Source organism: Patiria miniata, unplaced genomic scaffold (assembly GCF_015706575.1).
Source record: "Patiria miniata isolate m_02_andy unplaced genomic scaffold, ASM1570657v1 HiC_scaffold_3, whole genome shotgun sequence".
Taxonomy (NCBI): Eukaryota; Metazoa; Echinodermata; class Asteroidea; order Valvatida; family Asterinidae; genus Patiria; species Patiria miniata.
This window is the reverse complement of record NW_024037069.1, coordinates 8,036,621-8,108,709: the sequence shown is the minus strand read 5'-3', so window position 1 is coordinate 8,108,709 and position 72,089 is coordinate 8,036,621. Positions and strand designations below refer to the sequence as shown.

Genomic DNA, 72,089 nt, shown 5'->3' with positions numbered 1-72,089 from the left:
ATGTTTATATTTATGTTGAAATGTTGTGTAGTATCCCCCAAAGAGCCGTTTCTTGACGTGACTCAATGCACTGAACGTATCTCTGAGACTGCGTGCGAGACAGAGTTGCTGAGCGACATCAAGAAACTAATGCTGACATGCATCGTACGGGATACCAAGCCTGCCGTGGCTCTCCGATGGCTGCTTGAGTATAGTGACGGCGACACGCAACTCATCAGCGACAGGTTCAACGTACAACCGAGTATGTACAAGGTTACTGGATCACAGGGTGTCCCACTACCCCGTAACATGGGAATGTTCGAATATATAACATAAGCCGCTGTACTGTTCGCAGTTTGCCTTTGAATTGAAGCAAATTTGCAGGAAGTAATTTCTATTATGTATCAGGGTAAAAGATCACTTTTTATTTTGCTATATAATGTAATGAAGTAAAGGTTAGAGCCTGATTTCACGGACCCTTTTAAGTTAAGGGGACAAGTTTGTCAAGATTTTCTGTATCGCTAATATATACTTATGGAGGAAAAACATTTCGTGCTCAGCAAGTCCATGCAGTTACAGCCTTAGTGGCGTATCAAGGGGGGGGGGTGGTCAGGGGGACCCTGCCATCCCCGGAGTTTTGTGAAAAAAGTTTTTGTCGGTAACTATTTCCATAATGGTTATAGAGTTCTGACAAGAGAAAAAAAACCGAAAACCAATCTCCGTCCAAAACCATTACAAGCGCCGTGAAAATCGGCATATATTTTCCTGTAAGCCTAATAATGGTCAGTTTTGAAGAGCGCCCTCATTTGGAAGATGGGAACCAGCCATTTTACGGAGGCCAAAAAAGTGTACATTTCGCCGCGGATGTGCGAGTGCGGTTGCCCCCCCCCCCCCCCCCGACATTCAAAGCTGGGTACGCCACTGTGCAACATCGTATCCCCTTAGTTGGCAAATTGTTCTTGTATCCTGATTCGATACCGCAATCAGCAAGTAGTGGATTTATATCGTGCAATTGGTGCTATTATTTCCAATGTGTATTACCTGTTTTAACGTTCATCGTACGTGATTATAATGTCAACAACTTCAAAAAAAAAAAATAATAATAATAATTATCCCCTTTCCATTTCGCTCATATTAGTATGAAATGAGAGGGTAAACGTTTCAATTGGGAAAAAAAATCGTGTTTTCGTCACTCGTGTTGCGACGATTATGTTTGGACCCCAGACAACGCAGTCCAAAACAAACGTTGACGTAAAGCATAGCCTGGCACCAGGCTATTCCTAATTTGCATACGTATCCAAAAAATGGATATGCAAACGATTCAAGACCAGGGTGAGTAGTGGTGGAAGCGTGCTGCTTTACAAAATGGGAGCGAGGTTGATGTGGTTGGCTTTTAAGTATTTCACCTATACAGCGAAATATTAACCGCTCTGATGTTTTTGTGTGTGGTGTACGTGTGTATCAGGTGAGTATTCGGCAAACACCTTCACCACTTCAGCATTGATCCCAATTACGAGCGATGCAGACGCGCAGTACAGATGTCAAGCATACGGGGAGGCTCTGGGCGCCAGGAATGGTAGCCACGTGACGGTGACTGTCACCAAAGCTCAAGATACCTCCCAAACACCAGGTGAGCATAGAATTGATTGCTCTCGACTTATTCTATACAGGGTGTCTCAAAACAAGTATACACACTTTACTGAACATTTCACAACAGAGGCAAATACAAGGAAATAGGTAAGGCTGTCCTAAATCCAGTGGTACGAAGTTCATACGTCATTGTCATGAATAAGCAAACATTGCTATAATGTATAAAGGGTCAAAGTCAGCACTGTGACATTTTTTATATGGCTGGCAAAGGGCATCAGAGATGAAGCTGATCTTCGTTATACGTAAAGCGACGAGCAGCTTTCAGTCGAGCGTCGCCACACAGACTTGAAGCTCTCGGGCATCGTTTGGCAACACTTTTGGTGTTAAGGGGATTGTTTATTATAGGTTTTCCCGTCCAATTTCGCACTTAGTGCATGCAAAAGTAAAGATAGGTCATTCAATTTCGCACATAGTGCATGAGAAAGTATAAATAGGTCATTCAATTTCCCGGATAGGGCAGCCAAAATCACCAATCGGCATTCAAATTCGCTATGGGGCAGCCGAAATGGCCAATCGGCATTCAAATTCGCTACAGTGCAGCCAAAATGGCCAACTGGCATTCATAATCGCGTTAGGGCAACCAAATTCGCCAATCGGCATACAAATTCGTACATAGTGCAACCAAGTTCGCCCTTGAAACCCCCTCGAGCTAAGTTGGAGCATTCTATTTCGCCATAGGGCATCCAATTATACAATTTGTGCATCCAATTTAGCACATGTAATTTTTTTTCTATTTGTTGTTTTTTTATAGCTTTCTCATGTTTATGTCTTCTTCCACTTTATGAGCTTGCTTTGTCTATATTAAGTCGCCGAATACAAATCATATTTATCGGATGGCCCAAAGGCATATGAATTAACAGAGGGAAAATGTCCTTACATTTTCCAGGAAATGTACATGTTAAAGTTCAAAGCTCAAAACTCAGTCATTTTTTCAGCCATTGATGTCTGCCAATATAAATTCTCAAGCTGCTAATAATTATATGTGGAAAGCAAAAGGTGAAATGCAAAGAATGCATTACCAAAGGAGATGAAAGAAATATATATACAATTTGCGCCAAGGCGCTGGTGAGGAACAAAATAACTTGCTCTATAATTTACATTTCACCTCTAGGAGACAAAACAAATACAACTATCGAAGCCCAGGCATCTGTAAAAAATAATGTAAATTGTCCAGTGAAGTTGTATGAATGGTCATTGGTGGCACACATATACCAGGTTGGGAAAAACGCGCAAAGAATATTTGAATATGTATTACTGTATACAAGTCATGTAAATACAGTGCTAAATTGAATGCACTAGTTATGAACATGAATACCTTATAGCGAAATTGAATGCTCTATCTTTAGTCACGTGTCCTTCCGTGCTAACTTGAATGCACTATGGCGAATCTGAATGCTGTTTTTACACTTTTGATTGCTCTATGGCGAATCTGAATGCCCATTATGAATTTTTGGCTGCCGTATGGTGATTCTGAATGACTGTTTTTCTTTTTTGACTGCCCTATGGCTATTTTGAATGACTACTTTGAATTTTTGATTGCCCTATAGCAAAATTGAATGAACTATTTATACTCTTGCATGCACTAAGTGCGAAATTGGACGGGAAAACCTATATTATTTTTATTATTATAGGTTTTCTCGGTCAATTTTGGCAAATGAGCAGCCAATTTAATTTTCGTGCGTTCGAATTGAAGCTATTTTGCCTCTCCAGTTGTTACTGCGTTTCAAATTCAGAATTCGGCCATTCAATTTCGTTTTGAGGCATTCAAATTCCTTTAGCACTGTGTTCAATTTAGCATATCGTCATTCTTTTTCGTGACACACAATCATCATTCAATTTAGCAAAGCTGGTTCGACTGGAGATTTTACTGATTTAATTTTGTTCAATTTCGTAAAGAGGCAATCAATTTCGCTTAAAGAGAATTCAAATAAGTACGACTAAAGAAATACGAATAAACAGATAAACTGTACTAGGCAACTGTTTCGTATCTTCACTTTAATTCAGGCAAACCTTGTGTTCTTTATTTATGCTTCCAGTAGACTTTACATGGGGCCAATGAGGTTTTTTCTTCTTCTTTGTTTTCTTCTTCATTCTTTTTTTTTTTTTGTGGGGGGGGGGATCTTTATTGGTTAACTGACCGAGACCTAATTTTGTATTGTGTTTGAATGGGGTGTTTCTTTATGTTTATCCTGGTTTTTATTGTTTATGTTGTTTCTTCCTCAACCATCAATCTGTTGGCGTGCCAGACATCTTGACATATATGTTTGGGTATGGTTGTACCACTGCATGCACTTCACTTGGGTGATGACATCAACGCTCTGGATGGCTGCTTGTTGAAGGAGATCGCACCTCCACTGCTGCATGTTCATTCCTGCTTGCTGGGCAGCCTGTCTGTCTCCGACACGTTGTTGCCACTCAGGTAACCCAAGGATGCGTTTAACTGCAGCCTTGAATGCAGAGTGTGCCATCTCCGTGATGTTCAGGAATGGGGAGTAGGGAGGGAGGCGCTTCAGCTGGATCATTGGGTTGGCACCTTCAGGGAGTTGGGCTCGCACGTTTTGCCTCGCATTGTCGTATATGAGGTAAATGGGTTCGTCGTCTGGGAAAACTGCATCACACTCTTGAATTGTGTCCGCAAGAAACTCCTCGAATCTCTCTCGCGTCACAGTTTCGAATGCGATTCGGTGTTGCACCAAGCCTACTTCACTAGAAACAGCGAAGGTGACATTGCAATTTCTCCCTCGTTGTCTGTCGACGACTCGTCTTGCAGCGATCCCTCGTGGAGCTCTACCCTGGGAGCGTCGAGTCCAGACGTTATAACCTGTCTCGTCAATGAAGACTAGATGCGCCAGAACACCATGCTGCAGGAACCACTCACCATACTGGACGCGTTGATCAAGAACTTCAGGGGAATTTCTTGCATCAGGGACGTCCTCCACTAGTTTCAGTGTAATCATCATCCCATCCAAGGCCCTGGCTATGGTGGCAGTAGAAACCGGGGCTTCTCTGGCAGATGCTCACTCAAACTAGCCTTCATTTGTTGAAGTGTCAAGACGGGATTAGCGTCAAGGATGCCTTGCAGATGGTTTCGCATGTCATCATCCATCTTGCTGTGGGTTGCTCCTCCTCTCGCCTTCCAGTCCTCAAATATGTTGCAACAATTGATCTGGCTGTGGACTTGTTGATGTTCAAATTGACCGCAAGCTCAAGGTAGTCTTGCTCGTTTCCCTCGAAGGCCTCAATCAACCTTTCTCGATCTACCTGGGCCACTCTAGCGTAGCGACCACGAGCTGCCATTTCTAGAAATATGCGTGTAAAACTGTAGCGAAAGCTCGTCTTCGAAGTACATCGGCAAAGTGACTCAAGTGCCAAAAAGTGAACCGTATTTATGCCTTCAACATTCTTAAGGAAACAAAAATTTAACAAAGCGTTTTTTAGATTGCACAAATTCCAGAAATGACTGCCCAAAAATGAATTTGAATGACTAAACACACGCCTCAAAAAGCTCCTGCGAATTTGAAAGCTGCTTTGTTGAATTGTTAAATTGCATGATTATTTTGTTAAATCGAATGACGCAACAGTACATTTGACTGGTCATAAAACGAAATCGAATTACCCTTTTCAGTAGCATTTGATTTCGGGCGAAATAGAATAGCGTAGTGGTTAAATTGGCTGCTCATTTGCCGAAATTGACCGAAAAAACCTTTAGTTGAATTACTTATTATTTACTCAGCATTAAACTCCACACAGATATACTAACGGTATAAAACAATTATAACGGACAACATCCAGCGGCAAATGCTAGGAATGGGAAAGGCGATCTTAGTAACTGTTATTGAGCCTTTAATTCTAATACCAGTGGCTACAAACACAAAGTGGAATAACCCCAATAGTTGAATAGCCCCAATTGTCACCAGACCTCACCTCTTGTGACTTGTTCGTGTGGAGTCACTAAAAGACAAGGTTTTCACCACGGCCCAGGTTTTATTTGGGAGTTCAGAACCGGGATAGTTGACGAGGTGAATCAGCGCCGAGACCAAGGAATGGTAAGACGTGTTATCAGAGACGAAGCGATGTGAGATGGGTGTTTACCAGAAATGACGTTCACTTTGACGACACAGGACCATCATTGTTTTTATCCTGTACCTTAAGAAAGTCATTTAAGATTGATTGATCAGAAAAAATTGTCTCTCACTCCATTCTTTTAGTAATGCACCTCATCATTGACCGGCCGTTTTTGATCAGTCCAAACATGACAATGACGTGCGATAATGAATTTAATATCATTTGCACAGAAGACACCCTGGCCTTTTCCCCTCTAGTTGCCCCATTCTGAAATACTCATTAAATATCTGATTATTAATATTTAAAAAGGCGAGGATCCACAAGGGGGAATGTTGGGGGTCAACCCCCAGCTTTGTAAATTGGTGTTTCGTAGTACTTCATTACAAAATAATGCGAATCCCCCCGTGCTCTAACATTCAAAATGTACTGGTTATAATGTCCGCCTTTGCTCAAAATACGGACAGAGCCAGCTTGGTTAGGGGGTATTGGTACACTTTTCTGTAATAAAGATTTTAACATCGTCTGATTTAAACAGCACCCCATTGAAAGTATGGTACAAGCTCCCCCCCCCCCCCCGCCCCCACCTACCCACCTATCCACCTTTTACGAGGCCAAGTGTCCAAACAAAAAACCTGTCTACATTTCAGCAAGGATTTGCTGATGACCCCCCCCCCGCCCTGCACAATGTCCTGGATCCGCCCCTGAATTTGTATACCATTTTTGATACACCCTGTAAAACGGACCTTTGTTAGTTAAGGCCAAAAAAAAAAAAGTCTCCGGTTTCTGGTATGCGCGTGCGTCGCCGTAGCCATGCGCGTCGGCAAAATGAAAAAGGTTTTTTTTCAATACAAGATGATGTTTCAAAACCGCCAAACTCAATGGTTTGATTGGAATTCTGCTGCTGCACAATTTTAACGTGTTTTTAGATGGGGTTATGATCGAGAATAAGATTTATGTGGCCTCTTTGGACTCCCATATATTTGCACTAAGTTTAGTCGGGCACCATTTGCAGTCATCAGCCGACATTTGAAGCCCCCCCCCCCCAAAAAAAAAAAAGAACAGGTAAAAAAAAAAAAAAAAAACGCGTCGCCGCACCACTTTTGGGGCAAGCTCCATACCAGAAACCGGAGACTTTTTTGGGGGGCCTAAACCTACTGTTGTTCCTTCTCTGCAGGCTCGACTCATACTTCACGCTTTGTAGTTCTCTAACATCCTTTTTAATTATCTGCTGTGAACATTCATGCCCGCTACAAATGATATTTAATAAGGGAATAAATGTGTGCTTCAGAGGTTTTTATCACTCTGTTTAAGACCACTTAGAGTCTGGGTGCTGATAATTACCCGAGCCGGAGGCGAGGGTAATTATCAGCACCCAGACTCTAAGTGGTCTTAAACAGAGTGATAAATACCGACGGAGCACATATTTATTCCCATTCATAAATACCTTTTCGGTAAGAAAAAATCATATAATTCGTTCAAAACATCCCGATTTTGTTCAACAAATTCACTTTATGCTTTTTGAAACATCCCTCTTGCAAAATAATGGAGTGTTCAGCTGGCGAGTAAGATGTAAACAACCCTTTTATGGAGATTGACGCGCGCGTATCATGTCCTGCGCGATGTCGCGCAGAACGCACCTGGCGCGTTGCGTTTTGAATTTAGAACTTTAAAATTCTGACTCCCTGGTAGTGTTGCGCATGCCTACGTGAGGATTGTGAACGTTCAACCAATGAAACGATAAGAGGCAATGGATTTTTAGGAGTCCACATTTTATTGTGACACTGGAAAAGTGTTTAAGACCAGCTAGCCATGTCTTTATCATCCGTTTAAGACCGTCCACGTGACGGGCTCTCGACCAATAGGAATGCGTAAACTGTCTTAGGTATTTATGAATATTTTTTAAACAGGCTATACATACATTTCCCAAATATGTTCCTGTGTGAATGCTTTGTCTCCCACAAGCAAAAGATCTTCGGATGGGACGTAAAGCCCTAGGTCCCGTGTGTTGTGTAATGCACGTTAAAAAAACCAGTAACACTTGTCGCTAAGAGGAGGGGTTTGCCCCGGTGTTTCTGGCAGTGGCAGCAATTATGCGCCGCAGCACCTAGCAAAAAGGTGCTACACAATGGGTCTCATAATGTTCATATACTTCATTTACCTGGCTTTGGTTGCATTTTCCCCAGCGCTTTGTATCCTCTGGCAAAAAGCGTTATATAAATACAGTTATTATTATTATTATTATTCAATTTTCTTCCCTTAAATCCATTTTTTTTTTGACATTTATTTATTACGCAAAAGAGTCACGTCGGCTACATAGTGCTTACATTGACTAAGCACTTTTACATAGTATTCAACGAAATGGCTGTCATGGTACACAGCCTTTGTGTGAGAATTTGATTTTCATATTTATTTATATTTTGGTTGTATTTATATCTGTGAAATCTTTCCAAACCAAATTCATTTTAAAACGAATAGTGCTGCTGTGAATACTTTGTAACTTTTCAAAAGTATTTTGTTACCCTCGTCTGAGCTGCATAACTGATGCGATTAATAATTTTTGGTGGTTTAATACCTTTGCTTAAGAACTTTATGAGCAATTTTATGATCAAGCAAATAACAATTTTGCTCGTTGATCAAAGCATGTCTGGATAAGAACTTCTAAAGTCCCCTTTAATGCAAAGCCAGTGAACATTTTTTGGACAAGTCAACTGAATATCAAACACAAAGCAGTTATCAAAATTAATTAATACATTTACTATAGTCAGTTTTTAGCGAAATTACCCTAATCAGTTTATAAGTCTCGTTTGACCTACATGTGCCTTGTTCAAAGAGTGTCTTGGCTTGAACTTAAAAGTCGTCTTTATTAAAGAGCAATTGGAAAAGGGAACATTTTTGACGACTGAATATCAAACACAGAGGCAGCCATCAAAAGTAATGAATACACTTACTGTAGTCAGTTTGTAACTAATTTCAAAATGTAATTGCAGATTTCACATCACTTGGATCTATCCCAACTGTCACGGTGCATTCGTTTGGCGAGGATTCTACCGTTAAGGACACTCCAGATGACTGTCAGAATGCCCCAATTTTGCTTATCGTCTTTGTTTGCCTGTCGCTCACTGCCAACGCTGGTTTCTGTATTACGACTATGTGCACAAGGTAATTGTGGCATGCGCCCGATCACACAGAATTCTGTCCTTTTATACTCGTGAAAACTTTCAATTACTCAATTATAAAGTAAAGATTTTGTAGCCAATATCCAAATCCGTGCACAAATAGTGATTTCATATGCACAGAAGCAGGATCAGTGCACTAAACGTTGTTCTAAGTTGCTATAAGTACACTTTGGGTTTCAAACTTGCATGACATCAGTTCATAATGACGTCATATTGATATGCGCATTGGCCAATGTGTTTAGACACAATACAGGAATGATGCTCCGGATCTTTTATCTCTGTCTTGTTAATGATGGTCGCTAATTATGTATAGTTTAAATTATGTATAGTTTATACAAAACCAAGATATTTCTAATATAAAAAGCAGACCAATTAAAGGGAAGATACAAATTTGCAAACATCATAAAACGAAATGAACAAATTATCACGAAATACCTTACTGGATTTTTTCAACACTGGTCGGCCAACCAGCGTTGGAGAAAACTGTTTTTTTTTTCAAAAAATGCTTCTATTTTTCATAATTAGTTATTCCGCGTTTTCTTTGCAATTGATTACACACCTGTGAAGGGGTACAAGCCTGTTAGACTGCATTCTTTGACCTGACAATTCCCCAAAGTCTGTAAATTGCTCCGTTTCATCTTAAGTGGGGTCAAGGAACCAGACTAAAAGAGCATGATTGATTTTCTTGATTTTTCCAACATCTACAAGCCCAAAACGTGAAACAAGTCATTTTAACAATATTTGCTATAACTTACTAATCCACCAAATCCATTTATTTCCAAAATTTGCCTCAAAAGCAAATGTTGTACACTCCCTTTAACTCAATAACGTTAAAGGAGCTAAGTTGTTTTGTATGTTATTATTGTTTACGCACCGAAATTACATTCGGTGCTATATTGTCATTGTCATTTCAGATATCGGCGAAGAAACCCTCACAAAAGTCATTTCAGATTTCGATGAAGAAGCCTAAACAAAAGCATGACATCGAGGTACGCAAATATTTTCTAGCGTTCAAGTATAGACGGTCTAATACCTCAGCACGCTTTTATGGTACTGATATAAATTTTAACTAACACTGTGCTCGTTCTAAAGAACAATGATGGTTCCAAACTCGTCGGCAAACTATTCTGCAGGAGGTATTTTGCTTTATAGTTACAATTGAATACGAATCATTAACAACACCCTTACGAAGATTCTGCAAGATTGTACAGTGGTTGTCGGAAAAAGGTCCACAAACCAAAACGAGGCCTGTAAACACGTGCCTGTAATATACACTACGGCAGTAGCTGTGGTGCAGGGCTAGGCCTAAATTCAGTTTGAAATACCTGACGTATTTTTGGCTTCCAAAGTTTAACAATTTAACTTAAAAGCTCTCTATAACCCACAGTGACGCACCCAAGTGGGGGGGGGGCACTCGGGGGGGTTGATCCCCATACCCAAGAGGCTGTCAATTTTTATTATTTTTTTTGTATTTTTTTTGTAAATTATTTCTAGACCCACGTTTTGACCTTGGTGATATGTATGTGGCCTACTTTCGAGTAGTGTAATAGGGGTGTTATAGTCCACCCCCTCCCCCAAAAAGCCCTTTTTCAACGGCCAAAAAAATTATGCAACATTTTAAAACTCCTGATAGCTGGGTGCGCCACTGATTAATGAGGATTAATGAGTGCACTGAATGACTTTTACAAAAAAAATTCTCTCTTTAATATTTGCCTAAGAACCATACTTACTGCTTACTGGTCCCGTAACCCGCCGAGGTCGTAGGGGCGCTGCATGGATGAGCGTTGGATCAACTGGTTCCACCTCTGACGGTCGTGAGCAAGGGCCTGTATTGTGGCAAAGCTTTCCCTGGTCCATTCGGCGATGTTGTCTGTCCACTTTTTCCTCTGTCTGCCCCGTCTCCTCCTTCCCTGCACTGTACCTTGGAGGATGGTCTTTGACAATCCGCTTGCTCTCGTGACATGTCCGTACCACCTCATTTTCCTTTTCTTCACCGTGGTCAGTAGATCTTCATACCGGCTGACATGTTGTCTGATGGTTCTTCGGACTTCCTCATTTGTAATGTGGTCTGTGTAAGAGATACCAAGGACTCTTCTAAAGCATCTCATTTCCACTGCTTGGATCTTCTTTTGCAGTGCTGCTGTTTGTGTCCATGATTCACATGCATACAGGAAGATTGAGAGGACCAATGCGTGCAGGAGCTTCAGCTTGGATTTGAGAGCGATGTTCTTGTCTCTCCAGATTGGCCTGAGTTTTGCTGTTACTGCTGCTGTTTGTGCAGCTCTTGCGAGGATTTCAGTCTTTGATCCCTCCTCACTGATGATGGCGCCGAGGTATTTGAACTGTTTCACTGTCTCTAGCTCTTGGCCTCTGACTGTGATCTTCCTCGTGATTGGCTCCGTGCTGTTTGTCATCAGTTTAGTTTTTTTCTGCACTAATCTCCATGCCGTATCTGGAGGATGTTTCATCCAGACAGTTCACCAGGTTGGCGAGTTCTTCTTCCTTCCCTGCCAATCCATCAATATCATCTGCAAAGCGAAGATTTGTGATGATCCGCCCTCCAATGCCTACTGAGCCGGCATGATCCTCCAGGGCATCTGTCATTATACGTTCAGTATGGGCGACAGGAGGCAGCCCTGACGGACTCCAACAGATGTTTTAAACCATTCACCCACTGTGCCTTGAACAAGTACCGCACTGCTAGCCTTGGCGTACAGTTGCCTGATGATTTGGATCAGCTTCTGTCCCATGTTGTATTTCTTCATTGTGGCCCAGAGTGCGTCATGCCACACCCTGTCGAACGCCTTCTTAAAATCAATGAAGACATGGTAGATATCTTGCTGATGTTGACTGTATTTTTCGCACAGAACCCGCACATTGAATATTTGTTCTGTGGTACTTCTTCCACTGCGAAAGCCGGCTTGTTCTTCGGCGATAATTTCTTCAGCCTGAGGTTTCAGCCTGTTCAAGATGATCTTCAGCATCACCTTGCTTGCGTGGCTAAATTAGGCTGATAGTTCTGTAATTTTGACATTGCTGTAGGTTGCCTTTTTTTGGGAGCATAATGATAAGTGACTGTGTCCAAGGTGTCGGCCACTCTCCAGTGGCCGACAGTGGATGTCTGTCACTGTATCTCCTCCGTGTTTTATTAGTTCAGCAGGGATGTTGTTTACTCCTGCAGCTTTCCTACTCTTTAATAATTTGATAGCTGCTTCAACCTCCTCACTTAGAATTGGGTAGTCGTCGTTGTTCGACGATTCCTGGTCTGTGAGCACGTTAGGATCTCCATGTAGCTGGTAGTTGTAAAGGTCTGCACAATACTCCGTCCATCGATCTATGATGTCCTTTTCTTCCGTGAGACAGTTACCTTCTTTGTCTTGGATCGTGCTGCCTCTTGACTGTCTCTGTTTTGTGAGATCCTTCACAACTCGGAAAGCTCGCCTACTGTTGTTCTTGTTGAGGCTGTCTTCGATGTCCATGCACTGTTTAGCAACCCAGTCATATTTAGCCCTGTACATGTCTTTCCTGATCTTTTTGTTAATTACTTTGTATGTTTCTGATCCTGTTGCTGTGTTCTTGCTTTTCTTCAGCTCTCTCCTTTTGTCACACAACTCAAGGATCTCATCTGTCACCCAGGGTTTGTTTTTCCGGCGGTGTTTACCTAAGATCTCATCCGCTGTTTCTGTCATCACTGCATTAAACTTGGTAGTCATTGCGTCAGTACCTTCGTCAAGCGTTAGCGGTGGTGCAAATTTTCCGCCAATTATTGCTTGAAAGGATTCCATGATAGTGGGGTCCTTCAATCTGTCCAAGTTGAATTTCAGTCTGATGTTCTTTGGCTTATTGATCTTCTTCAGCCGTACTCTAAAGTTCATGATCACCAGGTCGTGATCACTACCTACATCTGCACCTGGGAATGACCGCGTTTTGGCTCTCTTGATCCCGATCGAAACCGGTTCTGCACCAGGATGTAATCGATCTGGCTATGGTGTATTCCATTTGGAGCATGCCAGGTCCAGCGTCGTGATGCTTTATGGACACCAAGGGTGTTGGCCAGTACCATGTCGTTGTAACTGGCAAATTCTAACAGGCGTAATCCTCGCTCGTTGGTTTTAGCATTGCAGGAAGGGCCACAGAATTTCTTCCAGTCTTTTAGCGCATCGGCTCCAACCTTGGCGTTCCAGTCACCCTGGATGATTAGTATGTCTTTTTTGTCAGCCCTGTTGATGATGCCCTGGAGTTGGGGGAGAACTCCTCCACTTGGTCATCATCGTAGGCTGTTGTTTGTGCATATGCCTGTACAATTGTGATGTTAAATGGTGTTGCTCGAAGGCGGATGGAAATAAGTCTACTGGATTCAGGGCGAGTTCCTGATGTTCTTGTTAACAAGGAACCCAACGCCATTGGTGTGTTTATCAGGTTCTCCGCTGTAGTACAGTGTATGACCTTCCTCTGTAAGGTGTTCTCCAAGATTCTTCCATCTGACTTCGCAGAGACCCACAATGTGCCAGGTGTATCTCACCAGCTCATGCGTGAGTTCTTGCAGTTTCCCGGATTGAGAAAGTGTTCTCACATTCCATGTGGCGAATGTAATGTTATCCCTCCCACGGATGTTCCGTGGTGAGGTTGCACCAGTAGCATATTTGTCACCTCCGCCCTGGTGTACGACGAAAGGCGCGGTCCTTGTTAACCCGGGCGACGACCGATCCGGTGTAGTAGTTGATATTTTGCTCATCATCATGTAGTGTATCTTGGGCAGAGTTAACCTGGCGGCGCCCATCCCTCTCCAAGGGCGGATCCAGAACACAATTTTTTGGGGGGGGCCCAAAAAATTTTTGGTCTCCCCAAAAAGTGGTTCCAAAAAAATACGGCGTGGGGTTCGGGGCCCGCTTAAGGGCCCCGACAAATTTTTGGATTCTAGATGCTCTGTGGTGCGATCTGAGGCAATTTCTGACCACTTTAACCAATAGTTTTTTAAGGAAAAGATGTTGGTGCACTCATTGCCAGCCTTTATTGCGATGTCACATAAAAAAAAACAAAAAAAATTGGTTTCGTTTTTTTTTTGGGGGGGGGGGGCCATGGCCCCCTTTGGCCCCCCCCCCCCCCCGGATCCGCCCTTGTCCCTCTCCAGGTTTGATCACAGCCGACTTCCTCCAACTAGGTGGGTCGCCCTGATCATGAACACGTAGCCGTTAAGTTCTTTTAGGAACTCTTCCGCCCTGGCCGGTTAATTCATCGAGGAAGTCTTTCGCCCAGTGGTGCCATGTTAACACCACCCCCTCACGTGATTTAGCCCGCCAGCTGAAGCGGTTACCGGGGTATGGCGCTTGGAGCCATCACGTGAGAGATTAGTGGATGGATGAGGACCAGTGATGTCGGTCCACCCTGCCATGTAGGGTGCAGCTGCCAGACATCAGAAGGTGCTACCTCTATCCAAACCACCAACACCCCCCAAACCACCAACAGAACCATAAGGAGACGAGATTCGGGGAAATAATATAATTATATGAGATGTTGACAACTGGCCAAAACCTTTTAAGTCTCACTTTCGTAAATTTCAGTTATTCCCAGTGCTCGATACTAAGGTGGATACACTATAGATCCCTGCAGACTTTATGAAATAAAGAGAAAATGCAAACTAATTGTATGCACTGCTGGGAATTGACGCATTACAAATTTCCTAAATTCAGAAATCTCATAACTTTCAGTCATGAAGTTAACGTTGCGTTAATTTCAACAAAATAATCATGACGCTTGAAAAATTAATCGCGAACCTTTCTTTTGCAGGACGAACCCATTGCGACGTGTTTGGATTCCATAGTCACTACCCAACTTAACATAGCGAACGGACAGTGTGTATAGCTTTAAGTAACCAGCCAATTAAGGGAAATGTTGTGAGACGTTCTGATTTCCTCTTAAAGTTCCTATTGTTATTTAAAAAAAAACGTGTGAGATTTTGATTTAGTTTTGATTTTAAGTAATTATTTTGTATATAACTCTTAAATACAATGCATTTTCGAACCTTTTCTTTTACGGTTTTAACCTAAAGCTCAATTAGCCCTTCCGCTAATGGAGTGAAACCTACCACTTCTTCATCAGGCTTGTAAATTGCCTTCTTTTTCTGAGGAATGAACATACCAACAATTATGCTTAATATATGTTTTTTGGTTACTTTTACGATAATTCAAATTCCAAGCAATGATGCTTTCATTTCATTCCTGGACGTCGCTGGGTTTAATTATTAATTCTTATTTCGAATTTACACCAATAAATTTCATATTTGGTATAACAGTGAATTTGGTCTTTCTTATTCAGTTCGTTCGTAGACATACGCTAATGCAATGGTATTTTATAGCTTGGATATGCGTACACCTTTAAACAGTAAAATTTTACTTCACAAAATCTACTCAATCATTGAAAACAAGTAGAAAATACCTGACCGAAATGTTTCAGCTTTTCACCAACGATTGCAGTTATTTGAAAAAAAAAATTGACTTTTGCTTTTTCAATTAAATGCCCCTCTCTTCACATGAGACAAATTTTTAAAAATCGAAATTTCGAAATCGGAATTAACAATGAAGCCCAACGCCGATCTAGAATTATTTAAATGATCATTCCACGGAATGTTCAATGATACAAGTGTTAAAGTAACTAGGAAAACCTGTTTATTATGCGATATGCACGTATACAGAATGATGAAGATGTCTTTTTTCTAGATCAGTGTACGTTTCTTTAAGATTCTCCTTACATTTTTCATAGTGCATAGACCATGTGAGGTTTGCTTACAAATTGGATGTTGTGGTCACGTGATGCCAAATTTTAGCAAAACAATTCTCTTCTGTATTGCATGTATATTTTTTTAAATGAAAAATGATTTAGAAGTGTTGACATACACCAACGGTGCTTAAATGTTTGGGTTAATACCCGGCGATTTGCCTATCGACATGACGTGACAGGGCACATGTTTTATTCGCAAAACTTGTTTTATATTGCGTTTGTTGTACGTTCCTTATTCATTTGTTTATTTTGTACTTTTTTTATTAAACTATTTATGTGACGTCACACTAATGTTAAAATGTAGATTTCCACTTCGAATCCACACTTTATTAAGATTATTTTAAGAATGTACACCTACACACTGAGTATACAGTGTCTGCACGTCGGTGAAGGGCAAAATTTAATGTTGAATTTACATCGGCCCGACGCGAATTCCATCTTATGAATAATCTACACCTAAATGTAGATTATGCTAAAAATCTACAGTTTTGTTGTGAAAAGCATCTGCAAACAATACATGTATAAACGGGACTAACTAGATTTTTGAAAGTAATAGTCCACATTAAAATGAAAGGAAATTGAAATTTCAAAGATGATTTTGTAAACATGTACCAATTTCGGGTTTTTCCCCTGAAATAATTTGACATGTGACTATATTTACTATCCTGCTAATATTATTTTAAAATTCCGTGTTTGTATTTTGGTTCACTCTTTATTTTTGTGATACAAAGTGTTCTCTTTTCATTTTTTTTTTATTTACCTCGCCGATATTTTCTTAATCTAATTTACGGATTATAATTTCTACTCAGAGTGCTATAGTATAAATTTTATTTTTAATATAATTTTATATTATTTTATTTTTATTTATATTCTTATTTTGTTTTATATTTTAGTGCTAAAATGTTAACTTACTTTTGTCGGTGGTCTTGAAATTCGCATTGTAACAATTATAAAATGGATATCTATCTCTTTATGTTCACATCTAGTCTTGACCCATTTAATTTAAGTTTTATCATAATTCCTCCTCTGTTATTTAATTACTGGCCCGTGCAAAAAAAAAAGGACAATCCTAAGAAAAATGGTAATCTGAGTATCACCCGTTGTCCACGGAGCCCTTTCTGTTTCCGGTCAAACGTCTGTTAAATCCAAGCATGGCAAAGACATTGGTGACGTAATTTTATTCTGAAATAGGGACTAAGATTTTGAATGGTCAATTTTGATGCTACGATTTGTAATACAACAGAAAATGTTGCTCATCGTGGGCGTGATGTTTACATGCGTGCGAGGGGTTCGCATTTCGTGCGTATAGGAAGACGCCCGCTGCATGGTCAGTTTCTAGTTGCATAATTAATCGCCTAATCTGCTCGCATATAAACCTTCGAATTTATTTGAAAAGTTTTTAACACCTTTGTCACTTTAACAGTAAGATATTGTAAAGATGCAAGCGCATAAGTTGAATAGATTGTAGGAAGAGTGCAGTGTCGTTATTTGAAGTTCGTGTATAGAACCCTTTACAACCCAAATTGTAATAAAACGATTTATGAGACTAATTTAGACTGCCTAATCGTGCTGGGAGAAGAGATTCTAATGTTGCTTAATTCTGTACAAACACATTCACAGCTTTTTCTTAATGTCTCCAACATTAATCAATTTGATCTACATGTGCCTTGCTGATGGACTAAGTCTGTCAACCATAGCATAATTATTGCATTTCTCGTGGAGCCGTGCTGACTATTTGTCTGACCAAGCATGGGTTTGTTGCTAGGATTTCGTCTATTTTAACCGGCTACACGGGAGTTGCGACATGTTTGGGGCGGCCTCAGTTCATTTTTTTGCGTAAACAGCTGTACAGAGCTATCCTCCTAACTCCACTCCTCTTTCTCAACCCTATCCCAAATGATTGTCTCTTCCTATTCTTCCCTTCTACTCATCCCCTTCTTTCCTTTCTCTGTTTTTTTAAGTGTGATATGCAGTCTATAAATGTGCTGCCGTTGAATGTCTTTCTATACGTTCGCATGTATTTTTCTACATGAGTGTTTTAGCCCTCTTTTCCCGTTGTGTTTATTTTTCTTTACTAAGTTCTTAATTAGCTGTTTCGGTAACACACCGAAACAGCTCTTGTTTTCGTTAAGATTTTTCTTTTTCTTTTTCTTTTTTTTTTTTTTTTTTTTTTTCCTTTTTCAGACTTTTTCTCCATAGGTTTAACACACGTTTCTTCTACCAGTCCACTTTGCCACTTTTTTAAATCCGATTGATTTCAGACTTGGTACCTACTTAGACTACCACCCACAGATGGTCCTAGAAGAAATTTGTGATCATGACGTCATCAGTTGTCAGGTTACATCAAATTAAAGATGCATTTTTCCCCATATGTTTTGTACACGTTTTAAAACACTCCAGTTTGGCATCTTCGTAAATCCGATCGACTTTAAACTTAATTCATACTTAGACCACCACCCACAGATGGTTCTAGACGAAATTCGTGATCGTGACGTCATCAAGTGTCTGGTTACGTCACATTAAAGATGCATTTTCCCCCATATGTTTTGTACACGTTTTAAAACACTCCAGTTTGGCATCTTCGTAAATCCGATAGACTTTAAACTTAATTCATACTTAGACCACCACCCACAGATGGTTCTAGACGAAATTCGTGATCGTGACGTCATCAAGTGTCTGGTTACGTCACATTAAAGATGCATTTTCCCCCATATGTTTTGTACACGTTTTAAAACACTCCAGTTTGGCATCTTCGTAAATCCGATCGACTTTAAACTTAATTCATACTTAGACCACCACCCACAGATGGTTCTAGACGAAATTCGTGATTGTGACGTCATCAAGTGTCAGGTTACGTCACATTAAAGATGCATTTTTCCCCATAGGGTTTGTACATGTATTAAAACGCTCCATTTCGGCACTTTCGTAAATACGATCGACGTTACACTTGGTACACACTGAGACCATCACCCACAGATGGTCCTTGAAGAAATTTGTGATCGTGACGTCATCAGTTGTCACGCTACTTCACATTAAAGATGCACATTTTCCCTATATGCTTTGTACACGTTTTAAAACACTCCACCTTGGCACCTTCATAAATGCGATCGACCTAAGACTTAATACATACTTAGACCACCATCCACAGATGGTCCTTGAAGAAATTTGTGATCGTGACGTCATCAGTTGTCACGCTACTTCACATTAAAGATGCACATTTTCCCTATATGCTTTGTACACGTTTTAAAACACTCCACCTTGGCACCTTCATAAATGCGATCGACCTCAGACTTAATATATACTTAGACCACCACCCACAGATGGTCCTAGAAGAAATTCGTGATCGTGACGTCATCATGTGTTGGGTTACATCACATTAAAGATGCATTTTTCCCCATAAGGTTGGTACACGTTTTAAAACACTCTACTTTGGCACTTTTGTAAATTATGCGATCGACGTTAGACCTGGTACACACTTAGACTACCACCCACAGATGGTCCTAGAAGAACTTCGGGATCGTACTAATGCCAAGATGGGTTATAGATGAACATTCATGTGATGTCATCATCAAATGTCATGTGACGTCCCTTAAAGGGGCATTTTGTTCTTCATTGGCCTATATTTACAGACCTTTATGTTCGATTTGGTTATAACTTGACATGTACGTATAATGTGCTGTTATAGATGACATTTTTAGTGACGTCACTGATTGTTCATCACATGCACAGAGTATTTTGAATATCCGAAACAGCTTGTGTTTGTCCACAAACACATCTCTAGTTTTTTTTGTTATGTTGTAAAGATAAATATCATGTGTGTGTGACTTTTTATTTCTCATTGTAAGTTTCATCATAACGTTTTATTCAAATATATTCATTAAGTATATATACTCAGCTTGTACTTAAAATAAAATGAATATATACCTTTTCACGTAGAGATTGAGTCAGGGAACTTATTTATTTTGCAAAAACTCAGTGACACACCCGGGGGGGGGGCTGGGGGCTTGAGCCCCGCCCCCAGCCCCGAGGATGCCTTTTTTTTTTTTTTTTTTAGTCTCACGATTTGACCGTGGTGAAATGTATGTGGCCTTTTTTCCGAGTACCGGTAGTATAATAGGGTGTAAATGGCGCCATCAATGTCAAAATAGTCTGCCCCCGCCAAAAAAAATTAAAACAATTCTACAGCCAACAATTTTGGGAAACATTTTTGGTAAAAATTCATATTTCTAACACGTTGTGAGCCCCCCCCCCCCCCCCCCATCAAAGCCAAATCCTGAGTGCACCACTGCATAAACGATTGTTACTTTAAGCTAAAAAGCGTAAAGCACACAAATAATATACTCAAGAAGGGGCCTTAAAACGGGATAACATCTTACTGTGTAGGAACTTTACATCCAGAAGTTAAACAGTCAAGCCTCACTTTTAGGGCTTCGATATTTTCTTATATGACCAAACCATTGTAGCAAAATAAACAAAATCCGTGAGATCGACGTTTCGGGTGTAGTAAATTAAAGATGCTTCAGTAAAATTGGTTCATCATACACGGCAGAGTTTTTCAGCAAAATATTAACGTCGCATCTGAATTGAAACGTCAGATTATCCTGATAACGTGTTGCGGACGGGATTGTCAATTTAGCAAAGTTTCCCACGGTTAAAGTTTCACGGTGAAAGAGTTGGAAGACTCGCAAGAATTAAGCTCATCTTTCAGGGGTTTTTTTTACCCCTCCTCATCATTGCACTCCGTGGGCGCTGGTCACCTCTGTTTTCTGTGAGTTCATACTTGGGGACACATTTAGTTTACAGTTTGGAAGCGCAGGGGGGTAAGCGATTCGTGCTTTGTAAGTTTATGAAAGGGATTGGCGGTTACCAACCCCGCTGGATAGAAAAGCAGGTAGGACGGAACGAGCCAATGTATTTTTCGGCGACGTTTTTCCGTATTTTTTAATACAGTATTCCAGTTGGACAAATTGTTTCTCTCGAAAACTGATTTGAAAGGATCGCTTGTATTAGCAACTTTGTACTTTAAAGGAATGTTTTATGATGTTTTCAACATAATCTGCTCAATTTTAAGACGCGAAATAGCGCCGTTTGCAAATTATACGTAAATAAACTGCCATGTGCGGCAAACCAGTTTTTCGTTTTTGACGAAGTTACAAAACTCCGATCCGTCACATCGTCAAATTGATTTCCCAAAAAAACCCAAATGTATTTGTTCTTTGCCTCTACATGATTTGCATTTTGAAGAAGTAACGAATCTACGTTTTGCTCTCTTATCCCTACAGAGTGAAAATTCACTATTTGCGAGTGGAAATCTACCCCCTCCGACTGAAACTATAGGGACCAGGCCGATATAAGTGTGGATGATCGGCGGATTTAAACAGCCTTTCCAACGATGCGTTTTTAGACGCACCTTTGCGTCTTAAGACGCACCGTTGGAAATGTCTGTTGTCTTTTTATTCTATATCTATGGTCCGTTACGGTTAGTAGTTCGTTCGGCGAAGCGCGCGCAAGCGTTGGCACGACCATAGATATAGAATAAAAAGACTAGATCGGCAGCGCGGCCACACGCGCGGACTTGCATGGAGGGTCACGTGCTGGAGGAAATATACAAATAATGCGCGCAAAACGTGACGAACGCAACGCCGTGTACGTGCACAGTGCCCCATGTGCATCGCTAACGCGTGTGCGCATCGCGTCATACTCGGTGCTCATTTCTAGCTTCGCACGTGTTGAGCTCAGTCACATGCTGGAGGAAAGATACATTTAGCTCCATTACTAAGGGAATAAATGTGTGCTCCGGAGGTTTTTATCACTCTGTTTAATACCACTTAGAGTCTGGGTGCTGATAATTACCCGAGCCGGAGGCGAGGGTAATTATCAGCACCCAGACTCTAAGTGGTATTAAACAGAGTGATAAATACCGACGGAGTACATATTTATTCCCATTCATAAATACCTTTTCGGTAAAATAAATCATATAATTCGTTCAAAACATCCCGATTTTGTTCAACAAATTCACTTTATGCTTTTTGAAACATCCCTCCTGCAAAATAATGGAGTGTTCAGCTGGCGAGTAAGATGAAAACAACCCTTTTATGGAGATTGACGCGCGCGTATCATGTTCTACGCGATGTCGCGCAGAACGCACCTGGCGCGTTGCGTTTTGAATTTAGAACTATAAAATTCTAACTCCCTGGTAGTGTTGCGCATGCCTACGTGAGGATTGTGAACGTTCAACCAATGAAACGATAAGAGGCACTGGATTTTTAGGAGTCCACATTTTATTGTGACACTGGAAAAGTGTTTAAGACCAGCTAGCCATGTCTTCATCATCCGTTTAATACCGGCCACGTGACGGGCTCTCGACCAATAGGAATGGCTAAACTGTCTGAGGTATTTATGAATTAACGTTAATTTGTTGCGCGTCCACGAGAGACAACAAAAATGGCGGAGATTTATCGCATAGTGAATGGGCGCGTGTGGACGCGCTGCCGATCTAGTCTTTTTATTCTATATCTATGGGCACGACGCACACGAGCGCGGTTTCTATGATTCGTCGGATCAGTGCGCGGCATCGCGTAGCTGCAATCGGCTCAGTGGGAACGTGTCTCGGACGCTGAATTCAGGCCCAATTCAAAACATGATTCGTCAACTGTTGATTTGAAATCGAGATCCTAGAATGCTATTTTTCTCGAAATCTACAGCTGAAGCTCTTTGTTCCACCCTACTACCCACAAATAAAACACCCAGCTCTTCGGTCATTCACCCGTTGTCGCTAATAGACATGGAAAAAACAAATCTAGATACAGCAACAAAGGTTGTGTCACGTGCTCTGCATTATGCTATGTTGTATTATGTTAATAGCAAAAGTTTACACCCGGAAACGATACTTGTGGAAATTCGTAGCGGGATTTATGTTAGCAGTTTTATACGCTTCAAGCTAAACAACCGTGATCTACCTGTACACATATAGGTCATGCTTTGTTAAATTTTACCTACTGTGAGTCTTTTTGGACGCTTTTCGCGTGTGCATGTTGTTGTGACTATTCCAAGCGTCACAGACTATTTCCTGAGTGCAAGAAAATCAGCCTACATTATCAGGTATAATTTTGTTTAATATCGTGCATTTTTGACTTTCCCCACAGTTGTTAGTCGTTGGTTAATAATATTTTTGAGGAAGAATGAATAGGGATTTAAGGGCGTATACCTAATTTGAAATTATACAACGTTCTGGACTTGACGATGTAGCCTCCCGATTAATGTTGTGCAAACCCGACCCGAAACCGACACATGGTCGGGTTGGGTCGGGTCTAGTGATGTGCATCGGGTTGGGTTGACGAGGCCAAACCGCCCCGAGACATTTATTTTATTAACCGAATCCGAACCGAAACCGAACTGGAATACCTGAAACCAAACCGACAACAATTCAAAGAAAACCGAAGTCGGTTTCTAGTTGGGTGGGTTTCGGTTTCGGGTCGGTTTGTACAACATTAGTCGGGTCGGAGCAGATAATGATAGAGGATGTTTGAGGACTACAAATGGTTTGCGTCTGTCTCGATCGGTCTTTTACATGGAGGCCTGTTGTGACGTTGTGAGTGCTGCACGCGTATTTTTTCCTGGAGAGATGGGGCCAAGTCATGCATAATTCAGTTTTTCCATTGAATCATTGCAATAGACTTAGGTTCTCGATCTCTTTTCCCCTGAGACAAATATCATCTTAATGATAAATTTAGAGAAGAAAAGTAGTCAATGAAAATGATCAGTGACGACGTGGATTCGAAGCAGGGATCTTTGTGTCCATAGCTCATCTCGCTTTTCCACTAGGCTACTGTGTGGTAGCTCGACGAAGCCCGTTCTTTAAAATGCTCGAATGTATTTGGATGACTAATAAACAACAATGCTCTTTATATCATTGTTCTGTTCTCATGAATCAACATACTGGCCCTATTGAGACTGCTGAATTATTCATGACTTGGCCCCAACTGTCCTGGGAATACAGTTGGACACTGCAGAGGCGTAGCCAGCGGGGGTAATGAGGGTATCTATACACTAGTGTGCGATATAAGTGTGGATGATCTGTGGATTTAAACAGCCTTTCCAACGATGCGTCTTCAGACGCACCTTTGCGTCTTAAGACGCACCGTTGGAAATGTCTGCTGTCTTTTTATTCTATCCAGTTCGTAAGTGTGACGTCATCTCAACTTAACACGTGCGCACTTCACACGACGTTGCATAGCACGAATGGAACCGGAAGTTAACGCACATTGAGCGTTACGCCAATGGGCGCTTGTAAGTTGTAATCAGTGGTGCGTACGCGCGCGTGTATGACGAAGTCACTAACGAACTGGATATCTATGGTCCGTTACAGTTAGTAGTTCGTTCGGCGAAGCGCGCACAAGCGTTGACACGACGCACAAGAGCGCGGTTTCTATGATTCGTCGGATCAGTGCGCGGGATCGCGTAGCTGCAATCGGCTCAGTGGGAACGTGTCTCGGACGCTGAATTCAGGCCCAATTCAAAACATGATTCGGCAACTTTTGATTTGAAATCGAGATCCTAGAATGCTATTTTTCTCGAAATCTACAGCTGAAGCTCTTTGTTCCACCCTACTACTCACAAATAGAGCACCCAGCTCTTCGGTCATTCACCCGTTGTCGCGAATAGACATGGATAAAAAAAATCTAGACACAGCAACAAAGGTTGTGTCACGTGCTCTGTATTATGTTATTTTGTATTATGTTAAAAGCAAACGTTTGCACCCGGAAACGATACTTGTGAAAATTCGTAGCGGGATTTATGTGAGCAGTTTTATACGCTTCGAGCTAAACAACCGTGATCTACTTGTATATATATAGGTCATGCTTTGATAAATTATACTTTCCGATAGTCGTTTTGACGCTGTTCGTGTGTGCATGTTGTTGTGACTATTCCAAGCGTCACAGACTATTTCCTGAGTGCAAGAAAATCAGCCTACATTATCAGGTATGATTTTGTTTAATATCGTGCCTTATTGACTTTCCCCACAGTTGTTAGTCGTCGGTTATTCCACACTATAGTAGGCTAAAAAAATATTTATGAGGAAGAATGAATAGGGATTTAAGGGCGTATACCAAATTTGAAATTATACAACCTTCTGGATTTAAGGTGCCTGTCACACTGTCACGATGCAGCCTCCCGGTTAATGTTGTGCAAACCCAACCCAAAACCGACACATGGTCGGGTTGCGTCGGATCTAGTGATGTGCATCGGGTTGGGTTGACGAGGCCAAACCGCCCCGAAATATTTATTTTATAAACCGAATCCGAACCGAAACCGAACTAGAATACCTTAAACCGACCCGACAACAATTCAAAGAAAACCGAAGTCGGTTTCTGGTCGGGTCGGTTTCGGTTTCGGGTCGGGTTTGTACAACATTAGTCGGGTCGGAGCAGATAATGATAGAGGATGTTTGAGGACTACAAATGGTTTGCGTCTGTCTCGATCGGTCTTTTACATGGAGGCCTGTTGTGACGTTGTGAGTGCTGCACGCGTATTTTTTCCTGAAGAGATGGGGCCAAGTCATGCATAATTCAGTTTTTCCATTGAATCATTGCAATACACTTAGGTTCTCGATCTCTTTTCCCCTTAGATAAATATCATCTTAATGATCAATTTAGAGAAGAAAAGTACTCAATAAAAAAGATCAGTGACGACGTGGATTCGAAGCAGGGATCTTTGTGTCCATAGCTCATCTCGCTTTCCACTAGGCTACTGTGTGGTAGCTCGACGAAGCCCGTTCTTTAAAATGCTCCAACGTATTTGGTTGACTAATAAACAACAATGTTCTTTATATCATTGTTCTGTTCTCTTGAATCAACATACTGGCCCTATGGAGACTACTGAATTATTCATGACTTGGCCCCAACCGTCCTGGGAATACAGTCGGATACTGCAGAGGCGTAGCCAGCGGGGGTAATGAGGGTATCTATACACTAGTGTGCGATATAAGTGTGGATGATCGGTGGATTTAAACAGCCTTTCCAACGATGCGTCTTTAGACGCACATTTGCGTCTTTTGACGCACCGTTGGAAATGTCTGTTGTCTTTTTATTCTATATCTATGGTCCGTTACGGTTAGTAGTTCGTTCGGCGAAGCACGCACAAGCGTTGACACGACGCACACGAGTGCGGTTTCTATGATTCGCCGGATCAGTGCGCGGCATCGCGTAGCTGCAATCGGCTCAGTGGGAACGTGTCTCGGACGCTGAATTCAGGCCCGATTCAAAACATGATTCGGCAACTTTCGATTTGAAATCGAGATCCTAGAATGCTATTTTTCTCGAAATCTACAGCTGAAGATCTTTGTTCCAACCTACTACCCACAAATAAAACACCAAGCTCTTCGATCATTCACCCGTTGTCGCTAATAGACATGGATAAAAAAAATCTAGACACAGCAACAAAGGTTGTGTCACGTGCTCTGTATTATGTTATTTTGCATTATGTTAAAAGCAAAAGTTTGCACCCGGAAATGATACTTGTGAAAATTCGTAGCGGGATATATGTGAGCAGTTTTATACGCTTCGAGCTAAACAACCGTGATCTACTTGTATAAATATAGGTCATGCTTTGATAAATTATACTTTCCGATAGTCGTTTTGACGCTGTTCGTGTGTGCATGTTGTTGTGACTATTCCAAGCGTCACAGACTATTTCCTGAGTGCAAGAAAATCAGCCTACATTATCAGGTATGATTTTGTTTAATATCGTGCCTTATTGACTTTCCCCACAGTTGTTAGTCGTCGGTTATTCCACACTATAGTAGACTAAAAAAAAATATTTATGAGGAAGAATGAATAGGGATTTAAGGGCGTATACCAAATTTGAAATTATACAACCTTCTGGATTAAAGGTGTCTGTCACACTGTCACGATGCAGCCTCCCGGTTAATGTTGTGCAAACCCAACCCAAAACCGACACATGGTCGGGTTGGGTCGGGTCTAGTGATGTGCATCGGGTTGGGTTGACGAGGCCAAACCGCCCCGAAACATTTATTTTATAAACCGAATCCGAACCGAAACCGAACTGGAATATCTTAAACCGACCCGACAACAATTCAAAGAAAACCGAAGTCGGTTTCTGGTCGGGTCGGTTTCGGTTTCGGGTCGGGTTTGTACAACATTAGTCGGGTCGGAGCAGATAATGATAGAGGATGTTAGAGGACTACAAATGGTTTGCGTCTGTCTCGATCGGTCTTTTACATGGAGGCCTGTTGTGACGTTGTGAGTGCTGCACGCGTATTTTTTCCTGAAGAGATGGGGCCAAGTCATGCATAATTCAGTTTTTCCATTGAATCATTGCAATACACTTAGGTTCTCGATCTCTTTTCCCCTTAGATAAATATCATCTTAATGATCAATTTAAAGAAGAAAAGTACTCAATAAAAAAGATCAGTGACGACGTGGATTCGAAGCAGGGATCTTTGTGTCCATAGCTCATCTCGCTTTCCACTAGGTTACTGTGTGGTAGCTCGACGAAGCCCGTTCTTTAAAATGCTCCAATGTATTTGGTTGACAAATAAAACACCCAGCTCTTTGGTCATTCACCCGTTGTCGCGAATAGACATGGATTAAAAAAAATCTAGACACAGCAACAAAGGTTATGTCACGTGCTCTGTATTATGTTATGTTGTATTATGTTAATAGCAAAAGTTTGCACCCGGAAACGATACTTGTGAAAATTCGTAGCGGGATTTATGTAAGCAGTTTTATACGCTTCGAGCTAAACAACCGTGATCTACCTGTACACATATAGGTCATTCTTTTTTAAAATTATACATTCCGATAGTCGTTTTGACGCTGTTCGTGTGTGCATGTCGTTGTGACTATTCCAAGCGTCACAGACTATTTCCTGAGTGCAAGAAAATCAGCCTACATTATCAGGTATGATTTTATTTAATATCGTGCATTATTGACTTTTCCCACAGTTGTTAGTCGTTGGTTATTCCACACTCTAGCAAAATAAAAAAATATATATTTTTGAGGAAGAATGAATAGGGATTTATGGTCGTATACCAAATTTGAAATTATACAATGTTCTGGACTTAAAGTGCCTGTCACACTGTCACGATGTAGCCTCCCGATTAATGTTGTGCAAACCCGACCAAAAACCGACACATGGTCGGGTTGGGTCGGGTCTAGTGATGTGCATCGGGTTGGGTTGACGAGGCCAAACCGCCCCGAGACATTTATTTTAAACCGAAACCGAACTGGAGTACCTGAAACCGACCCGACAACAATTCAAAGAAAACCAAAGTCGGTTTCTGGTCGGGGCGGTTTCGGTTTCGGGTCGGGTTTGTACAACATTAGTCGGGTCGGAGCAGATAATGATAGAGGATGTTAGAGGACTACTAATGGTTTGAGTCTGTCTCGATCGGTCTTTTACATGGAGGCCCGTTGTGACGTAGTGAGTGCTGCACGCTTAATTTTCCCTGGGAGAGATGGGGCCAAGTCATGCATAATTTAGTTTTCCCTTTGAATCATTGCAATACACTTAGGTTCTCGATCTCTTTTTCCCCTTAAATAAATATTATCTTAATGATAAATTTAGAAAAGAAAAGTAGTGAATGAAAAAGATCAGTGATGACGTGGATTCGAAGCAGGGATCTTTGTGTCCATAGCTCATCTCGCTATCCACTAGTGTAGTAGCTCGACGACGCCCATTCTTCTGAATGTTTTAATGTAACTGGTTGACTAAATAACAACAATACTCTTCATATCATTGTTCTGTTGAATCAACATACTGGCCAGATGAAAACTACTGAATTATTCATGACTTGGCCCCCTAACGTCCTGGGAATAAAAATTACATGTGCTGCACGGCACGATTTAATTACTGAAAGCCGACATTGTTTACGTTTCGGAGTCGTTTCGGCATCGGTTCTCGGTTTTTTGTGTCTGTACTTAGTCGGTTGTGTCGGTACTCTGTCGGTTGTATCGGTTATATCGTAACGAGATCGGGACTCAGTCGTGAAAAAAAATTAATTGAACGGATCCAAGTCGTAGCGAAGTCGTAATATTCGGTTCCAGGTCGTTTCGGAGTCGTAGTATTTGGGACGACATCGCAGCACATTCTGATCATATCATGGTCTGCAGTCTGGAGCTCGGAAGACGAAATTTGAATTTGGCGCCAGATTTCCTACGTATTTGGTACGATTTTCAAGTTATGTTTAAATCTCATGGTATTGACGGGGTCTTGGTCTTTGGTGTTGGATGAGTGACAGGGGCTTAAGAGGGGCCTGTGGTAAACAGATAGAATGTACGAACCTGATTTAAGTTCAAATTCAATAAGCACCCTTACAAAAATGTCACATAGACATCCCATGGGATTCCCATGGGATTCCCATGGGACCCCATGGGAAACGCATGGGAAACCCATGGGGGCAATCAAAGACACCATATAAGTTTTTATGCACATCATTGGAAACCCATGGGAACACCATGGAGATTGCATTGACACCATGGGATCACAATTGGGATTCTATATCAGTTTAATGGGAACACCATGGGGATTTTATGAGCTCCATGGGAACACAATGGGAACACCATCGGGTTTTTACGGACATCATGGGAACACCATGGGGATTTACTATAGACACCATGAGAACATCATGGGGATGTTATGGCAAATGGGTACACCATGAGGATTTGGACGCCAGTGTGAACATATGTAGGTGATATATGGAGACCATGGGAACACCATGGAGATTTAAAGACAGCACGGTGACACCGATGGTTATAATGGAGAACATGCACCATCATAGACCCACTTGCACTCCCAAGTTTTAGGCAAACCTTTGTTTAATTTAATTACTTATTAAATTATCAATTTGAATTCAATAACAAATGTTTCCCTCACGGTCATGGGGGTTATCAAGAATTTCTATGGGAAAATTTCCCATCGGAATTACATGGGAGATCCATCCCCCCCCCCCACCTTGGCCCTACTTTGACACAAACAAATAAACATATTACCGCCTGTCCGCAACGCTCGGACACAGAGGCGTAGCCAGCGGGGGTAAGGAGGGTATCTATACACTAGTGTGCGATATAAGTGTGGATGATCGGCGGATTTAAACAGCCTTTCCAACGATGCGTCTTTAGACGCACCTTTGGAAATGTCTGTTGTCTTTTTATTCTATATCCATGGTCCTTTACGATTAGTAGTTCTTTCGGCGAAACGCGCGCAAGCGTTGACACGACGCACACGAGTGCGGTTTCTATGATTCGTCGGATCAGTGCGCGACATCGCGTAGCTGCAATCGGCTCAGTGGGAACGTGTCTCGGACTTGGAGTTCAGGCCCATTCCAAAACATGATTCAGCAACTTTTGATTTGAAATTGTTCTCGAAATATGCAGGTGAAGCTCTTTGTTCCACCCTACTACCTACAAATAAAACACCCAGCTCTTCAGTCATTCACCCTTTGTCGCGGATAGACATGGATAAAAAAAATCTAGACACAGCAACAAAGGTTGTGTCACGCGCTCTGTATTATGTTGCGCGATACGTGCACGGCTGTTGTTGTATTACAAACACTGCATTTAGAAAGTCGACTCCGATTGGCTTCTTCTTCTCCTTCTTTGGAGTTGTTGCTCATCAGGGCAACCATTTGTCAGCCATCTTCTTGAAGGTGGATCTAGAGACTCCAGTCCAGTTCGGCTTTTTGAAGGAGAGTACAGGGGGCGGTCTTCAATTATGTGGTCGGCCGTCTGTGTCTCTTCGCATTCACAAAGAGGTGGGTGCCAACTGCAACTGATGCATGCAGGATGCAAATCGGCCGAATCACCTCATCAGGTGGTTGATGCGAACTGACTATATTGAGGAGGAGTCCAGGAGGGTTGTCCGACGGCGAGTCCATGAACCTGTGGAGCGGTGATTGCATGGTTGCCCATGCGGTCTCCCACTTCCGCTGTCTTGCTCGCTGGCGGATGGCGTCTCGGACTTTAGATGGTGTGAAGTCAGATGATAGGTTTGTGTCGAAGCCGGGGGATTTTCACAGCTCTTCGTCATTCCTTCTGGAATGACCTATCACGATGGTTATGCTGGTCATTCTTCACTGGTTGCGAGGCAATGTTGTTGGCTGAGACCGGGCACTTGCATGAGGTTGCTTTTCCTCGGCCAGTCATTGGGTTTACTGTGCGTCAGGCCTTTCTGCTGGAGTGGGTAAAGTCCACAGACTCAACCGTTTCTATACAACGAGCTTGACGCTTTTGGTCCAGATGGTCCATCAGGGCATCAGATGCTGACTTGCTGTCTTCTGCAGCGGTCGAATCTTCAAACTGATCGTACAAGGCTTGGCATTCTTAGTCCAGGCATGGAATGTAGTTCTTGCAATATCCTTGTGGGATCTCCTTTTTTGCTGCGCATCATAACGTTGCTGAGAATGATTGGTAAGTAGTGCCAGCATCTTGGTAGCATTTAGTCAAGTCCCACGCGCTTACCCGGACACGTGACGCATCCCGGATGCTGACACGTAAACAGACTAGCACGAGCGGCGAAGCCGCGAGGGCCTTTAGCATCTCGTGGAGTTTATGTTTTTCTTTACATTTGTCTACCGATTTGGTAGACATGCATTATGCATTACCCGTTGTGAATTGACCAATGAAAATGCAGCCCTAACGTAAATCAGCCGTCGTCTGGCGCCAAAAAGCACGCGCGCCATGGCGCCAGATGATAAGTTTATATTGCTTGAACGTGAATAATTGAATAAGTTGATTAGTTCCACGAGATTGTAAAGGCCCTCACGGCTTCGCCGCTCGTGCTAGTCTTTTTTACGTGCCATCAACCGGGGTGCGTTTTATACGTTTCCGGATGGTCTGGGTAAAGACGCGAGGGACTTGACTGAAGGCTAGGATCTTGGTGGTCCGGGCGTGGTAGTGTTGTCAGGTGTTCGGTCGCCTCCTCGCTGGTTTACTTGAGGTGGGGTTTAAAAGTGATGCCGGAAGTACGATTGATACCGGATGCTGTGACCTTGGAAACCGGTCACGACACGTCGGTCTGGGAGGACTTGTCCAGGGTTTACTTTTGCGAAGGCTAGATCCGGGTAACTTCCGGTATTCCAGCGTCCTGATGTACAGCTGTCAGGGTTCTTTGGGTTGTACAGGAGTGACAGGTTTTTCGCTGAAACCCAGTCGGCAAGAGTCTCTCCGTACCGGTTGCTGGAGTGGTACCCCCAGTCTGTGTGCCTTCAGTTGAAATCGCCTACATACGGGCAAGGGGCAGGGAAAGTGGTCAATGATGTCATCTTGAGTCCCACAGGTGGAGGTTTGTAGACATTGACATACGTAGTATTCAGCACCTCTACAGAATGCCATTCGATATCGCTTCCCGGTAAGCATCTCGCCGTGACGGTCCAAGTGATACCTTGATCCTTGACAAATGTAGCGACCCTGTTCTTGCGGCAGGTGGTATGGGCCACGAGCTGATATTGTATTTTTCATTGCATTGTATTTTTCATTGCATTGTATTTTTCATTGCATTGTATTTTTTAATGTATTTTGTGTGTGTGTTTTCAGTAGAATAGCCCCCTGAATAAATCAAGCCTTTTTAGTTAATATACTTCCCTTCCCTAGTAGTGTGTACCCCTGATTAACTTTTTTTTATAATTTCTTTCCAGCGGTGATGCTTTTCAACATGCTAGTCCAGGCACACAAAGCAGACCTGTGGATAGTTCTAGGTAAATGGCATTCATTGCGCACTGCAGTCAGGAACGAATGTGAACATGCGCCAATTTCGTTTTGTACTCAAACTTTGAGCTTTTGTCAATTTTCGAAAAGAATTAGGTAATTTTTATTTCGAATGGAGGCGCAGAAAGAGATTATTGCGACTTATAAGAGGTCTATCAAATTGGGGGCTTTTGGGGTGAAATTACATTGCCAAAAATGCCTTACGAGTTGTACTGGAAATGACAACAACCATAATAAAGTGTAATATGCAACAATTACTCTTTTGCTTTATACATTTGTTCCGTTAATTGTCCACCAACGTGATCCTCTAGATCTTGATAATGTACAGCTTCTAATAAGATGCATTGGTACGTCATCCCAATTACAGTTGTTTCTGTGGTGGCTACTGGCATCCACGCAAGTAAGAACGAGGATGGAGCCATCTTCCTGGATCGAGGTAACCCTGGCATCCTGTCCTGTCCTCTCGTCGCATCCGGACAAATCCCGCTGGATCAGATCGAAGTCATGTACTGGTTCTTCCCCCTAGTACGAGATGAAAACATCTTGATCTCCTACTTCCTAGGGAACATCGCTCCACAAAACGGCATCCCGGAGGGCGTGTATGACATTAACGACAATTTCTCTCTGGTTATTGAGAACGTCACCGACTCAGACGAAGGGACCTACTACTGTAGGATCAAACCGAAGTTAAGACCGCTGTTTGATGGGCAGGTGACTAAGCGTGTCAAAGGTGAGTGGGTTAGCGATTAGTAAATATATGTGGCAAAAAAGGGGTACAGGTATATATAGACTTGTGTAGGAGTCTAAGACAGAAATTGTTTATGCGCGTGATGATCTTGGGCATTTGGTGCCTGTTACTAATGCTGAAGTGCGCATGGACCAATTAGAAATGAATTGTGCTGCGTGATCAGGACAATAATAATTCATGGCATGCATTTGATCAATCAGCATCGCGTATTGGGAAGGCTGTGCGCAAATTAGCATGTTATAGCGTGGGGTCTTGAGATCATCTAGCGGAGTTCGCAAGATGGCGTCAATGCAGTAGGAACTAGTTCTGGTGCTGATGCCAAGTTGCAAGAAGCCAAGCTTTGGGGGTAGGGACGAGTCAAATCGCTGTGCCGTTGCTAGGGTCTTCCATTGCTGTTGCGAATCCCCCGGTCGGGAGTATACGGTGACGCTCTGGTGCGGCCGGGTTCGGGAGTTGTAGCTCGGGGTTAGTTTTAAGTGCGTGTTATGAAGGGACCTACTACTGTAGGGTCAAACCGAGGTTAAGAGTGTTAGTTGATGGACACGTGACTATGCGTGTCAAAGGTGAGTAAGGTGATGAGTAAATTACATTATTCATGAGCTGGACAAAACGATGTTGCAGTTTGTAAGACTTGGTAATAGGTCGGGCGGAAACATGTATGGAAATGATCAGTTTGTTTTGTTAAGCCTACAGCCCAGTTGGAGTTTAGAAGTCCAAAGTTTGAGACATTCTCTGAAAAAGGCTGAAAAATTACGACACCCAAAAGCTGTGCCTGTGCTTGGCTCGGGATTTCCCTTTTAATAGAGGTTTTCCCAGCTATTTAAAAACATTTAGCATTCGAATTCACCGTTTTTAATATTCTATTCGTCCGTCAACATCGATTTAGTGCACTTCCAATGTTTAATTTCGTCTTTGCTCATACTATTTCAATTGTTGTTTAATCTAATTCAATCCATTCACACCCATTTTCGTCAAGGAATATTCGATTTCGTCTCATCTATACGCTGAACAGTCTTATTCAGAAATCAAATTCGTCTTTTGCCACAGAATTTAATGATATATTTGTGCAATTTCGTAACAGTTCACTATGACGTCCTCTGTAGAAGACATAAGGTCGCAGATGAGGACATTTTCCCCGCTGTTTTTTTGCTGTTATTTCCCTGTTATTATATAAGCGTATTGCTTGTTTCTTTCCAATCGATTTTCTTTAAAAAATGTTATAGACTCATTATAGGTACAATGTAACAAAGGAAAATAAGGATCATCGACTTTATTTTACAAACATGGTCGTCTATATTTTTTTACTCGTTTATTGCCCAAATTTACAGCCACTTGGATGTAGTCCATGGCATAATGTTTAAAGGATTCGATAATTTGTATCTTGTCCTGGTTTATGCCCTCGGACACAAGGAACATGGTAAATAACACACACCATACTAATTTACTTACAATAACAGTTTTAAATTGATGGGCATAAGACGAATTTAATCTCTGAATGCTGGCATTCGGCAACAGCAGTTTGATCTGTAATGACAAATATTCTTGACACTGTGTTCAAATGTGGTGACCGAACTTTGAAATTGAATGATAAATGACTAGGACTTATTGTCAAGGACTTAGCAACTTTCTGTCAGTGAAAATTGTTGAACATTTTTTACGGCACAACAATGTATACATAATTTTTGGTTAATAACAGTTTAATATTATATCTCAGTGGTGGTTGATGGATCTATGTTGGTATATGAAGGAAGGTCACCATGTTGTGAAAGATTATGATGACATGATGACACTTTGAAGACTCGTATCCTAATTTTGTTGAAAATGTTATTTGTTTTGTAGTATCCCCCAATGATCCGTTTCCCGACGTAACTCAATGCACTGAACGTATCTATGAGACTATGTGCGAGGCAGAGTTACCGAACGACATCAAGAAACCGAGGTTGGCTTGCATCGTACGGGATGCCAAGCCTGCCGTGGCTCTCCGATGGCTGCTGGAGTATAGTGATGGCGACACACAACTCATCAGCGACAGGTTCACCGTACATCCGAGTACGTATAGAGTTACTCAATCTCAGGGTGCCCCAACCTCGTCCCCAGTGCTTACTTTATTTCCAACCTTGTTTCCAAAAGTAAACCCTGGATAAGAAATTTTCTTCCTGTATCCTCTATACCGCAATTCGCTGATAATAGATTTATTATTGGTGCATTACGTGTTTTCACGATCATTGTTATTTTAACGTCAACGACTTCTCAAAAATACTCCTCTCCTTTCAAGTTTGCTCATTAATAGTATGAAATGTGATACTGCATGTTGGCGTGCCAGATTGTTACATTAATTTTTACTTGAAACAAAATCGTGTTTTCATAACACACGGCGCGACGAATTGATGCTGTTCAGACTAATATTCCTCATTTGCAAAAGTGTTCAAAAATCTTGCACATGCAAATTATCCAATACCAGGGTGAGAGAGCAGGTAGTGGTGGGCGCGTTCTGCTCGACACCCTGGGGACGAGGTTGAGGCTGCCCCAGCCCCCCGTAATATTGGAAAGTAACATTTGTTTGAATTGAATCATTATGTAGGCCTACGAGGTGAATTTTAATTAGGTCACAGGCTTAAAGATGTCTTTTCATTTGTCTACATGGAAGCATGATTTCAAGATTAGGGTCCTACTTCACGGAGTTGCTTTTAAGGGAATGATTCTCATTAACTGATTTCCAAAGATAAATCAAGCCCAGACGAACATAATATGTCATCATGCTGGTAAGCTCGTGCAATTGGCTTTGACTTCAGCAAGCAAAATAATAACAGATCTGCTTTTTTGGTGTGTGTTAATTGTAGGTGAGTATTCTGTGAACACCTTCACCACTTTAGCATCAATCCCAGTTACGAGTGATGTGGACATGAAGTACAGATGTCTAGCATACGGGGAGGGTCTGGGCGCCAGGAATGGTAGCCACGTGACGGTGACTGTCACCACAGCTCATCGTACCTCTCATAAACCACGTGAGCATGGATATTTATTGTTCTCGTCTAATTCTTCAAATTTGTTTGGCAGAATTTCTGCTGTCCCTGCTTTGCACGCCTCTCCTCCAACATTATCTGCCAAAAAATTACTGCTGCAAATGACATAATTTGTTTTCCTTAAAACAAATTAATACATTTTCCCTTATATTTTCCTTCCTGAATTACCCCTTTTATTCTCCCTGACAAGTACAATCAATCCGTTCAAAATTTTCTTCCACTTTTAACTTTTGTTTTGTAATCTATTACATACAGTATATGTATAGTGCTTATAATGCACGATGCGATTTGAAATAATATTCATGGAAATACATGTAGCATTGTAGCTGTTGCCTTTGTTTGAGATTTCGATTCATTGTTCTGTTTATCAATATTTTTGGTTAAAACGCTTTTGTGTGCGATGGCTTTTCTGAAGCAAATCCCATTGAAATGAATGGTATGCACTGTGAATGCTTTGTAAATAAAAAAAACCCCAGTATTTTGTTACCCTCGCAAATACTGCATAATTGATGCCATGCTGAATTAATAAGTTTCTTGAACTTCAAGAGCAATGAGCAAGCAAGTATCGTTCGCCTTGCTTTAATTAAAATACATGTCTTCATAAAAACTATCAAAATACCCTTTAGAGCAAGACATTTTTTTTACCACAGAGCATCAAACACAAAGTAAGTCATTAAAATTAATGAATATATTTGCCATGGTGTTTTTTTATGAATTTCAAGTAATATTTGCAGATGTGACATCAGTTCAACCTCCCACAGCTGCAACATTGATACCTAAATTGGGCATTAAATCTGATGTTAAGGACGCTCCAGATAGCTTTCAAAATGCCGCGATTGGGCTTGCAGTTGCCTTTTGCCTGTCATTGGCTGTCATCGTTGGTTTGGTTATTGCTGTGTGCAAGGTAAATTGGGGCAGGCGCCTGATCACACCAAATAGTGTTCTTTCAAATCCATGAACGCTCTCAATTAATCAATAATAAAGTAAATATTGTGTAGCCAATACGCACAAATGGTGTTTAAACATGCACATGAGCCTGATATGTGCACTAAACGTTGGTCGATTGTCTGAGTGCTTTAAGTACAACTTAGGTTTAACCTTGAATCACAAAAGTTGGTAATGACGTCATATTTTGAGTTTAAACAAGGCATTTATGATACAGGAATGATGTTCCAGATCTTCTGTCTCTATCTTGTTGATGATGGCTGCCAATTACATGTGTAAAGAAAAAGCTAAAATAACATGAAAAAAAAGGCAGGCTAAGGAACTCAAAATCATTAAAGGAGCTAAGTTGTTTTGTATGGTATATTGTTTATGCACTAACATGTAGTTTTGTCGTATATATTTTCATTGTCATTTCAGAGGATGCCTGAACAAAAGAATGACATCGAGGTACGAAAATATTTCCTAGTATTTGTTAGAATCTCTAGACAGTCTTATATCCCAGCACACTTACGTGGTAACAATTTTGTTTTGTTGTAAAGTCAGTGATGGTGTTATACACGTCAAAAAATCATTCTGTATGAGATATTTGCGGTTTAGTTACAATATTATTGGTTGTTTTTTACCATTAATCCTTTTGAATCAATTTGTTTGATGGTTTTTATTCCTCCTCCATTGCTTTATTCGTGTGTTATCGTTGTATTAATTGGCAGACTGAACCTTCTAGTATAGGAAAATTATTGTCCTTCTCAGTATTGCCTTCTCCACATTTCACATCACCTCCTGTTTTAACGGTTTTTATACATGTTATATTTTTAAATCATTTTATTGTGGAGAGAAATAAAATAATGATAACAATTGATTACGAATCATTTAACCATCACCCTTTTTTCAGAAACGAAGAATCTGCAATATTTTACAGTGGTTTTGTCGGAACTAGCATGATAAAAAAGGTCCACACACCAAAATGAGGCCTGTAAACAAATGTGTTTAAGAATACGGCAGTAGCTGTGGTGCAGGACTACGTTAACAGTTTTGTTTGAGATACATGACATATTATTCTTTCTTTCAAAGTTAGCATTGTAACCTTGATGGGAATAACATTATATTGACTGTACTGAAGGAGCTTGGACGGATTGAATGACTTTGGCAATTCTCTCTCCCTTTGCAGGAGAACAATAACCAGAAGAGTTACCGAGAAAATAAAGGTATTAAAACATGCTAAAATACCTCTAGAAAACTATCACTTTTTTTAAGAACGATTCAAGTTATACACACATATGGTAAAAGAGGATGTGGATCCCCCTGAGACCATCTTAGCCCCTCTGAAACACAGATTTAATTTCAACTAACATTGCGCACTGGCTGGAATGGACTTTTTTTCCAACTGTCAGAAATTTCAGAGCTTTGAAAACATTGAAGTTAATGACACAATACAAAACGGTTTAAAATAAAGTGAACCTTTATATTGCAGGATCTCAGGGCAAAACCCAGGAGACGTATTTGGATTGCGAAGTCGTCATCCCACTTAACGGAGTCAACGGACAGTGTGTAGCTTGAATTACTGCATAATTAACAAGCCAATTGTACGTATGAAAATTTCAGTCTTAAAAACGGATTTAGGGAAATCCCTCTGTGTGAAAAATACTGATTTTCCTCGTTAGTTTCTCATTGTTTTCAAAACATGTGAAATATGGGTTTCCCGAGCTATTTTTTTTTCAGCCAAACTCCCTTTAACGAAACTTTAATTTCGTACCCGAACATCGTTGAGCTCAGTTCTCAATTTCAATTTCAAAAAGCCACCGAGAGGAAGGTTTAATTTAGCTTTAGGTTTAAACCATAACAAAAATCTGGTTCGAAAACTCGGTGTATTTATTGAGGCATATACAAAAGAATTACTTAAAATCCAAACAGGGTTTTCCCAGTTACTTAAACACTTATAACTTTCAAAAGCCACCAATGGAAGGTGCACGTATAATTCAAGTTTATAGCACTGTAATTCTTAAATCTCATGGTCTTGGCGGGTCTTGGTATTTGGTCTAGGATGTGTGATTGACGTCTAACGGAGTTGACGGACAGTGCTGTGTAGCTTGTTTGACTTCATAATTAACAAGCCAACTGTACGTATGACAATTCAGTCTAAGTAACGGAATTACGGAAATCCCTCTTTGTGGGACATATACTGATTGTCCTCGTCAGTTCTCAATTGTTCTAAAAATCATGTGAGATAAAGGTTTCCGCAGCTATTTTATCACCCAAACTCCCTATAATGACACTTCCACTTTGTCCCCAAACGTCATCGAGCTCAGTTCTCAATTTCAATTTCAAAAAGCCACCAAGGACGGAAGGATTAATTTAGCTGTAGGTTTAAACCGTAACAGAAATTTGGTTCGAAAATGCAGTACATTGATTGATACAAAAGAATTACTTAGAATCCATAATGCTTTCATGTGTGCGTTTATCTGGCACTTTGGTTTTCATCTCGAGCGGGGGACATTTAGAACCACCATAGGGGCACTTTTGTTGGTCTGGGAAAATGGGGGGGGGGGGGAAATAGTGAACTCCCCCCCCCCCCCCGCCCTGAAGACATGTGCTGAGATATATCTGCATGCACGCTACCGTTTGACTTTTCAAGCTTCCAAGGGGTTCCCAAAATGCCTTTATTACTTTGGACCTAGAGCCGGGGGGGGGGGATGTTTCCTAAAACATTCCAGGGAGAATAGCATCTAATTCTTTTACTATTAACTTTTATACCTGTTTACCCGGTAACATTTATACCTCGTAACTTTTGTACCATACCTTTTGCACCTTTTTTACCTCGTAACTTTTGTACCACGTAATTTTCATAATGTTTTGTATCCAGTAACCTTTTTTATCTCAAAACCTTTGTACCACGCAACTTTTAAACATTTTGTTCCCAGTTACTATTTTTACTTCGTAACTTTTGTATCACACAACTTTTATACCTTTTGTACCTAGTAGCTTTTTTTACCTCGTAGCTTTTGTACCATGCAACTTTTATACCTTTTGTACCCAGTTATTATTTTTACTTCGTAACTTTTGGATCACACAACTTTTATACCTTTTGTACCAAGTAACTTTTTTTTTACCTCGTAGTAACTTTTGTACCACGTAACTTTTTACGTGCAGTGGGCGCTCTACAACGATGCAACCTTTGCTATCGATCACTGACATCTTGGGCCAAGGCTATAAGACACCAGGCTCTAGATTCGTTTTTTTCCGGATTACTGAGTTCAATAAATAGTAAGTTCACTGATTTTTTGTGCGTTTCATTGTTTTCCCGACCGCCTCCTTTTTAAAAAAAAATCAATCTTTTGCAATATATTTAATTTGTATGCCCTTCCAGCAAAGTTATAGCTATGTCTACGTGTTTAGATTCTGTTTTAAGGCGTTACACAAAAATAGCTACAAAAAGAGTTACAAAAAAGACTGGAAAAATCGCCATCTTGAAAAAGAAAGGGCCTCCTCCTCCTTTGTTTAAAAAAATCGGGACAAGAATATTTTTTTTACTGGGCCTTGTTAAACCGTGAATCCCAAAACACGCTACATTGTCGGCAGCGGTGTGTCCACGATGCACTGCCAGATTAAGAACATGCCAGATATACCAACCCGGTGCACTTACTCCCTATCTCGTTCCTCGACCGTGAATAAAATATTTTCTCATGCACCTACCTACTGTAGAATTACGAAAGCCCTTTAGCGCCACTGCAAGTATATGTTAGTAATTCGTTATTACGGATTATTAATTCGTTATTACGGATTATTACGGATTACTGATTCGTTATCACAGATTGCCAGTTTAATTCGTTGTTTTACGAATTATTAAATTCGTTATTAAGGATTATTGATTCGTTATTACGGAATATTTAATTCGTAATTACGGATGATTAATTCGTTAGAACGGATTAATAACTCGTTATTACGAACTATTTATTCGTTATTACAAATTAAATCTGAAACTCACATGCGGAGAGCACGTGATCAGAATGCACTGAGAGCTGGATGGGCCTTCTTCACGAGTTGGCCATTTCTGTCGAGTTCCCTGAATGTATTTTATTAATTGTTAACTGTTGAATGGGATGGCGCCAGACTATTTATGCAGGCACAATGTGGCCGTATTTTACTGCCATTTTTTGTTTAATTGGCTTTAACATTAGGGAATGTTTAATTACAAATTTTAAATTATTCATTGAAGCAGATCGGAATTTATTATAAATGAACTTGCTTTCATGTCTCTCCGATAGTTCCAAAAAATTAAGATTTTACCTCACTTTTAATTAAATATGGCCGACTCGTGAATAAGGCCCATAGGGTTTAATCAAATCCTCAGATTGTCTTAAAGCATAGTTTCATCGACCCTGATCTGATCACAGAATGGCAAGTCTTAAGTTTCGGTTGATCAGACCGAGGCTCTTTGACGCCATGCCTTACATTTAGGCCTAATCACATTTTGAGAACAGGATCAAAACAAGTATCATAATATCATTTGATAGCTTGGAACTTAAAGATTGTGAAAGTTATTAAGAAGTGATTTTAGATCAGACTAATTAACTTAAGAGCCGCGCGAAAGAGGCGGAGGGGGCGTGGCCGTCACCTCCTCTTTTTCCTTTTTGCTCATACCGTTGCAACACAACGGTAGAGGAGGAAATAAACCAGCTTGTATTGGTACCTTGGCACTTGTGGAACATGAAAATAGGATTTTAGGTCAGAATAATGAACTGAAGAGCGGCGCGCGAAGAGTACGGAGGGGCGGGAGCGCAACACCCTCCATTTACATTTTTCCTTATATCGTCGCAATGCACTTTTGAATCCTGCCAAGTTTCTCTGACAGTTGTTCGGATGTCCTGCGGTTATTTTGACAAAATAGGTAGACTGAAATTTTAACTTTTCCCATGTATAATGTACATGAGAGTGCACATAAGATCGAGAGTGCCGACTTTAAATGACCATGGCAACAAATTATTTTGGTCGAATTGAAACTACATACATGTACTACAGATCTTTGGGTTTCCATAAAAATAGATTCAGATGTGCTGGGAGGAGCATATCAGACATTGGGATGGATCAGTTTACTTTGTATAAAAACTTATAACTATTTATCATTTATTTAAAAACGCCATTTTTTCGTGAACAAAGTCACAGTAGTGCAAATGAAGGATATTGCAACTGTTATTCTACAATCATGTAAACATTCAGACCCAAAGACCATGGCGTTACCTCTGACACCCATTTCGTTTTTTTTGGTTTTTTTTGCCAGCCGCAACAATGATACGACTGCATAGAAAGCTGTGGACCTGATTTGTTTTAGTGGAATATGTTCAAATTTCTAGCAGCAATGCACTCTTAATATCTTGTGCACCAGCTGTTGTGATGTTTGTCCGACGTGTCTCTTATTATGTTGCGCCTGCTTCAGCATTAAAACATAGGTAAATTGAGATCAGAATAATGATGCTCTGACAAAATCGTCTTTGGGGTCTGAATATATTTTTAAATTCATATCATGAAAAAAATTCATATAAAAACTTTAGAGTTGGGTCGTGGAAAAGTGGGGTTTGAATAACAAATCTTATCAACATCAATAAATAGGGCATACAGGGTTAAAGTTGGTGTATACGTAATTTTGGGGTCAGAGAAACTTGACAGGATTTAAAATTTGCTTTGCGACAATAAGAGGCAAACATGTGCACAGAGGGGGTTGTGGCCCCGCCCCCTCTGCGCTTTTCGCGCCGCTATTAAAAGATGATGAGTACGATCTAAAATCACTCTTAAGTATTTCCACAATCTTTAAGTTCCAAGCTACTGATACTTGTTTTGTTCTTGTTTCCAAAATTTTGATTAAATGTAAAATTAGTCCCATTTTGCATGGCGCCAAAGAGCCTTATAGTCTGATCTAGCGAAACTTAAGACTGGCCATTCTGTTATCAGGGCACCGGTGATCAGGGTAGATGATACTATGCTTTATAACAATCTGGGGATTTAAACCCCATCAAGCTATCAGTGCATACTGATCACGTGCTCTCTGCATGTGAGTATTGATTCGTAATAACGAATAAAAATAATATAATTCGTAATAAAGAAGTAAATAATCCGTAATAACGAATTACTAATCCGTAATAACGAATTACTAATCCGTAATGACGAGTTACTTATATATACTTCCAGTGGCGCTAATGGGCTTCCGTAGTAGAATACACCTGTAAAGCCCAAAAAAAGTCTCCGGTTTCTGGTATGGAGCTTGCCCAAAAAGTGGTGCGGCGACGCGGCTTTTTTTTTTTTACCTGATTTTTTTTGCTTCAAATGTCGGCTGACGACTGCAAATGGTGCCCGACTAAACTTAGTGCAAATATATGGGATTCCAGGAGGCCACATAAAGCTTATTCTCGACGATAACCCAATCTAAAAACACGTTAAAATTGTGCAGCAGCAGGATTCCAGTCAAACCAGTGAGTTTGGCGGTTTTGAGACATCATCTTTCATTGAAAAAAAACTTTTTCATTTTGCCGACGCGCATGGCTACGGCGACGCGCGCGCATACCAGAAACTTTCTCTCTTTTTTGGCCTAAGAGAAAACATGTTAATAATACAGACCTGTTTTGGGGAGCACCGACTTGAGGCGCGGAAACCTGTCCCCTAATAAGCAGAAGATTAAAGAACGGGCCAATGGTATAGTCGAAATGTGTTTTCATTGTTGGTGTTCAATGGGGTTAGGATGTGCTGGGGTGGAATCGAGAATTGAGCTGCTCCTTTCCCACTGAAGTATCCTGTTGTATAGCACGGCGTCCCACCATTACCACCTTTAGCCTCTCCTAACCAAATCCTACTGTCTGGCTTCTCGCGCAAACTCCCGTGTCTGCAGAATTGCAGAGGGTACTTCCCGAACTGTAAGGTTTTTACAAACCTTACAGAAAGACAAATTAAACTCGCTGTAGCAGAAAATTCACAATTTGTTCAAACCTCCAAACTCTCCTGTCACGAAAATTTCGGCCTCAATATTTCACAAGTATTATCTTGATATGGATAGGTACCTCTAGGATGGGTTGAAATCCCTCAAATGTCAAACACAAATGTGAAATTTACCAGAATTTCGTTCACCAGGATCACAGGAATTTCACACTCGGCTTTAATTCTCTCATCATTTGCCGTCGACTGAAGGCTCTTTAATTCTCTTGACCACTTACAGCTGCGTGGCTTTAATATCATCACGCGAGGCACATAATATTTACAAATTATAGAATCTGGCTGTGCCACTAAGTTTCCACAGAAACTTTGCATTAACTTTTCACTCGTTTTTATTTAGTTATTAGACCACATTTCAAACTCATACTGACCTTTTGTGAGTCAAATCAGTGCAAGGAAATTAACGGAGAATTGGTTGAACTTTCACGTGGGTCGTGTGTACGACGTGTGTACAATTGGGTCTACATGCAGCCGTCGCAGCTAGCTGGCCGCTTGCAGCTGGTTTTCTGTACTGTGTAGCAACTTTGTACAGTAAACACAGTGCATTATACGCGTTGTATTCGTCGCTAAGGGCCTCTTGAACTTGAAACCAAAACACAAGTCCACACTGGAAAACATATCGTACAAATTGATCTCCATAGGCGTCATGCATGCCTCATGGCTAGCTCATACTACATTCAATATCAATATATGAATGCATGTGCTGGCCGTAAGGCAGGGCGCCTAGCTAGGGCGATTAATTTGAGTGATTTATTTGCAATATCGCATATTTATTAACGATGGGTCACAATGCAAGTTTAGGTCTTAACGCAAAACATTTGTTGCCAACTTGCCATAAGACCTTTGATTACATTCACACAAACATGGCAGTGGGGATTATAAGGATTGTACAATGCAAAGACTATTTCACAACGCGATAAAGCCCGATTTTAAAATAATATTATCTATATAATATTCGCAGATGACAGCCGCGTGATTGTGTTACAGGTAAAACGAACTGTGACATTGATCATCTCAAATTTCACGTGAAGGTATTTTAGCAATACGTCAGTTTCCTATGTATTTTACAAAAGACACGGTTATATTACAAAATTCTGTTAAAACACGGAATTTGGCGAATAATGTTAATTTTGAGATTAAAAGTGATGAAAAAAGCAATTACAGAGTAGATCTGTTCGAAAATCTATAAAAATGACTAAATTGATAAAACATCACATTTTCTGTAAATTTAACGTCAACCCACATATTAAGAATTCTGTTTTACTGCGTATTACTAAAGGAGTGTTACAAATTGGCTTGAAATATACACAATTTTATTAAAATACAGTGCAGTTCTATTAAAAATTCTTTGTAAAATTACAGACATTTTGGTTTTTTTTATTACAGTGTATGCGTACGCCACAATCAAAATACATGTATTCATAACGTCCCGGTATTGCCGGGGCTCTGAACAAAATATGACTCAGACTTGTTCTCAAGTCTAGTCTAAGCGAATAAGCGGGAAAATTGAGCGGGAAGTTGCCCCGCGTAAATCTCGATCGAGTAGAGGATCGTTCACTGAGCCTGACTCCGGGAAACTCCAGCCTCCAGATTCAAGTTAGTGGCGTAACTACGGGGGGCAGGTGCCCCCCACCCCCCGGATGTCCGTGCCCTCATGAGCCCCCCCCCCCCCCCCCCCCCATTTGAAATCTGAAAATGAACACAAAATTTTACACCGTGCTGTCGAAGTGAGCGCTTGCCGGGTGTTCATGTCTAAAGGCAAACAATGTAGCTGTATTCATACGTGCTCGCCAATGTAAATTCACTTTTGTCCTGTTGGGCAACTACGTCCGCATTATGGTTGTAAAATGTCGAGTGCATCAAAACTGTGAATTTAGTCCAAGAATGTCAAGAACACATCGAGCTTTGGAACAGTGAAACATGTTCCTCCATGATACTACTGAGCGGGTTTTCGTGAAATTTCTTCCCCGTAAGTATGTTCTTTCCAGTTTATAATCTGAATTTTGTAGCTGTTTATAATGGTAATCCTTACTTTTAGAACACCTCTATTTGTTACGAGTTCTGTTCAAAACTGACTTTTGCAGATGACTGTCCAGTACCAAAGTGACTTTTTCTTCATATAAACTCATGTTAGTTGTAATTTTGAAAGCACTTTCAAAGAAAATGTGACTTTTTTTCGCAGTCAGACGTGCATGTTGTAGTTCTCACACGTGTGAAAGCCCTACATAATGAAAGCCCGATGCTGATTGGCTGCTAAAAAAAATTAAATAAGATGTTTATTTTTTATCAGCCAATCAGCATCGAGCTTTCATCGCATCGAGCTTTCACGTTTGCCATCTTGGTTTTTGAGTCTGTTTTCTGGTTGTCATCGTCGTCTTTTACCCCTGAATTTTCCTCATAAATCAAAGCCCTGCCCTCTTTCCACAAAATTAAACCTGCTGATATTCAAGAAGGTGTCATTGCCAATTGTTCAGATGTGCCAAGAAATATCATAATGTCAGTTTTGAGTGTCATTTAGTCAACTGTATTGGTGAGTCTTTCCCTTTCTATATAGGAACGGGGTCCTAACAGTAAGGATTACCTTTATAATTTCATTTATGCATTCATTCTTGGAGTGGCTATATTTTAGGTATACTGGCTCTTCTCCAAGTCCATATTGAGAACAAATTCAGTCCACTGTTTCAGTCATACAAAACTAATATATAACGTTTAGTTAGACTCTAGCCAGCGCATATGCTCATCGGGAATTCGACATAATTATAACGCTGGAGTACCAACTATGATGTATCCGTAGGTTCAAAATGGCCATGGCGAGTCCCCAACTCCTAAAAAAAAAACAGGACTTTTCCGAAAAGCACAACAACAACAAAATCAAATTTTGGTGATTTGTTTTGGTAATATTTGCCAACAAAGGGAGCTGAACTCCCTATGTTTTTTTGTTTCCAAAAGTAAAACAGCTATAGCATTTACGTCCAGGGGGTGGATCCTGCAAGGGTGGGAGGGGCGGGGGCAACAGAGGTCATGCCCCCCGCCCATTTTCTTTTTAGTGACGTGTCAGTTAGGCCTTTATCATGTCAGTCAAACAAAAAAAAGCAAGACGCAGTTCATTCACTTTCAGAGCCCCCTTGAAAAAAAAATGTGTTCCTGGGTTTCCCCCTAGATATTTCACCCCATTTACGCCCCTGAGTTAGTGTTGTCCAGATTACAGGTAAATCACTAGTTAGTTCACTGATTTAATTGTGTGTTTCTTATATTCTGAAGTCATTACAGCCATCACGAAATAACAATTTTGTGTCATTGACTCTTGATTTGTACGTGCTTTCATTACTAAAATTGAACCCTTATAACTATTCAGTAACGTAGCTCTATTCTGTGCCCAAGTAAAATCTTTGCTAACTTGGGCAAGGGCCATGCAAATGTTACCCCAAAAACTTGGAAAATGATATGGTGTTACCCGGAAAAACGGCACACTAGGGGGAAACACATCCATCCAACTACCAACCAAGAGTACACATTCATATCTCTACTTAAAACCAGATTTCAGAATATGACCACAGAATTAGAACTATAAAACAAAAATAATCAAACCTAATAATTAAATATAGGCAATAATTTCATCAAAACTCAGCCATTCCGACTACCAAGAAAACAAGTCAATAATTCAACCTTGTGGGCTTTTGTGGCAACACAATTTTCCTCAAAAATACCCAAATTGCAACGATCATGATCCATCGTAAATTCAATCAAAATCGTTCAAATCACAGCAAGACTGCTCATATACTTACTAAAAACATGTCAGACCACTGAACAATACTAAAACAAAACAAACTTCTCAAAACTTAATAATACACTGAAACTAAACTGAATATATGGCTACATGTATAACATAAAATAAAAGAATTCCATGACAAAACTCACATAATGCCTCGACAAGCAGACAAATCCAAGCAGGAAAACACTCTCCAGGTCGGGAGGAACATTTAACGTATAGTGAATGTGAACTTGTCTCTGCTCAGTGGTCAAGCTGCTGGCTGTATGAGGCTTAAAGGGAATATACAACATTTGCAAACATCGAAAAACAAAACTACCATTTTTTTAACGAAATACCTTACTAGGATGTTGGTAAATGACAGTCTAAGCATCCTGTAAAATCATGGCACCTGGTGTGAAGTCATTTTCAAGAAAAGTGATATTTTTGTATAACTTTCCGACCACCGTTGGAAAACCCTAACTATTTTTTAACTACTGCTCCAAATTTACCAATTTTTTTTCAGTCCAAATTTCGTTTACTATATTGGTTACATTTTCTTGAACGGGTGAAGGCCAGTTAGACTGATTCCATTACCTTACAATTTTCCGGCGTCTATAAATAGATCCATTTCATCTTTAGTGGATTCAGGGAACCAGACTACTTGAACATTTTCTGTTTTCTTGTTTTTTTTTCAGTATTTTCGAACACAAAACTTCAAACATGTCAGTGTAACAATATTTTGATCTGTTATACTAACCCCTCAAAATAGTTCATTTCTGAAAATTACAGCAAAAGCCAATGATGTACATTCCCTTTAATTGTGGCAGATTGTATATGGGGAACGTGTTAATGGGCTGAAATAAACAAACAGGGGGACACACTAGGCACCACCAAGAAAGGGAGGGGGGCATCTAAACTGGAACTAAAATCATAGTTATTTCTTTTTCCCTAGGGGAGCTACTAAGTAAGTACATCAGAGCTTTAAAACAATGAAACTAAACTCTGCACCCTGAACGCGACCAGTAGGAAGGTCATGTTCAAAGTTGACAGAACATTAAATCTGAATTGTCCTTACCCTCTGAGTTTAAGCTGTCATGCACATAACTATTAATCGTAAATCTTAACCTTGCCCTGGCCTGACCTGAACTTTGGAATTTTCCTTGAAGTTGACTGAAAAAGTTACAAAACTGTAAAACGACAAAATAGTCAATGGTTTGTTTACTGTTTTTGCTTTTGAGGAAATCCAAAACGGTAAAACGAAATAACGGTTTGTACCGGGATTTTTAATACCCAAGCATATCATATCAATTCCTTCGCACAGTAGAAACGCTACTTTGAACACTCCTGTGCACTGCAGTGCACTAGCTTTGATCATTGTGTACACACAACTTCCGAAGACCAGTGCAGTCTGAACGTGCTGTACTACTTTGGTAAATAGGGGTAGCTTAGTCCAGCAAGTATGCAGCTGTGTGGGGCCAAACATTATTATTTTGAAGTTCATGCTTGTTTTATCAATCCACCCACACTTATTATTTCAAGACTTCTATTTTTGAAATCAAGCCTGAGTTAGTAGTGAAAATACTGCTTATGTAACAGTGTTATAATAGCAGCAAAAAGACTTGTATTGACACGTTTTTCAAACAGCAACATTTCACCCTACTTAAAATGGAACGTCCCCTGCAGTTAATGATAAGGTGTGTTGTGTATGTGTTCGAACGTAGCAGATTAACCCAGTGTGTCATTGTGTACTGGTTTCCCACGGCTCATAGGCCAGGGTGCGCTGAACTAATTCAAGCCCCATTGATAACAGTGTAAAATCAACAAAGTTCATGGCCAAATAACATGCAAGTCGACATCACTGTTTTTTCTCATCTTTTCATTTCTTTTCAATTTTGGGTAGACTATAGCCAATTATATTTTTAAAGTATTCACACCAAAAGAAAATCATCTCCCAAAAAGTGGTAGTTCCCAAGGCTGCATGTAGCCAGTTTGCAAGTGACATCCTTCCACTTTTTCAGGCAAATAGGAATCATCTTTTAACCCGTATTTTTATCAAGCCTGCCCTCAGATGGAAGCCCCAAAACCAGGGAGTTTACACTATATTTACACAATTCCACCGATTTTAAAGCCAAATAGTCTCCGTTTTCAAAAGAAGTTGTGGGGGGAACTTTATATGCTAATGACCTCGCGTAGAAATTCTCACTTGAATTAGTGCACTGCACCCTATAAAGATATCGAATTTTAATTACCTGACACAAAATGCATACTAAAAAATTTCAAGAATGAATCAAAGACGTCAATTTATTGGAGGAAAAAAATGGAAACAAATTGATACCCTGGCCGTTTATGGGGTTAAATGTTCAAGGCCTGCAGTCTATAGCATTTTGTACAGTTTTAAACCAGCACACATAGGCCTACAGAATCTGCAATGTCTTTCATTTAAAAAAGTTCTGTTTTTGCAAAATATACGTGGGTATGGGTGTATCGGTTGTTGGGTGAGCGCATGAGAGAATTTTTATTTTGTTTGCTTGTTTTCTGTGATTTTGTTTATTATTTGGATAATTACTTCCTTTTTGGGGGTGGGCGTGGTTGTCTTGAAAAGAAAATATCTCTAAGGGTGGGGAGGAAATGTTTCAGAGTCATTGATGGTTTTGATTAGCAGACTCGTGTCTTCAATGGTTCCCCCCCCCCCCCCCCCCCCCCGCATGAGAGTTTTTAAGTGAGAATCCATTTAAATCCCCAAATCCCACAAATTATTGTCTGGTCCTTCATCTTGTCATTTCTTTTCAATTTTGGGTAAACTAGCCAATTGCATTTTTAAAGATTCGCACCAAAAAAAAAAATCACCTCCCAAAAAGTGGTAGTTCCCAAGGCTGCATGTAGCCATTTTACAAGTGGCATCCTTTCACTTTTCAAATAAAACCCATCTTTCAACCGCACTTTTATCAAGCCTGCCTTCAGATGGAAGCCCCAAAACCAGGGAGTTGATCCTTGGCTACATTTACACAATTCCACCTTTTTGAAAGCCAAACGGTCTCCGTTTTCAAAACAAGTTGATCGGGCACTTTTTTATGCTAAGGCCAAAAAGAAAAGTCTCCGGTTTCTGGTATGCGCGCGCGTCGCCGTAGCCATGCGCGTCGGCAAAATGAAAACGTTTTTTTCCCAATGAAAGATGATGTCTCAAAACCGCCAAATTCACTGGTTTGACTGGAATCCTGCTGCTGCACAATTTTAACGTGTTTTTAGATGGGGTTATGATCGAGAATAAGCTTTATGTGGCTTCTCTGGACTCCCATGTATTTGCACTAAGTCTAGTCGGGCACCATTTGCAGTCATCAGCCGACATTTGAGGCAAAAAAACTTATTTTGTTTGGCCTAATGACCTCGCGTAGAAATTCTCACTTGAATTAGTGCACTGCACCCCGAAGAGCTTCCTTTATTGGATGGAAATTCTTTGTCTCGTTTTGGACGGTGATGTGTATTAAGAAAGTCAAAGGAGGGCGCTAGCGTAAATTATGGCGATTTGAAGATGGTCAGTACTACAAACTAAGCGGAAAAAAACGACAATTTTACACACAAACTTTAACAAAATCAGAAGAGAGTCGTGAAGTTTATCAAAATGACGAAATGTAATCGACTTTTTTTTAAATAAAATTCACATTAATCGAAAGCATATTATATATTCTTCATAATACTCGATTAAGAACGAAACTTTTACCGCGTTTGTTAGTAGACCTAATGACATAAAAACTGAAACTACCCAGCAGATTCCATAGATCGTTCCAATGGGGATGTTTCGAGCGGTTGTGTGGTGTGTTGAAAAGGAGCGCGCAAACATATGATATGCACTCATCACCAAAAATAAGGACATTCAATGGCTCTTTTGGGGAAATGTGTCTCTTAATTTGCCACTCTTCAGCCACTTCAAAGTCTCGGGCGCGCAATGAATTGTTGGATAGAAATTGGATACAGTGTGATTAGATAAAAATCGTGAAATTCTGCCAGAGGCATTTCAAAATTCTGCTAGATTTAACACAAATGTGCTAAATCGACCAGATTTACACGAAACACATTATAAACACTATTCTCACATGCATTATCTTATAAAATTTGCTTTTAAAAAATCACAAAATGTCCTTTAAAAAAATTGAATAAAATAACAATTTAATAAAAAAACAAACGCGTATCTAGCCTGGCTTCCAATGTCTATAGTGTTTTACTGTGTAGTCGTACACGTCAGGGAACCTCAACGCTATCCAAGTGTTGGTTTGAAGTGATTGAAACTATTTCAAAACAAATCTGCTATATTTTTATTTCTGCCAGGACCACCAATTTTGCAGAATTCCGCTAAAATATTCATTTTTGCCATAATCGCTTTATTTGCCAAAAATCTACTAAAAGAGTACCCGTGATTGGCTATAATAAACAAACCACGTGCGGATGTGCCGTTCGTGTTGTGTATAGCATACCGCAAGGGCAAACCGATGAATTTTTTTTTTTTTACCCGATTGAAAAGATTTTGTTGTTGAAAAGTTAATCTCTCCAAATATGTATAGATATTTGCGATGTATTTTTTTTAAGCTGTGAATGAGCGCGCTTTCAGGGTTTTTTTTTTTGGGGGGGGGGGGGATTCCCTGGTATGTAAGGGTTCGCTGAATGTCTTCCCGCCTTCCGTCACGGCGAAGCAACTCCTTGAATATATTTTTTCAACATTATTTACATATGATTTCACTGTTATTTATCTTAACTTTCTCTTTGAAATTCTGAAATGAAATATATAAAAGTAATGAAACAATAATGGCTATACTCCCATAAATACTGTACTGTAATTGGATTTTGTTTCTGTTTTTTTTTTTTTGGGGGGGGGGGAGTTGAACTGAAAAAAACACACGATTGTGCGATCCGCTGTGCCAAGCCAGGCGTTCGTTCTTCACCAACTGATTTGCATACTGTAGATGCGTGAGGTCGCTGTTTGCACTTCGTAAATTGCATTGCGCGTTGAGTGACCATGAGGATACACATAATCGACGAACGCCTTGACCAAAGCTACTACTAACGTGCACACTCAGAACCCTCCACCCCATGCATTTTTTTACAATCCTGAATTGGTATATAATTTTGTCCCCCCCCCCCCCTAAAAAAAGTGTTAACAGTGAATATTTAGGGATGCACTCTCTCGGTTGTTTTTGTTTGTTTCCTTGTCCGGGTCTAGTGCTGTAAGAAAATGCATCGATGTAGCTCAATCAGAGGGGGTTCCAATAAGTGACCTGCCGAGAGAGAGTGCATTCCAAAATTTTCACTGTATATCATCCATCTTTTTTGGCTTTCGAGGATGTGCAAAGGATTACAGAAAAAAATACAGCCGCTGAGGATTATGGCGGGGGAGGGGGAGGGAAGGGGAGGGCGTGCACAAAGACCCCCCGTAGCACGGACTACTTGTATACCTTTCACAGATCGTAATGTAATGTGTGATGCATTATTTGAAACATTCCTCATTTATCTTTCTAATGATAACCGTCTACAACTTAAAAAAAAATAAAAAATTATAAAGCCCTAGGCTGTGTAAATGCTGCGCCATGGGCGAAGCAAGGTAATTTTTATTGGGGGAGGGGGTAAACATTTTTTTGAAAAGGGCACTTGCACGTCCATGCTGGAATATTGAGGCGCAGGTATTTTCTTTTTGGAAAGGGGGGGGGGGGGGCTGGTACCATTTTTTGTAGTAGCTTTCAACAAGAACACAATCTGCAAATTATCGTTGCCTTATTTGAAGTATTATTTTTCCCCTTTCTGCAGCAGTGATGCTTTCCAACACTGATGATCCAAGCACACAAAGCAAACCTGTGGATGGTTCTAGGTAAATGGCATCCATTGCTCACTTCAGTCAGCTAGCCATACGAATGTGCGCATTCTCAAGTTATGTTTTGCACTCGAAATTTGAATCGCATTTTTTAAACAAATAGGGTAATTCCGTTTGTATCAGTGGTTTGTACAGGGTGAGTAAAAAAAGCGGAACCCAAACCCCCAAAATTATATTTCGTATTTAAAAAAATAAATAGCACCAAAAATAATAATGACTTTCAAGCTAATTCCATAACTAGCTACTTTTAGATGAAAAAAAAATACTGAAATTGCTCATTCCGTGCAAAGAATATCACCATTTCAACGCAATGACCCTAAAACCTGTTTCATCCCCCCCCCCAAAAAAAACCTTATGTATTCTGACTTTTAGAAATAACAAAGAAAATGGCACAGAATAAATGCTTTTTTTAACAACTGTCAACAACGGTAGTACACAATACCTTTATTAACAACCATGGTAAGGTTGAGGTTTAATCGCTGGTGATGTTTGAAGACAATAGTGACGACGATTCTTGAAATCGCATTTTTGGACGAAAGAGGTTTTAGGGTCAGTGTGTTTAAATGGTAATATTCTTTGAACAGATTAAGCAATTTCAGAATTTCATCTAGAAGTAGCTTATAAAATGGGCTTTCCAGTCATTATTATTTTTGGTGCTATAAATATTTTTAAATATGAAATATAATTTTGGGGTTTGGGTTCCGCTATTTTGACTCACCCTGTATGTCAGGTCCTTTTTTTCAACGGTATGAACATTGTTGTGGAGAGAACGTATCGTCAGGAGTTGCTTTGACCCAGAGCAGCGAAATGGATGCAATAGATGTTTCGGTTTTAGGTATATCTCAGAGGGTGTTCTAGTAGTGTTGTTACAATAAACACACAAACGAATTACTCATGCCAATGCAAGCGATACAAAACCGTTGCCCTCTTACTCAGGGTGACCGTAAGGTCACGTCCAAATTCTGCTAAATGCAATTCAACAATCTGTCAGATTCATCTAAAATCTGCCAAATTCCCCAGAATTACTCGAAATGCACTAGAAACACTTATAATCACATGTAGATGTTTGTAGTTTTGCCTTAATTAAGGTTCAAATTACTTTACAAACAATCTATACCAACGTAAAGATGTTATGAAATTGCTTAAATTTCAGGCTAAACGCGGTTGCCTCACGACAAAGTCCGGTTAATTCCCAGTAAACCTCAGCGCCTAGACCAGCCAACCTGTCCCTTTATGCAAGGAATTGTTTAAAAGGATTGAAGCATTTTTGAACAAATGTATCATTTGTCTTCAAATTTGCTGTTTTCTGTCAAATATCCATGTTTGAAGAATTATGCCAGAAATCTGCCAAAAAAAGTCCATTCTGTCAAATTTTCTGTCAAACTCGTTTTTTAACTAAAAAACTGTCAAAGTTAGCCGAAAATCGGCTAAAACGGTCACCCTGCTCTTACTCCACCTTAAGCTCTATGCATGAGGTCTACAACCGAGACAGTGGTGTTGGTTTGCAATGCTATAAAAAGTTTATTTTAACAGGGGAGGGGGAGGGAGAGGAAGAGGACTCGATCCTGCCCCAGGCCCCTCCCCGGCCTTAGTCAAGCAACTGGACAGAGATAGAATAGGACTCAGCCCCCCTTAAAAAAACCTCTCTGCTAGCCGCAAATTGATCTCGTACAAAAGTTTTGTTAGTTTTCATTTTATATTAGAATAATTTTAAAGCACAAGGATCAAACGTTTCCTTAAAGCTCATGTGCACAAATAGTATTTGAAACCCGTCAAGGAGTTCATTTGTATTTGTCTGAACCTTAAAACTATAGTGCAGTTGCTCTATCGCTTAAGTGCAAAACTAAACTAGAACTAGATTGAAAATGTGTTACAAACATGCAACAATCTGGGAGTGCCGCCATACAATTAAACTTCCTTTTTCTAACCTTTTCAGTCAAATGGGGGTCTTATGGGATGAAATAACGTGTTCCAAAACTGCATGCCCTGTACGAGTTGTGCTGGATAACAACAATATTTAAATGTACATGTAATATATTACAACATGTACTCATTTGCTTTAAACATATTGTTCCGTTAATTTTCCACCATCATGATTCTCTAGAATTTGATGACTAATTGTTTTGTAATATGATCCATTGGTACTCTTTCCAGGTGGTAGTAGCCTTGCTCAAGGCGTTTGTGTTAATCCATCCGTACGGTATTCGGCGGCAAATCCTCGATATGCAGTGCGTGTAAAAAATACAGTGCGAACAGCGACACCATGCGGCCACTATTATATGCAAATCATTTGGATCTGATCGAACGCCTTGGCCCAATCGTCGGCGAAAGCTTATGTTTTCCTTTATTTTGCGCTATATTTCTAGTGCACGATCTCATAATTATGCAAATACAAATTTGTGTGGGCGGGCCTAATATGTGGAGTGTCCAATCACAACCTTGGTAAATCCCGACGTCCATCAAATTATTACAAGTGCAGCTATTCGTCTTTTGCGGATGTGTCAGAAACACTTTGTTGTGCATTATGCATGTACAGTACATGTCCACGTTATCTCTATATGACCTTTCACCGCGCGCTAACTATTTGCAGGTTTCCACGCAACGCTCGACCAATCAGAAAACGACTTTTAAGGTCAGCTTAAGTAATTAGCATAATGAGCACCACCCCCAAAACCTTACATGGACGATTGGACTAAAGCGTTAGTCTAGATCCAAATGATTTGCATAAAATAGTGGCTGCACGAGGTCGCTGTTCGCGCTGTATTTTTACATGCACTCGACTCCACTCGATCAGTCAGGAGGATATGCGAGGATATGCCGCCGAATACCGTACGGACGAATAATAACAAACGCCTTGACCAAGGCTACGGTAGTAGTCGTTTCTGTGATGGTTATTCGCATCCAAGCAAGAAGTAAAGAGGATGGAACCATCTTCCTGGAGCGAGGCAACCCTGGCATCCTGTCCTGCCCTCTCGTCGCATCCGGACAAATCCCGCTGGATCAGATCGAAGTCATGTACTGGTACTTCCCCAGACTACGAGATGAAGACATCTTGATCTCCTACTTCCTAGGGAACGTCGCTCCACAAAACGGCATCCCAGAGGGCGTGTATGACATCAACGGAAACTTCTCTCTGGTTGTTGAGAATGTGACCGACTCAGATGAAGGGACCTACTATTGTAGGGTCAAACCGCGGTTAAGAATGCTAGTTGATGGGCACGTGACTATGCGCGTCAAAGGTGAGTTGGTTGGTGATTAGTAAATAATTGTATTTCATGCGTTGGAGAAAAGCAATGCTTTTTCCAACACAGTTTTCTTTCAATTTATTTCAATTCAAATAATAGTGATCGATTTTTCCATATTGATCTGACGGCTCTTGTAACCCGTTGATGTTTATTGTCCCCTTTTCTGTAAGTGTTTGCACACAAAAAAACATCAAAAAAGTAAAGATTAATAAAAAATAAAAAAAAACCAGGAAGTCTGAAAACTTTTATCTGAATTGTAGTCATTTTTTTTTTTTTAAGAACTAGCAGTTTTCTGATGCCACTGAATACCATTGAACGTTTTTCATGTGACTGCTTTTTATGACAGCGGTATAGTTGTTGGTTGAAAATAGTTTTGCTTTGAAGCCTCGTATCCTAATTTTTTGAAAAATGTTTTCGTTGATTTATTGTGAAGTATCTCCCAAAGAGCCGTTTCCCGACGTGACCCAATGCACTCAACGCATCTCCGAGACTGCGTGCAAGGCAGAGTTACCGAACGACATAAAAAAACGAAGGTTGACCTGCATCGTACGGGATGCCAAGCCTGCCGTGGCTCTCCGATGGCTGCTTGAGTATAGTGACGGCGACACACAACTCATCAGCGATAGGTTCACCGTAAAACCGAGTAAATACAGGGTTACTGAATCTCAGGTGCCGCACTCCCCCATAAGATGGGAATTAACATAAGCCGGCTATGAATTCTGGCAGCATGTCTTTGAATTGAAACACCTTTGCACTGGGTAATTTCTTATTTTGTCCCAGGCTTAACGATCTCTTTTCATTTAACTTACTTTTCATGGAACTGATTAAGGGAAGAAGGATTCTCATAATCTTATTTCAACAGGTAAATCCAACCAAAACGACCATACAACACTTTGGCTTGTCACATGCTCTCACAAGAAAGTATTTTCTGTAGCCTACGTAATTCATATCCATCATGCTTAGCAAATGCATGTACTTGGCTTAATTCTGATTTCAGCAAGAGAAAAAATAACAGCTTTGGTCTTTGCGGTGTGTTTTAGGCGCGTATTCGGTGAACACCTTCACCACTTCAGCATCGATCCCAGTTGTTTCGAGTAAAGTGGACACGTTGTACAGCTGTCAAGCCTACGGGGAGGCTCTGAGCTCCAGGAATGGTAGCCACGTGACGGTGACAGCTTTCTATACCCTTCAAACAACACGTGAGCATGGATATTGATTGCTTTGTAGGGTAGCACTGGGTACCGGGTCATGCAGATATGACCCGAAATCACCTGCATAGCGATCACATTCGACGCCATTTTAAATAATTTTTGTTATAATTATTTAAATATGCTGTTCCTGGATATTATTATTATTATTATTATTAATCATTTCTGGTAATGAAACCAAGGATTCCTCAAAAGCGGCCTAGGCACTGTAGCTCGCAAGCCTGAAGAAACCTGTGGAGAGAAGACAATGGGAAGAAGTTACAGTTTTAGAGGTGGGAGGAAAAGCAAAGAAGAATATTCTGAGGAAAACCCACGGAATCAGGCAGGGACTGAAAACCCAATCCACATATTGGCCCAGGCGGGATTCGAACCCGGGTCACAGTGGTGGAAGGCGAGGAAAGTACCGCTTCGCCAACCTGACTCCCCTAATTGGCCTAGCCTTTATTTGAGATAAAAACAATGTTTTATTGATTCATACTTTGATGATAGTAATTTTGTTTGTCGGATTTTTCGTCCACTATTATTGTACACATTCGATGTCAACATTATTTAGTTTGACATGGTTACCTTTGCTTAATAAGTACAAGAGCAATGAACAAGCAATAATAGTACTATAATTGTGCTGTCAAAAGAGGTTGCACTACAACTATCATGGTTGCCTTTACATTATGCTAATTGACAGTAAGTTATTCCATTTGACGGTAAATCGCAAACTTACAAAGTCTGTCATCAAACGAATCGATTCATAATAATTTTTTTAACGAATTTCCAAAAATTATTTCCAGATTTTAAATCAATTCAACCTACCGCAGCTGTACCGGCGATGGCTGAGTTGGGCTTTAATTATACAGTAGAAGACACTCCGTATTGCTCTCAAAATGCTGTGATTGGGCTCACAGTTGCTTTGTGCCTGTCATTGGCTGTCGTCGTTGGTTTGGTTATTGCTGTCTGCAAGGTAAATTGGGGGCATGCGCCCAATCACAGAAGAACTTTTTTTTAAAATTTTGTGGACACTCGCAATTAATCAATTATGAAATACATTGTTTGTAGCCAATATCCATCTCCTTGCACAAATGTTGTCTTAATATGCACAGAAGTAGGATAAATTTACTAAACGTTTTTCTGAATTGCTATAAGTACAGCTTGGGTATCAAACCAGCATGGTTGAGTTTGCGCATTTAACAAGGTGTCGAGGCATGATACAGGAATGATGCTCCGGATCTTCTCTCTCTGTCTTGTTAATGATGGCCGCTGATTAGTTATAGTTACGTATAGTTAAACAAAAATCAAGACAGTATAAAAATAAAAAAGCAGACCAAGGAATTCAAAAACATTAAAAGAGCTAAGTTGTTTTGTACGTTATATTGTTTACGGAGACATATTACATTCTGTGGTATATTGTCATTGTCGTTTCAGATATCGATGAGGAAACCTGGACAAAAGAATGACATCGAGGTACGCAAACACTTTAGTATTCTAGTATTTCTAGACAGCCTAATACCCCAGCACGCTTCTGCGGCAATGATATAAATTATAAGTAACACTGTGCTCGTTGTGAAGTCAGTAATGGTTCCAAACACAAGGCGTCGGAAATTCATTCTGCATGAGGTATTTACGGTTTAGTTAAAACAACGAATCATTTAAACAACAATCTTTTTTCAGAAAGGAAGATTGTGCAAGATTAACAGTGCTTTTGTTGGAACTGACACGATAAGAAAGGTCCACACACCAAAAACGAGGCCTGTAAACACGTGTTTAAGAATACGGTAGTACATATGTTCATGGTGCAGGCATACGTTAGCAGTTTTGTTTGAGATAATCGACGTATTTTTTGCTTTCAAATTTAGAAGTTTAAACCTAAAGGGGATATAACAGTACACCAACTTATCTGAATTATAAAGGAGCTCGCTATGGTATAACCCAGGATCACTGAACGCAATTAATTACTTTTGCAATTCTCTCTTTTACTTAATAGTTGCAGAACGAGACGAGGGTCAGGGGAAATAAAGGTATGAGAAGTTGACAACAGGCAAAAAGCTTTTACGTATTCCTTTCGTAACCTGGAAAGAATGATTCCAGTTTTCACAGTGCTGCATGGTTTAAGGGGGATATACACAGATCGTGGGAGACAATCCAAGCCTTTCTGAAATAAAGAGTTAATGCAAGCTAAATAGTTAATGCAAGCTAAATTGACACATTTCAAATTTCCAAAACTCGGAATATTTCAGAACTTCCCACCATGAACTTAATGATGCGTTAATTTGAACAAATTACAAAACGCTTAAAAAGTAATCACGAACCTTTATATTTTGCAGGATCTAAGGGAGAACCCCAAGAGACGTGTTTGGACTCCGAAGTCACTATCCCACTCAAAGGAGAGAATGGACATGTGTGTAACTTAAAGAAACAAGCCAATCGTACGTAATCATATGGAAATGTCGATATAAAATTGACGGTATTTGGGAAATCCCTCTTTGTGAGATACTGATTTTCCTCACAGATTCCCAATTGTTCTAAAAACTTGTGAGATATTAGTTTTGATTCTAAGTAATTCTTTCGTATAATAGCCTGCAAAATACACTGCATTTTCAAACCAGATTTTGTGAAATTTGGATGAAATTTGGGCCCTAAAAGCGCTCTATTTTGCAAAGGAGGGTAAATGCCGTTTTTAAAAATGACGATGGGCTTCAGGACTTTTTTAAGGGGTGATCATCTTCGGATGGAAATTTCTTCTAAAAGTAATCAGATTACCCCCAAAAAAATTTTAAAAGAAAATGAAAGATGATGAAATAAGCTTTAATTTGATGTACGTCTTGAACACCTTGGAGAGTTGTGAGTATTTTTCCACAATTTCTGAACCGGTGGCACATATCACTGGGGACAATGGAAATGGTCTGCAACCCATAGTTTAAAAATGGCGTCGTCAATCATTCGTTGTAAAGAAAAAAAAAGAAAAAAAAAGAAAAAAAAATAAAAAGAAAAATTGCATACCTTCTTCCTCGCTTTTTTACATTCGCCATCTGGCTTGTATATTGCCATTGCCTTTTTTGGGGGGGGATGAATACCAAGAATTGCGTTTAATACAGGTTTCCCCGTCACGTGATGACACATTTTTGTAAACGGTTTTCTTCTGCACTGCATGTGTATCTTTTGCAATATGAATGGTTTAAAATTGTTGATACTGTTTAATGCGGGCCAAAAAACGTGCAAAAAAACTTAATGCTTGGGTTGCCCGGCGGTTGTCTGTCGGTATAATGTGACAGGGCACATATTATATCAGCAACATTTGTACTATATTGTTTTGTTGTACATTCCTTATTCATTTGTATTAGTTTTAATAATGTCTTTAAGACACGTTTTTATTCTTTAGTTTTCATGTGCAGTGGAAAGTGTATAATGTGCTCTTTATGTCGGTAGGCTAATCAGTTTGATATCTTAATGCAGATGTTATTTGGACGAAAAGGTTGATTGTTTCTATTGATTTCTATTGTGTAAAATTCCATTAAAAGGCCAAAAGGAACCTGTAGAGCCCTAGACTAAATAGCGTGCAAACCCTTAGACTTTTGCTATACATTATTTTTTTACATGTAGATAATTCAATAACAACATTAATCGTAATCTTTTTTTGGTAATTTCTATTGTAAATATCCAAAACTATAGTTGATAGTTTTGCAATTATATACATAAAACAAACTAACTGAAAGTAAAAAGGAATGGAATCAATTAATTTTAAGTAGAAGAATATAATTATGGAGTCTAAGTAAAGGTAATCGTATGGGATTACATACATGTAGTATTATGTAAAGGTACGCATTGTTGCAAATTTCTTGACCTCTATATAAGTTTTAATTCCTTCCAACAAAGTGACGGTTTCACTGAATCTTGTTACATTTTGTATTATACTGGTGAGACCGTATTTTGTATCTGCCCTGAAAAAATACGTTAAGATGTAAATAATTACTATTCTCCGTGAATGAATACTTCTGTGTTTGAAAAAAAAATGTTTTTAATAAACCTGAAAGTTATGTGGTGTTGACCAAGCATTCAGGGGTCGCACTTAACAACTCAACTCAATGAGCACATTGCCGACTCCCATGTGTCGACTTTTCTGGGATCTCGGCGGTTCCAGCCCACCACTTCTTCCCTGTCCAGTGTCCATCCATATAACCTCAGGGCCAAGCCTCATAAAAGGGAGGAACAAGGCGGCACCCTAAGCCCTGGTCGCAGAGTGGGTCGATCAGTAAATGCTTTGAATCTTTACAAAGATGCTAACCTGGACTTCGAATTCAGTCCCAGCAGCAGCGCTTACTGCCGGGGGGGGGGGGGGAGGGCACGTGGCTCCCATACATTTCAAGTGGCCCCCATAACTGCAGGTGCATCCCCATCCCGACAAAAAAAAATTCGGAATATTCCGTTTGCCCAGGAAGTGTCTTTTAAAAGGTTTTTTTTAGTTATTAAACCAAAGAGAAATTTTGAGGATTTTTGAATTACCTTAACCTTATGACTTTTTGAAATGTGAATATATTGATAAGAACAAAAGAGCGTCATGTAGCGTCAAAGTATGTCGAGACTGCTCGTCAAGTTCTAAAGTTGTTTACAAACTCAAAAGAAGCACAATCAGTAAAAGGACCCAGTCAACATAAAGATCTACAAATGAGAGGGGGGGGGTTAGCGATTCGATTAGACGTGGAATTTTAATGTAGAACATAGTACTCGCCTTGCATCAGGACTCGGTGCGATTCCCGTTGTAATTTTACAGTAATCTTTCATAAATGCACCAATAATTGTTTGCGCAGAAGTACTTGCTTCATTATTTACAATGTATCCCCGAACCAAACTAACTGACCAGTAAATAGGCCTACTTCAAATCCGACGCACTCACTCTTGTATTTTCATACGAAATGAATCAATCGATTAAAGTCCAGCAAATGCTAAAAGTTAAAAAGTCAATACTTTCAGATTTTAGCAAATGCTCCTTCAATTAAAGTTTTTGCTTCATTTGTATTCATACAGATATGCGAGTAAATGCTTAAGAATTGGTAGTAAAGGCAAATGGTAGTTTTTATTCGTGCACCCCGTTGTCTCTTAACACATATGATGAAGAGTTTCAGGTTTATTATGTGTACAACAATGTATTTTAAGTACACCTTTATTGAGTGGACTTTGGCGTAGTAAACAAGCGAACTACATACATGGAAATTTCCATTGCGTCGTGTCAAGAGTTATACAATCATAATACACCACACACATCAAGCTGCCAGTGCGCCATTATTTGAATCCTGTGTATTTTGGGGGAAGTGTGGCAGTTTTCTCAGCTCACGATAACCGTATGTACTGTCACTTAATAGATCCAAGTCATAATGACGTCATGCTTTGTTTTCATGAGCGTAATTTTCCTATGTAGGGAAGCCTAGTAGGTTCATGGGGACGAATGGCTGTTCATGGGGACGAGAGCCACTCGTCCCCAGCAAGTAGGCTCCCATAAACGCAAATGTAAACAAAGAATAACGTTATTATGTGTTATATATTGTGATTGGACTTGGTTATTTCTCATCTTGGGACAATGCTCCATTCTCAACTTGGTCAAAATGCACCATTATATTCACAACGTGAAAAATGGAATGGTTAGATTTATCTGCATTTGCTGGGATTTTCAGGATTTCGTGATGCGTCCCCCACCCCCCAAAAAATGTATTGGTATCCCCTCCCCCACCCCCCCCCCCCACCCTGCATTTTCTACGACGAGCGTTCGACCCTCAAGCCGAAATCACTTCTGCGCTGCCTGGCCCGTCTGGCGGGGCTTGTGCACCCCATGTGCGTGCATACACGTAAGAGCAATATTATGTAGGACATGACCTGCCAGACGAGTGCAATGGTTATGGATAATAGAAATCTTGATCGTTGGTCATTGAAAAACCTTACAAAAAGCGGCAATTAAGTAAATATATATGGACCCCATGTCAGAAAATGATATCCCTAAATATCAATTATTGAGAATTTGAAGATATCATGTTGATATAGCCTAACTGTAGTCAGAGACTGGTATGCACTTCAGAAAACCATTGAGCTGCCCACTATGGAGCAGTTCAAGTGGCCATCAGTTAGCAATGTTAATGTCTTTTTCACTGGCACCAATCCAAATTGCACTTGTAAGAAAGCACAACCAAAGCACATTATTATAAGCGTGCACTGTTGGAAGCACCACACACCAGTCCCTCATTTGGATGCCGAACAGGCTTTGATGAGAACCATCGTAGATGTAGATTGTTACGTGTGGACACACCAAACTAAAAGTTCAGTATTTCATTCAGTGGCGTCGCCAGGGGGGGGGGGGGCAGGGGGGGCACGGGGGGGGGCAGGGGGCCCACCCTGGGAAACCTAGTGCCCCCCGAGTGCCCCCCCCCCCATCTGAGATTTGGGTTGGTAAAAAAATATATATATATTTTGTTATATTCAACTCCCATCATCTGAGTTGGTTTTTCATAAGGACAAAGAAGCACAGTAATCCGTATTTTCTTCAAATGAGCATCAAATGTGGCACCATTTTGCATCTAGCCCATCCTCTGTATGCGAAAATTTTCCTTAGACCCCTCCCCCAGGACGGCGATCCCTACCCACCTAAGTGCCCCCCCCCCCCCATCAAATGCTGGTGCCCCCCTGTGCCCCCCCCCCCCCCAGACTGAAAAGTCTGGTGACGCCACTGATTTCATTCAAGGCAGCAAATGCAAATTAAAATGGGGAAGAATAAACAATTGGCCAAAACAAAAGGGATATGTTTCGAACAACCAGCATTTAACAAGGCGGGGAAACAATGATGTGAATTCATAGAAATTAAGGTGCACGACTTTAATTATTATTCAAAGTCAATCCAAATCAGAATGAGATCAATTAAATGAATAAATTAATATAATACAAAGTTATCAAGGCAACATTGACATTTCATGGAACTAATAATCAGCACTATAGGGAAACATTCACTTTTTTGCGTTACAACTAAATTTCTTGTCAGTCTCAAGAAAGAGAGATTCCAGTGTTTCAATATATATTGTTCGCCACAACAACAGCTAACACTGAGAGACACCTTTAAATGAGCAATTCAACTGGTAAACAGACCCTGAGTTTCAACACCCGGAAATGAAACCCCCAACATTTTGCCAGGTTTATAAACTCAGCTACGGTAACTTGACAAGTGCTGTTCGTTGTTCCATGAAGAAACCTTTCTATTTTCCATTTTGTAAAATATCTACCTTGTGTTCTTCATCATCGACATCAGATTGTTGCTGCTCTGCGTATGTGTTCATGCAGTTGTGACTGTTATCGACGTGCTGAGTGATTGATTTAGCAAACATAATTATGAAGATCCTTCATTGGAGTACCTACCCCACGATCATGGTGACTCACCTATTGATCATGTGATCTTTAGACTAAGCAGAGGGATTGCTTTGTTGAGGAGAATCACTTCGTACAACTGTGACCGCCTGAACGTTCTACAACGAAATTCTCACAGTAGTAGAATACAAGTTATAATTTGAGGGAGAATAAACGGGGAAGTTAAGGGCGTAAACTAATTTCGAAATTCTACAACGTTTTGCTCTTAAGAGGGCCAGCGGTTAAATATGGATGGGTACGAACCTGCTTTCAGTCGACGAAATGGTCAATAAAGCTTAAATTTTAGGTTTACTGTGTATGTGACATCAATGAGAAGAGGTCATAAAAAAAGGTTTTTACTGTTGAATTTTTGGTTGTAAAGATATTTGTAATCTCAAGCCTTCAAGATATTGTTTCGTTTAGTTTTTAGACTGGAGTTTCCAAATGCTTCGGAATAATTCTTCTTACTTGTCACGTATAATATGTTGCTAGCATGCAATACAGTTTTAATGTTTAGCATTTTATTGTGATGGACACAATGAAGATATTTCTTAGATTATGTCCTAACAAGCTATTTAATTCTCTAAAAGAAGCAAAACTTCCATTCTTACGAACTAAATCCATGTGAAAGGTACTGCTATATACTGTTTTGATGGTTCTCCGCCAATAATATTGTAGTTAGTGTTTGGTAAGGCATGTGCGGTATATAAAACTGGGTTTCCGAAAAACTGAGCGTGGCATCGTGCAGCTGCTTCCACTTCATTGATTTTAATATTAAAACGAGCAACAGCCAACTGCCTTTGAGGTTCCTACCAGGTTTTTTTTCCTCTCAGGATATTGACGGAAATGGATAATTTAATTGCAAAAGATACGAGCAGTGAAATCGCCAGTTTACCTCTTAGTTTGGCATTTTCAAAAAACAGGAGCTCACTAAAATTCATAACTGAAACAGCAAAATGCTTTAAAATTACCTGGATTTCATATATATCGTTACTGACAATTATTTAATTTACTCATGTTTTACGTATTTTTCTAAATAATGGGACGCCTTTTTTTCCTTAAAATAAGATTTCGTTATGTAATAGAAATGAGTTCCAAAATGAATCGAAGATCCGATCGCTGCATCTGGTTCTAATTTCCTAGTTCCATAACCTGAAACTAATTCGCTAAACAAACAGTTAAAAGAGTTTTTTGTTAAATCCTTTTTGAAATGAGGAGAATATTCCTTTCATTGAACTGTTTCCAATACGGTATTATAATTTTTTTGGTTACTGTTTTTTTCTCTGTACAGACTGTGGCTATAAGTTTCGCCCTATGATCCACAACCATCTGAAACTTCGGAGGATCATGGAGTCTTACAGGAGCCATAATTCCGTCTTGTGGATAGTTGTTCTGACTTCGAGCGTCATCTGCGTACATTTGTTAACCACATCTGCTGAGTGGCTTGGAAACCTCTCAGACTATGAGTTGGCCAGCTTTGACAATCCTGATATTTTGGATGAACCCAAAACACGTGCATCAAAGTTCAATCATTTTACCTTGAATGACCATGGCGATGTGTATGTTGGAGCTGTCAATTGGTTGTACAGGTTGGACAAGAGCTTGGAAGAGATACAGAATGTTTCAACCTGTGATGACAGCAGGCCAGCTTTTCCCTGTTACCTTGCAAATAACTACAACAAGATACTGGTAGTTGACAGTACTCGGCCAAACAGTTTGATAACCTGTGGCGGTGTGTATGATGGTATTTGTCAGTTACGACAGTTACAGGATATTAGTAACGTGATGAGGGAGTCGGTTCCTAACGTTGCTGGGTTTGAGGATGCATCTACTGTTAGTCTGATTGCTCCAGTAAGAGATGGACAACAACTGCTCTATGTGGCTGTTACATTTACCGTGGAAAATATTGGAGGTCGCGGAAACTTTCCAGCAATTACGAGAAGACGCCTTGACAGCAATCCCTTTTTATCAGTATCATACTTTGAGGATACGGTCTCTTACAATTACGGGGCAATTGTGCGCTCTTATACCATAAAGTATGTTATGCCTTTTGAGCATTATGAATTCACATATTTCGTTGCCTCCCAGACAGAGGATTTGAATTCTGCGCACTTTGTTTCAAAGATCAACAGAGTATGTCAGGTCGGTCCAAACCTAGACGCTTACACAGAAATTACCCTACAGTGCAGTGGATCAGATGGCAGTGTGTACAGCTTGGTGCAAGCAGCTCACTTTGGACCAGCAGGACCTGATCTAGCGGCATCATTGGGTCTCCATGCAGACGAGCAGGTGCTGTATGCTGTGTTTGTCAGGAACCAAGGAGCTCCGGGTACCAGTGATGTACCAACTAATCACTCAGCATTGTGTGTGTACAGGATGACGGATATCTTGGATGCCTTCAAAGAAGCAGTGCGGGGATGTATTCAGGATGGAAATAAGTAGTCTGTTGACTATTTGGAGGGTTCTTTTTGCAGTAGTTTCGGGGTAAGTACAGAAACATAATAAGAATGATGTTGGCATTCCTCTAATGAGATTCAAAGATGAATTCCCCTGCTGTTTTCAAGATTCAACTCGAAAAGTAGATTTTTTTCAGTTACTGTTTTACTACCAATATAAAATGTATTCACTTTTAAATGAGACATGACACAAAAATCAACCGACATTTATTTATTGAATTATTTCTTCATCAATTTCAAATTATTGGCTGCCAGACAATTATTCGGCTCTGGCCGAGCAGGTTATTTGTACACAAAATTAAATTCTTTAACATATGCAAATTAAACAAACTTTACTTTTTGAAGGGCATAAGGTATGCATCTATAAATCGCACGTACCACAAATCAAAAGGCGGATCATCTGTACTTTTCTGGCGTAAATTCAATCCAACGAATTCCAACCCAACTCAACGCAACCTATTACATGCAACAGTTGCCTAACCTAAAAGAAAATCGTCCAGAGTCATCCTAGTCATTGTAAGCACTACGTGCAAAATATGCTGCTATTTCGCAACATAAATATTTGTCTCCCATATAGAACAGCGAAGAAGAGAAACTGCAAAATAGTACAGGCCCTTAAATGTAATATTTAAAACAAATTATCGATTTAGTATAGGTTGGGTATAAATTGGTGAAGCTTTCCTTTTGTTGAATAGCAATTAACTTGTTAACAAAGCTTTGCAAATGACGAGGTAATCTGCCCACAACTATGTAACAATTGATTTAACCCCCCCCCCCTTAAAAAACCACTAAATTACCCACTCTCGTTTCATCAACGGCTCTCTTGAACTTCCAGGATTAGTGTTTCGTTGATAATTGCAAATTAGCCCCTTCGAGTAGACATCAGTTTATTTTTTTTTATTTTTACTTTCGTTATAGATTCCCATTCTGGATCGCTATTTCTGCATACCCATGACCAATGATGCTGCTCAAACGCCATTATTCAAGTACGCCAAGGGCATAGCCCCCGTTCCATCCGCGGCAATTCTAGAGCTGCCTGGTACGCTCATGTCATCCATCATAACCATAATAGAAGTCAACCACACCATCGCTTTAATCGGAACATCGAGTGGAGATCTACTCAAGGTAATTTCTTCCTAATACATTTAAATGTATGGCTAAAGTCGCCATAGAGCCTAAGGTCGACTTGACCACAGCAATTTTAATTTGAAGCTTTTTACACCACTTAAAAGCGCACCCAGAAGTTGGTTGGGGGGGGGGCTAAAAAATAAAATTTCAAAAAAAAATTGCCCAAACTTTTTGGCCGCAGAAAAAAATTGGAGTTTTTTAATCGGGGGGGGGGAGGACTATTTTGATGTTTGTGGCGCCACTTACACCGCTATTAACACTACTCGAAAATAGGCCATATTATCACCAAGGTCAAATCGTGGGACTAAAAAAAAATAATTATCAACCCCCAAAAAATGACAGCCTCTTTGGGCGGGGTCAAGCCTCCTAAACCCCCCTTGGGTGCGCCACTGCCACTTAAACTTAAAGATGTGTTTCGTGCCATTTTCGAGTTTCAAATACTACAAAACAAAACAACAAAGCGATTAAATAGTGTTTAATGCTTCAAACTTCGATTATAATTGGCTGCCAGACAAACGCTTTTTTGTATGCGCCAAATGAAACCCCAAGACACATATATCAATCTTATTTGGGAAAGAAGTAGTGTTTTTGTCGTGAAAACAAAACATAAAATTGAAATTATTGAGGAGGAAAAAAAATATTATTTCAATCAACACTGGGTATGGACATTTAAAAGGTACTCGATTATAAGGTTAGTAAACCCTAATTCATACATCACGAATCTCCAAACTTATTGATTTCGTGGATTTAAGTTCATGTCGTTTTTGTACCAAAATGGCTTACGGGAACGACGGTTCTTCAATGCAAGCAGTGCATGGTTGATGGAAAATCGGTTTCTCGTTTTTCTAATGAAAAAAAGAGGTTTAATGTGTCATCTGTTCATTAGGTTCACATTGAAAGTAACACTAACGGTCGACTGTATGAACGCATCGGCGTAGATACCAGTCCAGTTCTGCAAGATATCAAGGTGAATGACACGACTCGCGTGCTATTTCTGTTGACGGAACAAAAGGTAACATTTCTGTTTAGTCGCATTTGCTAACATGCCACTCACAGTTAACTCCTATCATAAGTTGAAACGAATATAATTACTGCAGAAGTACTTTTTATGCGGCTTCTGTGCTCTACCTTTAAAAAAAAAACACACACAAAGAGGTTGGCTTGGAGGCTTTCTCTCAAACGAAAAGAAGTCGGAAGTTGACTGGTTAACACAAGATAATGTATCCTAGCAGTGTATAGATAGAGAGGTCAGCTGTTTACAACTGAAGATATAAATTTGACCGGCATGTGTGTTGTTCATTGCAATTAGATATCAAGTCATTCCATTTTCATAAGGTTTGAAGGAAAAAGATAGCACCCTTTCTGCTGAAATCAAACACTTTCGGTCAAAATTTAGATTTAAAAGTACAATATTTTTTACTCTATATAGTTGGTGAAGATGCACGTGGAGAATTGTAGCCAATACACTACGTGCGAAACGTGTATTGGGACTGATGCAGGGAATGATGGAGACCCATATTGTGGATGGTGCACTCTGGAACGAAGGTAAGTCCAGTCACACCCAATATCGGGCTTCGCTGTATTCATTGTAACGTTACAGAGTACACTATTGGCGTTATATAATCATAATGGATGTTTGGAAACGTATTGTATGAAAATGAGCTTCGCATGTGCTCGATTCATCTCATTCAGAGATGACAGACCGATATGTTTCTCATAAGAAAGTTTCTACTTAGCTATCCTGATTGTAATGTTCATTGTTCACAACAATTCAAGCCCAAGGTCAACTTTTAGTCGTCCTACTCAAAAGATCTGGTAAAGTTTAACTCACAGTTTTTATAGTCATTAAACGCGGTTTGGCATATGGCTTGCAATCGGTTCATTCCATTCACGATTCAGTCTCCAACGGAATCACTTTCCACAGTCACAGATTCACAGCAAATTTTCACCACCTCTTCAAATATGGTAAAATCGAAATCGTTAGGTCGTTTGACCGTTAGGCCAAAGACTGTTTCAAACATATAAGGTTGCATGAAAATAAGTAGTAAATAATTATACAACGTAACATGAATGTGAACAATTGAATTCTTTCCAGATGTACGACATATTCAGACTGTCCATCAGCTGATGTCTCTACTCGATGGTTGGCCTACAATGCTGCTCAGTGCATTGATATTACTGATGTAGCTCCATATGATAACCTGCCAATTACAGTCACTGAGCAACAGGTGAGAAACAGATGTATTTAAATTACATCTTATTTGCATCCTTAGGGAAAAAATTAAACCTTTTTCAGAAAATACACTTCAACTTTGAAAAACAGATTTGTTATTGACTGATCCAGATATAGGTTTTACATATACGGAAGTATTTTACGTCAATGTGAAGCTTATTTTTCAATAGACATATAAGGCATAATAATTTAATTGTTTGCTTCCCAGGGATCTCCAGCCTTCAAATATGTGGGGGGTTTTCATCTGTATTTAAATTCACGTATTGTTTCATGCACCTTCCTTCTTAATGGGGATGAGTAGAAATTGCAGCCATTCTATTTTCTGTTCTCTGACTGAAATTTAGCTTTCTGACATCTACATATTCATATACCTTTTTCATTATGTTAATATGTTTTGAAATTTTGACTCTCTCAGAAAATATATTGTTAAGCGTCGGAAGGATACAGAAGGTTGTACTTCACGTACTATACCAGTTGTACATTCTCAGTGTTTTATCACCAAGTTTTATTTCAACTCTGTCTATAGTATCCATGACCACTGGATCTATATTCTTGCAGTTCTTTGAATAGGAATGAAATAAAGATTAGTATTTATACTTTCACTTTTAGATCACCCTGACTGTGCAGCAGTTACCTGATCTAGGGACCGGCCAGAGTTATGCATGTCATTTCGGGTCATTCGAATCTCGAGCTACGAAGAATGGTGAAGTACTAGAGTGTACGTCACCTCCTAGTGATGGGATACCTGCCATTCCACAAGGAGGCAAGTGCAATAAAGAAC

The 72,089-nt window shown here is 40.2% G+C and overlaps 2 protein-coding genes across 5 annotated transcripts; both read left to right on the top strand.

Annotated features, from left to right (window-relative positions):
- The first annotated feature begins 31,777 nt into the window (after nt 1-31,777).
- On the top strand, nt 31,778-39,611 carry LOC119736905. Its single transcript, XM_038210929.1, has 9 exons — nt 31,778-32,015; nt 32,302-32,361; nt 32,739-33,101; nt 34,959-35,168; nt 35,960-36,124; nt 36,877-37,046; nt 37,505-37,534; nt 38,256-38,292; nt 38,559-39,611. Exons 2-9 carry the CDS (start codon nt 32,307-32,309, stop codon nt 38,642-38,644), a joined length of 1,116 nt encoding a protein of 371 aa, XP_038066857.1. The 5' UTR covers nt 31,778-32,015; nt 32,302-32,306; the 3' UTR covers nt 38,645-39,611.
- A 6,332-nt stretch (nt 39,612-45,943) lies between these two features.
- LOC119736872 lies at nt 45,944-60,870 on the top strand. 4 transcript variants are annotated; one of them, XM_038210881.1, is made up of 9 exons: nt 45,944-46,031; nt 53,607-53,667; nt 56,547-56,909; nt 57,349-57,558; nt 57,956-58,114; nt 58,909-59,078; nt 59,540-59,578; nt 60,099-60,132; nt 60,439-60,870. In XM_038210881.1, the coding sequence occupies exons 2-9, from the start codon at nt 53,628-53,630 to the stop codon at nt 60,546-60,548; spliced, it is 1,125 nt and encodes a 374-aa protein (XP_038066809.1). In that variant the 5' UTR covers nt 45,944-46,031; nt 53,607-53,627; the 3' UTR covers nt 60,549-60,870. The 4 variants fall into 4 exon arrangements, with proteins under 4 accessions (XP_038066809.1, XP_038066812.1, XP_038066811.1 ...); XM_038210883.1 differs by having other exon boundaries at nt 45,950-46,031; nt 53,610-53,667; XM_038210882.1 differs by having other exon boundaries at nt 45,950-46,035.
- Nucleotides 60,871-72,089: the final 11,219 nt, after the last annotated feature.

Bases quoted from the DNA above. Each gene is read 5' to 3' on its own strand.
- LOC119736872 (XM_038210881.1), top strand. From the start codon at position 53,628: ATGATCCAAGCACACAAAGCAAACCTGTGGATGGTTCTAG. The intron at 57,559-57,955 runs GTAAATACAGGG...GGTGTGTTTTAG, and splicing joins TAGGTTCACCGTAAAACCGA to GCGCGTATTCGGTGAACACC. The intron at 59,579-60,098 runs GTACGCAAACAC...TTTACTTAATAG, and splicing joins GACAAAAGAATGACATCGAG to TTGCAGAACGAGACGAGGGT.
- LOC119736905 (XM_038210929.1), top strand. From the start codon at position 32,307: ATGCTTTTCAACATGCTAGTCCAGGCACACAAAGCAGACCTGTGGATA. The intron at 32,362-32,738 runs GTAAATGGCATT...TCCCAATTACAG, and splicing joins AGACCTGTGGATAGTTCTAG to TTGTTTCTGTGGTGGCTACT. The intron at 35,169-35,959 runs GTACGTATAGAG...TGTTAATTGTAG, and splicing joins CAGGTTCACCGTACATCCGA to GTGAGTATTCTGTGAACACC.